At 49.3% G+C, this 72,089-nt stretch overlaps 1 protein-coding gene across 11 annotated transcripts; it reads left to right on the top strand.

The window, feature by feature from the left end:
• The first annotated feature begins 24,964 nt into the window (after positions 1-24,964).
• LOC125546750 (histone deacetylase HDT2) lies at positions 24,965-64,422 on the top strand. 11 transcript variants are annotated; one of them, XM_087546692.1, is made up of 14 exons: positions 26,917-27,015; positions 27,206-27,276; positions 27,364-27,578; positions 27,695-27,723; positions 27,803-27,873; positions 27,950-28,024; positions 28,101-28,175; positions 28,252-28,314; positions 28,390-28,489; positions 28,560-28,663; positions 28,812-28,893; positions 29,115-29,182; positions 29,269-29,327; positions 64,048-64,418. In XM_087546692.1, exons 3-14 carry the CDS (start codon positions 27,394-27,396, stop codon positions 64,139-64,141), a joined length of 1,005 nt encoding a protein of 334 aa, XP_087402818.1. In that variant the 5' UTR covers positions 26,917-27,015; positions 27,206-27,276; positions 27,364-27,393; the 3' UTR covers positions 64,142-64,418. The 11 variants fall into 11 exon arrangements, 10 of the variants coding, with proteins under 10 accessions (XP_087402818.1, XP_087402817.1, XP_087402825.1 ...); XM_087546691.1 differs by lacking the exon at positions 29,269-29,327 and having other exon boundaries at positions 64,048-64,417; XM_087546699.1 differs by lacking the exons at positions 29,269-29,327; positions 64,048-64,418 and adding an exon at positions 63,496-63,746.
• The last annotated feature ends 7,667 nt before the right edge of the window (positions 64,423-72,089 follow it).

Here is a 72,089-nt window from a genome sequence, read left to right as displayed (position 1 = left end):
AAGCTCTGGTGGTGACGCCATCTTGGGCTCCACAATGACCTCCGTCTTGCTGTCCTCCTGGTCTTGGTCTTGTTGCACCAATATAGCAACCTTTGCCTGATGCCTCGGTACTCTTTCGCCTGCGCTGGCCTCCTTAGCACCAAAGAGTAAATAGGGATGTGATGACCCACAAGTATAGGGGATCTATCGTAGTCCTTTCGATAAGTAAGAGTGTCAAACTCAACGAGGAGCAGAAGGAAATGATAAGCGGTTTTCAGCAAGGTATTCTCTGCAAGTACTGAAATAAGTGGTAACAAATAGTTTTGTGATAAGATAATTTGTAACGAGAAACAAGTAACAAAAGTAAATAAAGTCCAGCAAGGTGGCCCAATCCTTTTTGTAGCAAAGGAAAAGCCTAGACAAACTCTTATATAAGGAAAAGCGCTCCCGGGGACACATGGGAATATCGTGAAGCTAGTTTTCATCATGTTCATATGATTCGCGTTCGGTACTTTGATAATTTGATATGTGGGTGGACCAGTGCTTGGGTGCTGTTCTTACTTGAACAAGCATCCCACTTATGATTAACCTCTATTGCAAGCATCCGCAACTACAACAAAAGTATTAAGGTAAACCTAACCATAGCATGAAACATGTGGATCCAAATCAGCCCCTTACGAAGCAACGCATAAACTAGGATTTAAGCTTCTGTCACTCTGGCAACCCATCATCTACTTATTACTTCCCAATGCCTTCCTCTAGGCCCTAATAATGGTGAAGTGTTATGTAGTCGACGTTCACATAACACCACTAGAGGCTAGACAACATACATCTCATCAAAATATCGAACGAATACCAAATTCACATGACTACTAATAGCAAGACTTCTCCCGTGTCCTCAAGAACAAACGTAACTACTCACAAAGCATATTCATGTTCATAATCAAAGGGGTAATAATATGCATATAGGATCTGAACATATGATCTTCCACCAAATAAACCAACTAGCATCAACTACAAGGAGTAATCAACACTACTAGCAACCTACTAGCACCAATCCCGGACTTAGAGACAAGAATTGGATACAAGAGATGAACTAGGGTTTTGAGATAAGATGGTGCTGGTGAAGATGTTGATGGAGATTGCCCTCTCCCGATGAGAGGAGCGTTGGTGATGATGACGGCGGTGATTTCCCCCTCCCGGAGGGAAGTGTCCCTGGCAGAACAGCTCTGCCGGAGCCCTAGATTGGTTCCGCCAAGGTTCCGCCTCGTGGTGGCAGAGTCTTGTCCCGAAAGGTTACTTATTATTTTTTTCCTCATCGAAAGACCTCATATAGCAGAAGATGGGCATCAGAGAGCCACCAGGGGGCCCATGAGGTAGGGGGCGCGCCTTAGGGAGGGGGGTGCGGCCCCCACCCTTTTGGACAAGATGTGGACCCCTGGTCTTCATCTTTGGCAAGGATTTTTCTTTATTTTTAACTAGATGTTCAGTGGAGTTTCAGGACTTTTGGAGTTGTGCAGAATAGTCTCTAATATTTGCTCCTTTTCCAGCCCTGAATTCCAGCTGCCGGCATTCTCCCTCCTTATGTAAACCTTGTAAAATGAGAGAGAATGGCCATAAGTATCATGACATAATGCATAATAATTGCCCATAATGCAATAAATATCGATATAAAAGCATGATGCAAAATGGACGTATCAACTCCCCCAAGCTTAGACCTCGCTTGTCCTCAAGCGAAAGCCGATAACGATAAATATGTCCCCATGTTTAGAGGCAGAGGTGTCGATAAAAATAAAATACGGACATGAAGGCATCATGATTATTTTCATAACAGCAACATATATGAATATTGTCATATGATTTCTTATGCTCAAGTAATAATCCATTCACAATGCAGAGTATGAATCATAAACTTTATTGAGAACCAACAAACTATAATCTCAGTCATTGAAGCAATTGCAATTTATCATAATATCATAAAGAGTCTATGTCAAAGCTAAATAGCAAGTCCACATACTCAACTATCATCTAGTCCTTCATAATTGCTAACACTCACACAATACTTGTGGTTACGGAGTTTTAATCGGACACAGAGAAAGATAGGGGCTTATAGTTTCGCCCCACAATCTTTTACCTCAAGGGTAATGTCAACAATAATAACTCATGCTCCCCTACATCCAATTAGGTACATATATCAGAATCTTTCCAACATACTGTGCTAGCCAAAGGATAAAATGAAGAAGGAAAGGTGAGATAACCATGACTCTTGCATAAGGTAGAAGATAATAATAAAAGATAGGCCCTTCACAGAGGGAAGCAGAGGTTGCCATGCGCTTTTATGGTTGGATGCACAAAATCTCAATGCGAAAGAACATCACTTTATATTGCCCCTTGTGATATGAACCTTTATTATGCAGTCCATCGCTTTTATTACTTCCACATCACAAGATCATATAAAGCTTATTTCTCCCACACCAATCAATCATACATATTTAGAGCAATTTTTATTGCTTTGCACCGATGACAATTACTTGAAGGATCTTACTCAATCCATAGGTAGATATGGTGGACTCTCATGGCAAAACTGGTTTAAGGCTTTTGGAAGCACAAGTAGTATCTCTACTTGGTGCTGAGAATTTGGCTAGCATGAGGGAGAAAGGCAAGCTCAACATGTTGGAGGATCCATGACAACATACTTTATCTCAGACATAAGAAAACATAACTCATTACGTTGTCTTCCTTGTCCAACATCAACTCTTTAGCATGTCATATTTTAATGAGTGCTCCCAATCATAAAAGATGTCAATAATAGTATATTTATATGTGAACACCTCTTTCCTTATTACTTCCTATTAATTGCAATGATGACCAAAGCTATGTTTGCCAACTCCCAACAACTTTCAATCATCATACTCTTTCTATGTGAAGTCATCACTTTCAATAAGATCTGTTTCTTTTTATTCTTTTCTCTTTTCTTTTATTCACTCAAGATCATGGCAAAATAATCAAGCCCTTGACTCAACACTAATCTTTATTATATATAGCTCACGGACTCGATTACATAGAGAGATTAAAAAGCAAAACTCAAAACTAGATCATGCCATAAACTTTATTCTACTAGATCAAAATACTACTAATAGGATCAAACTAAGAAAACGGTAAAGATAGGAGTTGTGATGGTGATACGATACCGGGGCACCTCCCCCAAGCTTGGCAGTTGCCAAGGGGAGTGCCCATACCCATGTGATTATGTCTCCTTCTTTGGTGATGGTGTAATATTCTTGGCGATGATGCCCCTCAGGATACGATTCTCCTCCTCGAGCTTATTGACTTGATGCTTGAGGTCCATTATTTCCTTACGGAGCTTCCCTGTAACGGCTAAGGCTCCTTGCACCCAAGGGTGTTGCATATCTGCCGGAGAACAAGTGACACTCCTCTTCATATTTTCATAAGAAAGAAATCTAACATTGGAAGGGATAACCGAGTTTGGAATTGCTGAGCTCTGTAGTTCCCCCATCGTGAACCCAGCTCGGAAGCAAGAAGTGACTTCTTGATCCTCCATGGCATCTACCCTCATCAAATCAGCCTCCATCTCTTCCTCCGTTGCTGACCCAAAGTGGTCAGCATCGCTATTTGCCCTTGGTTCCGATGCCGGATGAGACACCCGGCTCTCCCCAACTGACTCTAAGACATCTTGCTCTAATCTGCAGCAGCAACAACTCGAAACAAAAACAGAGGATATTTGTGTGATACGGGAGTCAAAACCTTCGGGAGAATATATAATGTATTTTTACCAATCAAAATACATATCGTGCAAGAAAACAGAGTCCAGAAGGCACACGAGGTGCTCACGGGGTAGGGGGGCGCCCACAGGGGGGTAGGGCGCGCCCTCCACCCTCATGGGGCCCTCGTGTCCTTCCCGGACTGCCACTTATTTTTCTATTTTTCTAAATATTCCAAAACGGATAAATATTGCCTTAAAAACTGTTTTGGAGTCGGTTTACTTACCGTACCACATACCTATTCCTTTTCGGAGTCTGAAATGGTCTGTAAAGTGTCCCTTATGTATTCCTCCGGGGTTACGGTTTCAATAATATTGGTTTCAACATTTATGGGATTACCTGAGATATAATGTTTAATTCTTTGACCGTTTACCACCTTCGGATTTGTGCCTTTGAAGTTGTTGATTTTTATGGCACCGGAATGATAGACCTCCTCGATAACATAGGGGCCTTCCCATTTCAAGAGAAGTTTTCCTGCAAAAAATCTTAAACGAGAGTTGTATAGCAATACATAATCACCTACATTAAACTCACGCTATTGTATCCTTTTGTCATGCCATCTTTTAACTTTTTCTTTAAACAACTTGGCATTTTCATAAGCTTGGGTTCTCCATTCATCGAGTGAGCTAATATCAAATAACCTCTTTTCACCGGCAAGTTTGAAATCATAGTTGAGCTCTTTAATAGCCCAATATGCCTTATGTTCTAGTTTGAGAGGTAAATGACATGCTTTTCCATAAACCATTTTATACGGAGACATACCCATAGGATTTTTATATGCAGTTCTATAGGCCCATAATGCATCATCAAGTTTCTTGGACCAATTCTTTCTAGACCTATTGAAAGTTTTTTGCAAAATTAATTTGAGTTCTCTATTACTCAATTCTACTTGACCACTAGACTGCGGGTGATAAGGAGATGCAATTCTATGATTAACATCGTATTTAGCGAGCATTTTACAGAAAGCACCATGAATAAAATGTGAACCACCATCAGTCATTAAATATCTAGGGACTCCAAACCTCGGAAAAATAACTTCTTTAAGCATTTTAATAGAGGTGTTATGATCAGCACTACTAGTTGGCATAGCTTCTACCCACTTAGTAACGTAATCAACAGTAACTAAAATATGTGTGTATCCATTAGAGGCAGGAAAAGGTCCCATATAATCAAAGCCCCAAACATCAAATGGTTCAATAACAAGTGAATAATTCATAGGCATTTCTTGACGTCTACTAATATTACCAATTCTTTGACATTCATCACAAGACAAGACAAACTCACAGGCATCCTTAAAGAGAGTAGGCCAATAAAAACCGGATTGCAATACCTTATGTGCAGTTCTATCTCAAGCGTGGTGTCCTCCATAAGCTTCGGAGTGACACTTGCGTAGGATCTGTTCCTGTTCATGCTCAGGTACACACCGTCTAATTACACCATCTACTCCTTCTTTATAAAGATGTGGGTCATCCCAAAAGTAATGTCTCAAATCATAGAAGAACTTTTTCTTTTGTTGGTATGTGAAACTAGGTGGTATAAATTTAGCAACAATATAATTAGCTTAATCAGCATACCAAGGAGTACTACGAGAAGTTCTTACAACATTTAATTGTTCATCGGGAAAGCTATCATCAATAGGTAGTGGGTCATCAAGAACATTTTCTAACCTAGACAAGTTGTCTGCAATGGGGTTCTCAGCTCCCTTTCTATCAACAATATGTAAATCAAATTCTTGTAGCAAGAGAACCCATCTAATAAGTCTAGGTTTAGCATCTTTCTTTTCCATAAGATATTTAATAGCAGCATGATCCATGTGAATAGTTACTTTAGAATCAACAATATAAGGTCTGAACTTATCACAAGCAAATACAATTGCTAAGAATTATTTTTCAGTAGTAGCATAATTTCTTTGAGCATTGTTTAGAGTTTTACTAGCATAATGGATAATATTTAATTTCTTATCAACTCTTTGCCCTAGAACAGCACCTACAACATAATCACTAGCATCACACATAATTTCAAAGGGTAAATTCCAGTCAAGTGGCTGAACAATAGGTGCAGAGATCAATGCTTTCTTAAGTATTTCAAATGCTTCTACACAATCATCATCAACAAAGACAAATGGTATATCTTTTTGTAGTAAATTAGTCAGAGGCCGAGAAATTTTTGAGAAGTCCTTAATGAACCTCCTATAAAATCCGGCGTGATCGAGGAAACTTCTTATACCTTTGATGTCCTTGGGACATGGCATCTTTTCAATAGCATCCACCTTGGCTTTATCAACTTCAATACCTCTTTCAGAAACTTTATGCCCCAAGACAATACCTTCATTAACCATAAAGTGGCACTTTTCCCAATTCAAGACAAGATTAGTTTCTTCACATCTCTACAAAACTCGATCAAGATTGCTCAAGCAATCATCAAAAGAGGATCCATAGATGGAAAAATCGTCCATGAAAACCTCACAAATCTTTTCACAAAAGTCAGAGAATATAGCCATCATACATCTTTGAAAGGTAGTAGGTGCATTACATAAACCAAAAGGCATACGTCTATAAGCAAAAGTACCAAAAGGGTATGTAAAAGTAGTCTTTGATTGATCTTTAGCCGACACAGGTATTTGAGAGAAACCAGAATAACCATCTAGAAAGCAATAATGTGTATGTTTGCATAATCTTTCTAGCATTTGATCAATAAAAGGTAAGGGGTAATGATCTTTCTTAGTAGCCTTATTTAATTTGCGGAAATCAATTACTATCCTATAACCTGTAATAATTCTTTGTGGAATCAATTCATCTTTATCATTAGGAACAACAGTAATACCTCCTTTCTTAGGGAAACAATGGACAGGACTTACCCACTGACTATTAGCAACGGGATAAATTATACCTGCCTCCAGAAGCTTTAGTATATCTTTTCTTACCACTTCTTTCATTTTAGGATTCAGACATTGTTGAGGATCACAAACTGGTTTGGCATCTGCTTCCAAATTTATTTTATGTTGACATAGAGTGGGACTAATGCCCTTAAGATCATGAAGAGTATATCCAATAGCAGCACGGTGCTTCTTCAGAGTTTTCAATAATCTTTCTTCTTCATGCTCTGAAAGGTTAGTACTAATAATAACAGGATATATCTTCTTTTCATCAAGATAAGAATATTTAAGATTATCAGGCAACGGTTTAAGCTCAAACACGGGATCACCCTTGGGTGGAGGAGGATCCCCTAGGATTTCAACAGGCAAATTATGTTTCAGAATAGGTTCCTATTTAAAGAATATTTCATCTATTTCCCTTCTTTCATTCATAAAAATATCATTTTCATGGTCTAGCAAATAATGTTCTAAAGGATCACTAGGAGGTACGGCAATAGAAGCAAGACCAATAATTTCACCCTTACTAGGTAATTATTCTTCACGATGTTGTTTACTAAGTTTAGAGAAATTAAACTCATGAATCATATCATCCAAGCCAATAGTAACAACATTCTTTTCGCAGTCTATCTTAGCATTAACAGTATTCAAGAAGGGTCTACCAAATATAATGGGACAAAAGCTATCTTGTGGGGAACCAAGAACAAGGAAATCAGCAGGGTATTTAGTTTTCCCACACAAGACTTAAACATCTCTAACAATTCCCACTGGTGATATAGTATCTCTATTGGCAAGTTTAATTGTGACATCAATATCTTCTATCACAACAGGTGCAATTTCATGCTTAATTTCTTCATATAAGGTAATAGGTATAACACTAGCACTAGCACCCATATCACATAAGCCATGGTAACAATGATCTCCTATTTTAACAGAAATAACAGGCATGCCTACCACAGGTCTATGTTTATATTTAGCACAAGGTTTAGCAATTCTAGCAGTTTCACCACAGAACTGAATGACATGCCCATCAATATTATCAGACAAGAGATCTTTAACAATAGCAATATTAGGTTCTACTTTAACTTGCTCAGGAGGTGTATAAGTTCTCATATTGCTCTTACGAACAACAGTTGATGCTTTAGCATGATCCTTTATTCTAACAGGGAAAGGTGGTTTCTTAACATAAGAAGTAGGAACAATAGGATCATTATAAGTGACAATCTTTTCTTCAACTTTAATAGGTGCAGCTACTTTTACTTCTATGGGAGGATGATATTTAAACCACTTCTCCTTAGGGAGATCAACATAAGTAGCAAAAGATTCACCGAAAGAAGCTACTATCTCAGAGTCAAGTCCATATTTAGTGCTAAACTTATGGAAAATATCGGTATCCATAAAAGATTTAACACAATCAAAATTAGGTGTCATACCTGACTCCTTACCTTCATCGAGATCCCAATCTTCAGAATTGCGTTTAATTCTATCCAATAAATCCCATTTAAATTCAATAGTCTTCATCATAAAAGAGCCAGCACAAGAAGTATCGAGCATGGTGTGATTGTTTTCAAAAAGCTGAGCATAAAGATTTTGAATGATTGTTTCTCTTGGAATCTCATGATTGGGGCATGAATATAACATGATTTAAGCCTCCCCCAAGCTTGAGCAATGCTTTCTCCTTCGCAAGGCCAAAAATTATATATATAATTGCGATCATGATGAACAAGATGCATAGGATAATACTTTTGATGAAATTCCAATTTCAATCTTCGATAGTTCCATGATCTCGTATCATCACATAGCCTATACCATGTCAATGCATCTCCCTTCAAAGATAAAGGTAAGACCTTCTTCTTGACAACATCATCGGGTATACCTGCAAGCTTAAATAATCCACAAACCTCATCCACATATATTAAGTGCTCATCAGGATGCTTTGTTCCATCTCCTGCAAAAGGATTAGCTAGCAGTTTTTCTATCATACCCGAAGGAACTTCAAAGGGAACATTTTCATCTTCAATAGGTTTAGTAGGTTGAGGAGCAATTCTTTGCTCTACTGGTCGGGGTGAAGATACCCCAAACAAGCCCCTCCGAGGATTACTTTCCATAGTAACAAGTAACAGTAAATTTCAGCACACTATATAAAATTTTCCTTACCAAATTCCACCTACCAAAGGCGCTTCACTCCCCGGCAACGGCGCTAGAAAAGAGTCTTGATGACCAACTCATTATTAGGTGAGAGTGTCATGGGCGGCGAGCTTTACAGGCACTGGGCCTTCTTCGCAGGTACCGGCCTTGCTTCATATCGCCAGACGAGGGCACCGCCTTGCGCCACCCTTGACCTCCTTTGAGCCGACCGGTCACCGGGACGACACAAAGGAGGGAAAGAGGACGCCAGCGGTGCCCTCGGCGACCACATGTCCTCTGCCGGGGGAAGGGTTGTCGAGGCCTCCCCGACAGAGGGCCTACCTCCGGGTGTCGCCAGGCGTCGTGCACCGCGGGGAGGGGCCTTGCTCCTGGCTCCCTTCTGGCGGCCCCCAGCGTGTCCCCCTTGTTGGAACGGGTGCTGTCGTGCCAGGGTCGTCGATCGACGCTGCAACCTGATTCATCTGCAGCCCATGGTTAGCATAAGCTTGTTCCTAAGAGATTAGCGATACCCTGTAGTTGCCGTTGCCGGCGCGATCGTCGTGGTTCTCCATTGGTTCTTGGAAGGCTTCGGCTCCTAGCGCCCCCTCTCCCCAATCTTCTCCAATGAATGAGCCGAGGTCGTCCTCTGGTGCGTACTCTTGGTCCATCAGGCGGGGCACGTAGGCCTCCGAGGCCGTCACCCCAAACACCTCGCCGTGGTGCCCCACGCTCCATGTTGCTCGGCCTAGGGTGGTGTCCTAAGGATGGTAGCGTGGCATCCGGCTAGGACCATGGAGAGCGACGCTTGCGCTCGTGCTTGTCGCGGGCGGCATGGGGGCGGCGGAGCCCCCTACACCGCTGGCCGTGCTGATGTTGATGAAGCCCCCGGGCGTAGTTGATGGCGCGCGGCTGTGGTGAGGTTCACCGCGTGGCCCTATAGTGGCCTGAGGAGGAAGTCGATAGCAGAAGGGTGGTTCTCCCGACGCCGCTGCATCCAGCAGCTCGGCAACACGCTCCAGCAGTGTATCTCGACCGCTTTCCATCAGCCTGCATCGCAGCAGCTCCCTTGCCACGGTGAGCACTGCCCGTATGTTTGCTTGCTCCCGCCGTGAGTGCGGCGCCGTTGCTGCGGCATGGCTCGCTGCTCTTGCGGCGGCCCGTACTTGCCGCGGGGTGACGGTGGACGACGCCTGGCTGCGTTGCCCGCGCCCGGCGGAGTTTAGCGGCACTCGCGCCGCCTGGAGCGCGAGGTCGAGATCTTCATGGGCAGGCGGCGCCGCCCGGGCCGGCCAGGCTGCCCAGCGGTCAAAGCCGGCCCTTGAGTCGCCGGACATCATGGCTGTGGAGCGTCGGCGAGCTGGTTGGTGGAGAAGAAGCTCCGGAGCACCCCTACCTGGCGCGCCAGATGTCGGATGTGGGGTTCCAGCAAACCCTTAAGGTTCGAACACTGGGGTGCGCACGAAGTCTGTCCCCTCTACCGATCTACGCACTAGCTCGCTAAGATCTCGCGGACGAACCCGACGAACTCGCAACATAGAAAGACACGAGATTTATACTGGTTCGGGCCACCGTTGTGGTGTAATACCCTACTCCAGTGTGGTGGTGGTGGATTGCCTCTTGGGCTGATGAAGAACAGTACAAGGGAAGAATAGCCTCCTAAGGTTGAGGTGTTCTTGTGGCTAGGGTAGGCTCTCGATCGGGTTGGATCAAGCTAAGATCAGACGCCTCTACTATGGTGGCTAGCTCTACTTATATAGGCCCTGGTCCTCTTCCCAAATATCGAGCGGGAAGGGAGGCAACAACGACGGGAAAATTTGAAGGGGGACAGCTAGTACAAGCTATCCTGACAAAAGTGGTCTTCACCTGCGAAAAGCTCTGGTGGTGACGCCGTCTTGGGCTCCATGATGACCTCCATCTTGCCGTCCTCCTGGTCTTGGTCTCGTTGCACCAATATAGCAACCTTTGCTTGATGCCTCGATACTCTTTCGCCTGCGCTGGACTCCTTAGCACCAAAGAGGAAATAGGGACGCTACACACGCTGGCGCCCGCCTGGTGTCGTTCATCATGGCTCACGTCACGAGAGCCTCGTGAGGTTTGCCCCGCCTTGATATCTCCGCTCCTCGTGAGGCTGCCTGGCTAGGCCACTCCAGAGGAGGTCTTGCGCCGCCCGCCTTGTGAGGCTTGGACCCTCGCGGGGGTCTTGTATGCCTTGTTGATGAAGATGGGCCGTACGGCCTGCTGGCTTAGCCACGCTGTGGGACGCAGGCAGGAAAGTCTGGGGACCCCCGTTCCCAGAACGCCGACAATCATCACTTGATTCATCAGAAGATATATCACCAGCACAAGAAGCACTAGCCCCAGTAACATGTACTTTGTCAAATATGATGTGCAAATCTTCAAGGTGCTTTGGTCCCTGTTTTTTGAACTTCATATGATTGCATTTCTTTCCTGTACTCTCTTGGCATCTCTGAAATGGATTTTAATGTATAAGTGAGATACTGCAGTCATATAGAACAATGCCAAATGAAAAACAAAATGGCTAGTCCTACCTTGATATGTTCATCCCACCATTCTTTAGAGCAATCAACGATTCTCTTTGCATCATCCCATCCAAGCCCAGTTGCTTCATTTTTTCAACTCCATGAACCAAGTGTACTCATTTTTTATGGCATCCCACTTGTTCTTGAATTTATCCTTGGGATACTTCTTTCCCGTTCTTGCTTCCCATTTCTCCAAAACGTTTTCCCAACCCTTCTTGTTTAAATAACCTAATGGCGTATTCCCTTTTTCAACCTCTTCTCTCAATATTTCAATGAGTTTCTTCAGATGGGCATCATCCCACACCGCCTTCTCAGTCATACTTCAATAAAGCAATATGAGAAAAGCACGTATCAAGAACAATGCATTACATAATAGCAACAAGTACTCAAATAGTATGTACAAGTAGCAAACATAATATCTATATACAAGAAATTTTCGTGAATGTTGTTTGCTGTCTTTTTAGATGGCATGTAATACAAGCTTATACATCAAACAAAAAATTAGGTATATCATGTTCAGCTTCTGTACATACCATGTATACAAGCAATTAAACATTACATTAATAAAACTGTGCAAGAAATTCAAAGGAAACCTAAACAGGGGATGGGAACAGGGAGGGTGTGGAGGAAGGAGAGGGGGGAGGGGGGAGGGAGCAGTGAATTGGGGAGGGGGCTAGGAGGAATGAGGCCGGTGAGCTGGCGCGGCCGGCCGGACCTAGGCCGCCGAGAACAGGTGGGCCGGAAGGTGCAAGCAGGGAGGAGGATGGACGAAGGATGGATAAAGTGGGGAGGAGGGACATGGGGGTACTACGAGTGGCCGGTGCGCCGGCGAGGACGGCCGACCGGAGCTGGGCCGCTAGTAACAGCAAGGGAAGGGAGGAGCATGGAGGAGGGAGGAGGTTGGGGAAATTTTACCTTGGAACAGAGCGGGCGGTAGCGGAGGTTCGCTGGAGCAGGCGGCGGCGGAGGATGGCTGGAGCCGCCGGCGGCGGCCAACCCTAGCTCTTGCGGTCCCCTATTGCTTCGTTCCTGCCTCCTACGAAAGTTGAGAAGAAGAGATCGAACATGTATGACTTGGGAGTGGCATTGGTGGGTAAATACCATCAATTTTTATGGGGACAGCTGAAAGTGGTTGGTTTATAAGCTGTAAAAGTTGGGGGTACCCCGGCTGGGAAATTTGTACTACGTAAAACCTACAGATTACTAGAAACTGCTTCGGAAATTTACCCCTTTGGTTAGCTTTTAGCTTCTACAAAGCAGAAGTTGGGACAATCTGTCCAACCAAACACAACCTAAGACCTCATATCCATGCCGATTTTCGTATCTGTGTTTACAACCAAAAAGGATGTTAATGGTCTGGTTACAAAAGTGGAACTGAACTCAATTTACAATAACTTGTTTGACTCTTTGTCTTAACGTAGTGTCGGGTGGTAGGTGCGACATATGCCAATGGGTGGCTTATCATTGTGGGAGCCAGTAAGACGTCGCCGGTGCCTGGAAGCGGGATGAGGCGAAGACATGCACGCCGGCGAATCTTACCCAGCTTCGGGGCTCTCTGAGGAGATAACACCCCTACTGCTGCTCTGCGGGGTCTCCGCATGATCACTAGATGAACGAGTGGCTACAAGATGCTCCTTGAGCTGTTTGGCGAGAGGAAGAAGAAGGGCACGGCTTGCTCTCCTCTCCTCTCTATGTGGTGTCTAAAACTAGCTCTGATCAACCCTTTGCATGGGTGCCCCGGGGGGTTTATATAGGCCCACCCCCTGGGGGTACAATGGTAATCTGGCTGGGCGTGGGCCCTAGCCGTCGGTGTCTACGCTCGCCGGCTTCTGCGCCGGCTGCTGGGGCCCGCCGGCTGGTGGGTCCCGCCGGCTGCCGGCTCCTTGGTCGACAGGCAGGCCCCACTGTCCAGGGCCTTGTCGGTGGCTGGTTACTGTTGCCTCAACCTGGTGATGAGGGCTTCGCCGAGGTGGGCGTGGCTACAGTGCCACCGCCCGGCGGGCGATCGCTGTAGCCTCACCGCGTCTTGTCTCCTTAATGGGGCGTCTCCTTCGAGGGAGGAGGCAAGCCGGCTGTGGGGAGCCGACCCTGTCTTGAGCCGACTGGGGGAGGCCTGGCCGCCTTCAGGTGTCTCTCTACCTGAAGGGGCCCACCGCCCGTGGGCCGCGCTGACAGCCCATCGTGGGTGGCATCAAGGTCAACATGGCAACAGTGCCGTGCCGGACGGGTCATGGCCACCCCGTACGGCGCACTGTCCCAGGCGTGCTCCGAGATTCGAGGGTGGCAGGCTTTACTGTAGCCACGCCCCGCCACATCGCCGTTAGGTGGATGCGGACTTCGAGGGTACGATCTTGACCGCTTTGTGAGAGCCGGCCTCTTGGAGTCAGCCTTCTCGTGGCCGCTTCTTGGAGCCGGCCCTCCCGCGGCTTTCTTCATGAGGGCTAAAGCCGGGCTGCCTTCCGATAGTCGGCCTGGGAGACAGCCGGCAAGGGGAAGGCGGCCCCACGTCTTGGATTCTTGAGGGCCGGATCGGCTTGTAATTTTTTCAGACGGGCCAGGGGGAGCCGGCTAGGCTACCCATGGTCATTTACTCCGACAGTAGTCCCCGAAGCTAATCGAGCTTCAAGGCTGACAAAGGGACGAGAAGCTTGGTCAGCTTCCTATGCTGAGGAGCCGGCTTTGCTTATGCGCGCCGTCTTCGGAAAGCTCCATTTCTTGTAGGCGGGAACGTGGGTCGGCTTGCGAGCTGACCGCGCGTCATCCCGCGGGCCACGTGGCAAGGAAAACCTGCCAACGCACGCGCGCGATGGGACGCCGTCGCAGGCCCGGGCCCGCCACTCCTAGGCCTCAGCCCGAGCGCGGATCTTCTGCGTCCCACAACAGACCGCTCGCCTTCCCGCGGCGGTTTTATTACGCCATCAGGGCGCAATAATCGCGGGATGTGGGGGAGTGGGCGCAGTTGATCCCACGTTCCCCCACACCACGCCTCCTTGGCTCCACTGCGCGGGTCTATAAGTAGGGGGAGGAGGGGGAGCGGCAGAGGCTCGCACGCTCTCCCTCGTTCCAAGTCGGCTGCTGAGCAGGCGGCTTGGAACTTACTAGGTTCTGACAGCTATCTTATTCTTGCATCCTGTCTGATCTTCCAGGAATACCATAACCTCTGCGCTGCTGCCTTCAACTCCCAGGCTCAGGAGCTGGGTCGGAAAACTGAGGACCTGACCAACAGCCGGAGTGCGTGCTTTGTCTCGTTCATCTCCTGTGGGGGCGCGTCAGCGCACCCACTGGGTGTAGTCCCCGAGATTCGGGCCGACTGCTGAGCAGTCGGGTCGGATCTTCCTTGACGACTTCTTCCTTATTGATTTTTTCTTTGTCTTCATGCTTGGAGGAGCCAATGCCGACTTGAGGGGGCAGCTCAGCGGGGCCCAGGCCGCCCTTCGCGCCAAGGAAGCCGAGAACAACGCCTTGGTCCTGGAGCATGACCGCCTGGCCAAGAAGTTGGCTGACCAGGAGGAGAGCCACAAGGCGGCCCTAAAGAAGGCGCAGGACAGCAAGGACGCCCTCAAAGCTGAGTTCGAGACCGAAGCGGCGGGCTGTGCTGAGGCAAAACAAGCGCTGAGCGAGGGCTTTGGCCGGATCGAGGATCTGATCGATGGTAAGCCGCCTTCCTCACTCCTTGCTTGCCCCTTGCCCCTTGATTCGTGTTCTGACTTGTGCTGCTTTTTGTTCTTTGTGCAGACTACTTCCCCGGCTACTCCGTCTTCGCCACCCAGACCATCGAGGCCCACCGCGAGGCGCGCCGGCAGGCGGGGGCTGAAATCACGCCGGACGCGAGCCGGACGCTTGAGGAGCAACTCTTGGCGGTCCAAGCCCGGCTGCAGCCGGCTCACCGCATGCTCCGCCGCCTCCAGCGCACCGGGGCGCAGGTGTTGGCCGCCCTCTGGCCAGGCGAAACGATTCCCCGCACCCCGAGTCGGACTGCCGACTGGCTGGAGGTTGCGGTTGGCCGCTTCGAGGCCTGGAAGGCATCGGCGGCCCGGCTTGGAGCTGGGCGGGCGCTGGAGTTCGTCCGAGCCTGGTATCCCGGGCTGAACCTGGACCAGCTGCTCACCTGGCGGCTGGAGGCCGATGAGGAGATGGAGGAGGTGCGGCCGGCTATCGCTCAGCGTGCCTCGACGATCACCGAGTGCACTCACATCAGCGTCTTTGCTCCTGAAATAAATGACGACGGTGTTGCCCAGCCGGAGGAATGGTTTGGGCTGGACCCGGCAGCAGGTGAGGACTCGGCGGAGGAGATCGCTTCCAGCGATGAAGGTGAAGACGACGAAGGAGAGGAAGGCGAAGACGTCAAGCCGGCCGGTGAAGCGACCAGCCAGCCCCAGCCTGACCGTGCCTCCAGCAACGAGGCGCGTGCTAGCGCGCCCTCTGTGGGAGGTGGTGATCATGCCGAGGTTCGCCAGCCGGCCACTCCTCCAGCCAGCACTGCCGTCTCTACCGACCTGCCCGACTCGCCAGTCGCTCCCTTGGCTTAAACTGCCGTCCTTGCTTTTCCTGCTTGTTACTCTTTAAACAATTTTTGTTAAACTTGCGCAGTTCCACCCACTGGGGGTGTATTCAAACTATGTTGAATGCTGGCCTTTCGAAGGCCTTTTGTGTAAATATGATCGTGTGTGTGTTTGGCTTCCATTCGCGTATGCTTTTTATCTTTAGGCTGTTTCCTTTGCCGCCTTCCCCTAGCTGCTGCCTTCCCAACCGGCAGCTGCTCTGCAGCCTGCGGCTAAGGAAGAACTTGGCTATATTTTTTTATTTTTTTGGGGGGAAGGCAAGTACTCGAGCTTTCTTAGATTGAAGCGAGGTGAATGGAAGCCGGCCGGCCGGCTACTCTGGTAGTCGGTCGGTGGTGGGAGAAAAACCAGCTTTTGTTATATTAGTCCATTAGTCCCTAGCCATTTTTCGTGTGGGTGTCCTTTCCTGCCTTTAACTCTTGCCAGCCGAACAGCCGGTTCTTCGAACTGCGACTTTTGGCAAGAGAAGGCTTGGGTGCCGGCACACTACTTGTCTGACCGCGGGTAGGACTTCTAATATAACTCAAGGCGGCCAGTCCCCGGGCTGACTAGTCGAACCCGGCGCCGGACGAAAAAAGTGAATGTAATGGCATGATCATAAGCATGATACTCTTCTTTTATAGATAAAAGATGGCAGTCCCCGAGCTCTCCTCGGGGGGCCTATTGTCTCATACTTAGTACAAAAGTTAGCGTGATACATACTGCATTTCAACTGTAAAATCTTCGGAGGAGGTTGGCGTTCCATGGTCGTTCCGACTCCTTGCCGGAGTCGTCTCTCTTTCATACCTTCGGCTTCTGTGCGTCGATCAGGTAGTAGGAGTAATTTCCCAGCGCTCTGCTGATGACAAAGGGGCCTTCCCAAGGGGCCGAGAGCTTGTGCTGGCCGGCTATTCGCTGGATCAGCTGGAGCACGAGGTCGCCTTCTTAGAAAGATCTTGGTCTGACCTTCCGGCTGTGGTAGCGGCGCAAGCCCTGCTGGTAGATGGCGGACCGGCTGAGGGCTAACAGCCGGCCTTCTTCCAGCAGGTCGACGCCGTCTTCTCGTGCTTCCTTGGCCTCCGCCTCTGTGTACATGGTTACCTGAGGCGAGTCGAACTCGATGTCAGTTGGGATGACCGCCTCGGCACCATACACGAGGAAGAAAGGAGTGAAGCCAGTTGACTTGTTTGGGGTAGTGCGCAGACTCCAGAGGACGGCCGGCAGCTCATCGAGCCAACAGCCGGCCGAACGTTCCAGTGGTACGACCAGTCGGGGCTTGATGCCGGAAAGGATGAGGCCGTTGGCTCGCTCGACTTGGCCGTTTGACTGCGGGTGGGCAATGGACGCTAAGTCCAACCGGATGCCCTGCGTCGCGCAGAAACGTGCCAATGCTCCCTTGGCTAAATTCGTGCCGTTGTCGGTGATGATGTTGTGTGGCACACCGTAGCGAGTTGTTATATCTGCGATGAATGTCACGGCAGTCGGCCCATTCAGCTTCTTGATCGGCTTTGCCTCAATCCATTTGGTGAATTTGTCCACGGCGACAAGCAGATGTGTCATGCCGCCGCGCGCCGTCTTGAATGGGCCCACCATGTCCAGTCCCCAAACGGCGAAGGGCCAAGTGAGGGGAATGGTCTTGAGTGCCGATGCCGGCATGTGTTGCTTGGAGCTGAAGACTTGGCACCCTTTGCAATGTTTAACTAACTCCTTGGTGTCATCCAAAGCAGTTGGCCAAAAGAACCCATGGCGGAAAGCTTTGGTGATGAGTGATCTTGAGGCCGCATGGTGGCCGCATTCTCCTTGGTGGATGTCTCTGAGGATTGCAATGCCCTTCTCTTGCTCGACGCATCGCTGGAAGACTCCAGTGACACTGCGCCTGATGAGCTCTCTGTTGACGATTGTGTATGCTCCGGCTCGGCGTTGGACTTGTTTTGCCTCTGTTTCGTCAGCCGGCAGATCTTGGTTTATTAGGAAGTTGAGGATGGATTGAGCCCATGATGGAGCTGCGACTTCTTCTATTGCCAACACGGCTACTGCGACCAGGGCCGGCGGGCTGGGTGGTGAAATGCTGGAGTCGGCCACCGCCCGATGTGTTGGTGCAGTCCCCGAGCCGACTACCGCAGTCCCCGAGCCGGGCGTAACTACGGAAGTCCCCGAGCCGCCTACTGACGTCCCCAGGCCGACTATCGAAGTCCCCGGGTCACCTGCTTGGTTCTTCGAGCCGGAACCGGCCGCGTCGGGGTCAGGCGGCACGAAGATGGAATCGGACTCTGGAGACGGCTTGATAGACGGCTTGAGGAGGCGTTGCAGAGAGACACCGGTTGGTATTGCCTACCGAGTGGAGCCTATTCGAGCCAGGGTTTCAGCTGGCTCGCTGTCGGCTCGCGGTACGTGGAGGAACTCGCATCCTTCAAAGTACCCGCTGATTTGCTGAACGAGGAAGCGGTAGCTTGCCATATTTGCGTCCTTGGCGTCCCAGTCGCCGGATGATTGCTGGACTACCAAGTCCGAGTCGCTGTAACATAGGATCCGGCGTATGTCGAGCTCTTTGGCAAGTCGGAGCCCGTGTATGAGCGCCTCGTATTCGGCCACGTTGTTGGAGGCGGCAAATGAATTTGCAGCGTGTATCTGAGCTTGTCGCCTTTGGGAGAGGTGAGGATGACGCCGGCTCCCAGGCCGGTGCGCATCTTGGACCCATCGAAGTGCATGCGCCAATGAGTGGAGTCGGGAGCTGGCGGTAGGTACTGGGTCTCGGCCCAGTCGACGAGGAAGTCGACCAATGCTTGGGACTTGATGGCGGTGCGAGGCTGGTAGAAGATCGTGTAGGGGGCCAGCTCGATGGCCCATTTTGCCACCCGGCCGGATGTATCCCGGCTGCCTATGATCTCGGCAAGCGGGGCGGTGCATACGACCGTGATGGGGTGCTCTTGGAAGTACGGCTTCAGCTTATTGGCGGCGAAGTACACGCCATAGCACATCTTCTGGTAGTGCGGGTAGTTCTGCTTCGAGGTAGACAGCACCTCGCTCAAATAGTACACCGGCCTCTGGACCGGCTAGGCTCGGCCCTCTTCTGGGCGCTGGACTACGATGACGGTGCTGACCACCCGGCTGGTTGCGGCAATGTAGAGGAGCATGGGCTCTTTCTCAGTCGGCGCCGCCAGGACAGGCGGCGTGGCCAGCATCTTCTTCAGCTCGTGAAAAGCTTGGTCGGCTTGGTCGTTCCACTTGAAGTGAGTGGTCTTCTTCATGAGGCGGGAGAGGGGGAGAGCTTTCTCTCCGAGCCGGTTGATGAAGCGGTTCAGGGAGGCCAAGCACCCGGTGAACTTCTGGACGTCTCGAAGTTTGGTGGGAATCGCCATTCTCTCAATGGCCTTGATCTTTATTGGGTTGCATTCGATGCCGCGTTCGGAGACCAGGAAGCCTAGGAGCTGGCCGGCTGGCACTCCGAACACGCATTTCTCGGGGTTGAGCTTGATCTGGAACCGGCGCAGGTTCTCAAATGTTTCCTTGAGGTCCTCCAGCAAGGTGTCGCGCTTCTCCGTCTTCACCACAATGTCGTCTACATAGACGTGGGCATTTCTGCCGAGCTGCTTGAGGAGGCACTTCTGCATGCAACGCTGAAAAATGGCACCGGCATTTCTTAAGCCGAATGTCATAGTCAGGTAGCAGAAAGCTCCGAATGGCGTGATGAAGGCGGTCTTCAGGCGGTCAGCCGGATCTAGCTTTATCTGGTGGTACCCTGAGTAAGCATCCAAGAAACTCAACAGCTCGCATCCGGCCATGGAGTCTATCACTTGATCAATCCTTGGCAGGGCAAAGGGATCTTTGGGGCAGGCCTTGTTGAGGCTCATGTAGTCTATGCACATGCGTCACTTGTTGTTCTTCTTTAGCACGAGGACCGGGTTGGTGCCACTCTGAAAAGAAAACCTCCATAATGAAGCCGGCTGCTAGAAGCCGGGCTATCTCCTCTCCCACAATCCTTCTTTTCTCCTCCGACAGTCGGCGGAGGGGTTGTTTGACTAGTTTTGCGCCTTCTCGGACGTGTAGCTTGTGCTCGGCGAATTCCTTCGGAACACCCGGCATGTCCTTAGGGGACCATGCAAAGATGTCCCGATTCTCACGGAGGAAATCGGCGAGCTCGCCTTCCTATTTGCTGTTTAGGTTTGCCCCGATGACGGCAAACCTTTCTGGATGCTCGGGGTCAAGAGGTATCTTCTTCGTCTCCTTGGCCGGCTGGAAAGATCCTTGGGCATCACACTCCTTGGGATCGGGGGACAGGGCCGGCTGTTTGCCGGCCATGGCCACGACTCGGTCCAACATCTTCTTTTCTTCAGCAATCACAAGGGACTCGGCCAGCCAGCTGCTGGCTGCAGCGCACTCGGAAGATTTCTTGTAATCGCCGGCTACGGTGAGGATGCCCTTGGCGCTCGGCATCTTCATCTTGAGGTAAGCATAGTGGGGAACAGCCATGAACCTGGCCAAGGCGGGACGGCCAAGCAATGCATGGTAGGGGCTCTCTAGGTCCACCACTTCAAACCAGATCGCTTCTCGGCGGAAATGATCCTTGTCCCCAAAGAGAACATCAATCTTGATCTTGCCAATGGGGGCGCAGGACAGGCCAGGTACAATGCCATGGAACACAGTCCGAGTAGGCATGAGTTGCTTCGTCTTGACGTTCAGCTTCTCCAGGGTGTCACGGTACAGGATGTTGATGCTGCTCCCGCCGTCTATCAGCACGCGGGAGAAACGGGCGGCGCGTCTGTCCGTTGCAAAGGTGGCATCCAAAACCAACACATAAGAGCCGGGAGATGGCATCACCTCTGGGTGGTCGGCCCGCCTCCAGTTGATAGGCTTTTCTGACCAGTGCATGTGCTCGGCGGGGTTGGTAGCGACCACGTTGACTTCCTGGTGCTCTCGGCGTCTGCTACGCCGGCCTTCGGGCTGGCTTGTGAAGACGACATAGGTGGCATGCTCGTCGAGGAACTCATCGTGCACAGCTCCGACTGCTGGCCGGGCGGTCGGCAGCTGCGGAGCCGGAGGCGGCAGACTAGCAGGCGGAGGCGGCACGAGCCCTTCGCCTTTGGAGATTCGGGTGAGCCAGTGGCACTTCCGGGTTGTGTGGTTGGATGGCTTTGCGCCGCTGTGGAACTTGCATGGGGCATCGAGAGTTTGCTCGTAGGAGAAGGCCGGCTGCCAAGCCGGCCTGCCGCCCTTCTGCTTCTTAGGTGCGGGCCGCCCTTCGGGCTGCTTGTCCTCGACTGTGGCCACCTGCCGACTGGTGGAGAGCGGCACGGGGCCCTTGTGCTTGTGGTCGTTCTGGTACGAGCGTCGGCCGGAGTCCCCAGCCGGCGTCTTGGGCGCCGGGTTGATTACCTTCCCGGACGCGTCTACCCGGAGTTCAATCTTCATTGAGGAGTCGGCGGTGGCGTACTTGTCCGCTGTGACCAGAAGCTCGTCGAGGGTAGTCGGCTCGTCGCAGAGGAGCTTGTGCTTAAGGAGGGTGCCCTCTCGGCATCCGGCGGTGAAGTATTCTATGGCTTGCACCTCGTGCACCCCTTCACAAGAGTTGCGGAGCTCGGCCCAACGCGTGAGGTAGTCGCGAGTGGACTCGGCGGGGCCTTGTACGCACAAGGAGAGCTGTCTGGGCTTGGGGGCTCGCTTGTAGGTGCTGGTGAAGTTGCGGACGAAGGCTTCTGTGAAGTCTAGCCAGCTGTTGATGCTGTAGGGCCTGAGGCTATTAAGCCAGGTCCGCGCCGTGCCTTGCAGCATGAGGGGCACGTACTTCACGGCAACGCGCCTGTTGCTGTTCGCTATGCGGACCGCTGTGGAGTAGTCGATCAACCAATCTTCCGACTTCACGGAGCCGTTGTACTTGGGCGTGTCTCTTGGGAGCGAGAACCCTTTGGGGAAAGGCTCGTCGCGGATGCGGGGGCCGAAGCAAGGCGGGCCGACATCATCTTCTTCTTCTAGCGCCAGGGATCGCGCTAGGCGGTCGATCCGATGACGGGCTTCGTTCTCGCCGACTCCTTCACGGAGACCTAGTCGGCCGCTGAGAGTCGGATGCGTGACAGGCGGCGGGCTGGGATATCTCTCCCCACGAGGCGGAGGCGGAGGCGGGTTGCCCCGCCGCTCCACGGCCCGGGGACGGCCTTCTGCGTCTCACTCGATGGAGATCCGGGTTCGGCTTCGGCTGGCAGCCGGCTCTTTCTCGTGTCGCGCGCGGGTTTTACCCGTAGTCGGCGTTCGGCTCGTCGCGCCGTGCTCTCGGCGCGGGGAAGGGCTTTCCGCGCGGGCGTCATCTTCGTGACGTTGTGCGACTGCATCGATTAGTTGCTGGATGCGTCTGGTCATGTGGGGGAGTTCTTCGGCCCCCAGTCCGTCTAGCTCATCTACGGCCGCCTAGGCGGCGCGCAGGTACTCGAGCGGAGTGGCGTAGACTGGGCGGTCGACTCCTAGCGTGTCGGCGAGGGCAGCGCTGTGCTGTCTGACAACGCCGGCTCGGCTTGGCCGCCTGGGGGCGGCATGCCAAAGGCGGCGCGGTCGGCTTCGCGCTGGTGAGCCTCGGTGAGGCGTCTCATGGAAGCCAACTTCCGGCCCTCCGCGAGGAGGGCGAGGCGGCAAGCCTCCAGTGCTTCGGCGTCGGCATCGGCCGAGAGGGGGATGGACAAATCGTGGACCGCTGCATGCGGGGCGTCGAGGGCGTTCTCTCCAGAAGCGCCGCTGTGGCCGATGACCATCACCTCGGTGGTGGCGCCGTCGCAGCCATCGGCCCGGGGAAGAGGGTCGTTGTAGATCGCGACGTTGGTGGGGAAAGCGTCGAGCGAGGCCGTGTCGGAGTCGACAGGCATCGGATCGATGGAGCCAACAGACTCCAAGTCCACAGCAAGCTCGCCGGAGACGTGGAGCTGGCCGAGGAGGTTGACGAGGTGGTCGGTGCCCGCGTCAGAGGCGAGCTCGTCGGAGATGAGGGTCTCGTCCAGGAGATCGGCGAGGCCGCTCGCTGCGCAGACGTTGGCGACGCCTTGCAGCGCGTCGTGGCAAGCGACATCGGGCGTGCCGGACTGGCTACGCTCGCTGGGGAGGAAGAGGGTTCCCGTCCAGAACAGGTCTCCGGACGACGGTGCACCTGGCCCCACGGTGGGCGCCAAATGTTGGGTGGTAGGTGCGACATATGCCAACGGGTGGCTTATCATTGTGGGAGCCAGTAAGACGTCGCCGGTGCCTGGAAGCGGGATGAGGTGAAGACATGCACGCCGGCGAATCTTACCCAGCTTCGGGGCTCTCCGAGGAGATAACACCCCTACTGCTGCTCTGCGGGGTCTCCGCATGATCACTAGATGAACGAGTGGCTACAAGATGCTCCTTGAGCTGTTTGGCGAGAGGAAGAAGAAGGGAACGACTTGCTCTCCTCTCCTCTCTATGTGGTGTCTAAAACTAGCTCTGATCAACCCTTTGCATGGGTGCCCCGGGGGGTTTATATAGGCCCACCCCCTGGGGGTACAATGGTAATCCGGCTAGGCATGGGCCCCAGCCGTCGGTGTCTACGCTCGCCGGCTTCTGCGTCGGCTGCTGGGGCCCGCCGGCTGGTGGGTCCCGTCAGCTGCCGGCTCCTTGGTCGACAGGCAGGCCCCACTGTCCAGGGCCTTGTCGGTGGCTGGTTACTGTTGCCTCAACCTGGTGACGAGGGCTTCGCCGAGGTGGGTGTGACTACAGTGCCGCCGCCCGGCGGGCGATCGCTGTAGCCTCACCGCGTCTTGTCTCCTTAATGGGGCGTCTCCTTCGAGGGAGGAGGCAAGCCGGCTGCGGGGAGCCGGCCCTGTCTTGAGCCGACTGGGGGAGGCCTGGCCGCCTTCGGGTGTCTCTCTACCTGAAGGGGCCCACCGCCCATGGGCCGCGCTGACAGCCCATCGTGGATGGCATCAGGGTCAACATGGCAACAGTGCCGCGCCGGACGGGTCATGGCCACCCCGTACGGCGCACTGTGCCAGGCGTGCTCCGAGATTCGGGGGTGGCAGGCTTTACTGTAGCCACGCCCCGCCACATCGCCGTTAGGTGGATGCGGACTTCGAGGGTACGATCTTGACCGCTTTGTGAGAGCCGGCCTCTTGGAGTCGGCCTTCTCGTGGCCGGCTTCTTGGAGCCGGTCCTCCCGCGGCTTTCTTCATGAGGGCTAAAGCCGGGCTGCTTTCTGATAGTCCGTCTGGGAGACAGCCGGCAAGGGAAAGGTGGCCCCATGTCTTGGATTCTTGAGGGCCGGATCGGTTCATAATTTTTTCAGACGGGCCAGGGGGAGCCGGCTAGGCTACCCGTGTACTCCGACACGTAGCGCACATCTTCTCATGAATTCGATAATCCAGGGCTACTCCTTAAGGAAAAGGTACGGAAACCTTCTGATATTCAAACCGGATCTCAAAGGCATCTACCAACTTAAGGAAACAACCTACATAGGGACGAAAGGACGTCCGCCAAGACACCAGCTCCATACCAACAAGCCTTTGGGTAGGATAGATGGGCGAGGTAGATTAACGCTGAGTCTATTACAAATGCATGTTAATTAAGATGGGAATTGTGCAATGCTGGCCGGTGCACAAAACTAGAATTTTCCACGAAAGTGTTACTCTAGTCTTGAGCACAAATGCTGCCACATGAACAATAAATTACAAAAAAAAAGAAACTGATTTTTTGGGTTTTTCTAACATCTTGCAAAATTTTGCCCCAAAAAGACATGAGTAGAGGCGTGTGCAAAAAACAAAAATAAAAATAAGTGCTCCAAAACTGGTGTTTTTTGGGTCCCGATTTTTTTGTACAGGCCTCCACGGATGTATTTTCGGCGTGAAATTTTGCAGGATGTTAGAACTTTTGTTGAGGTTCATACACAAAAAATTCAGATTTTTTGGATTTTGTTCACTGTTTTTTTTTCGAAATTACTTTTTTTTGAAATTTACTGTATATTTTTAGGATCCTCGAAATTTACTGTTTATGTGGGTATTTTGTGCTCGGGATTAGATACCCCATGTCTTATTTTCGGGCTTTTCAGCCCAACACGAATTTATTTTAATGGGCCACAATCCTTGCCTTACCAAAAGGCCTTAGTGTTTTTACAGGAACCGATTAAATTTCATGGTTCATCTCGCCCGACGGTCCTGCTCCCTTCCCCTGGCCTGCACCTTCCTCTCAGCCGCCTCAGCCGCCTTACCCCATTCCAACCCTCCGCCCCGTGCGTTCTCGACGCCGCGGCTAGCACCGGACTTCTACTCATCACCCTCGCGCCGCTCAGCCGTGCCGTCGTCCGTTGGAGGCAAGGCGCCGCCGACTCGCCTCGGATCAACCACGACTTGCCCGTCCACGTCATCAACAGGACGTCCCCGGCACACCCCCGGACTTCGATTCTTGTTCACGAAGAGTTCGTCGTCGGTTGGAGGCAAGACACCGACGACTCGCCTCCGATCAACCACGACTTGCCCGTCCACGTCATCAACAGGACGTCCCCGCCGCACCCCTTGGACTTCTATTCTTCTTCATCAAGGAGATCGTCGGCAGAAGGTTGTCATCACCAACAGGTACGTTTTTCGTTGCATAAATTAGGAAGCAGAATCATAGCATTTATTTACTGAATTGTTCTTAGTAGGGAGGCAATTTGCTTGTGCTACTTAATACTCGACCTAGAGGAAGATGACTAAGAGATTCAGTCTGCTGCTGGACTACAGAGCAGCAAAATATTTTAGTTCTTATTAAAAGTTTCAGTTTGTGTTGTTTAAGTCTTTTCTGAAACTGTTCTTGTACTTTGCAACGATTGTTGTAGGTGTGGAGTGACAAATGGAAGGTGGGATGCATCTGTCACGTGCCAATGATGATTTGCAATCACGCTTCGCTTTTCTGCCGGATGAGCGCTGTAGAGTTATAAAGGGCCAGGACTACATCAGTGTTAAAGGAGGCTTCTTCCAGGAAGGCGATGGGTATAATATATTCGCGAGTTACAAAAAATGTGACCATGATTGTGCTGTAGCGGAACTTCCAGATCCCATGAGGGAGGAATCGTATAAGAGATATTTCATTGCTGAGGAGAAGATGCCAAGGGTAGTCACAGAGACGCTTAAAACTGTACTGGAGACAAACATTGGTACAATTGAACAGAGGAACGGTTATACCTTCAGATTTCCCAATTGTCACAAAGACAACATGGAGTATGATGAGAACTCGAAGGTATACTTGCTTCTGGCAGGACGCAATAAAAGGCGATCATTCCAGAATCGCGGTCAACTTAATGTTGCCACAAGGACAGCTTGGGCTATCCCGAAATTAAGGGAATCACTTCACTCTGGAAGAGAAATGTCACAGCGGACTTTACTCTATTTGAACAAACGTCTGTATCTAGACCAGGCAAAGTCTGATGGGATCATTAATGACCTCTGCTGCATGACAGGGTGCAGGCGGAAGTCCCTCAATGTGGTCCCCGCCGAACGAGGCGTGGTGATGGGAAATATTGTCTTAAGGATGAAGGGGGGCAACAATGTAAGTTGCTCACTTGGAACACCAATCCCAAGAAAACCTGAACTTATTCAAGATGTTGTAGTCCACGAAGATGCAGGTGACATCGAGTACATCCTTGTTGTTGAAAAGCATACCATGATGACATACTTGGAAGAGATGGATTACCATAACAAGCATCATTGCATTATATTGACTGGTTTGGGAATGCCTAGCATATCAACCAGGCAGTTCCTGAAATGGCTTAAAGACCACACTGGACTACCTGTATATGGATTGTGTGATCCTGACCCCGAGGGAATTGAAATAATATCTGTTTATGCCCGAGGTTCCGTAAATGCTGCGTTTGACAATTTCAACATTTCTGTACCTTCAATAAGGTGGATTGGACTCTCAACATTGGATCTAGACGATTATGGGTTGAAGTTACCAGACTTCTGTTTTGCCGATCTTACAGATCTTGATACAACAACACTGTCAAATATTTGCAGTGACACAATTTCAAATGAATGGCAACGTAGGATAAGGCACATGCAGCAGTTCAAAAAGAAATTCGCATTTGAGGAACTTTTTAGATTCGGTGCTTCCTTTTTGGCTGATGTTTTGCTTCCCAAAATGATTGAAAATTGTAGCCAAAACAGAATTATATCCAAAGAGCAAAGTATTTTCTTCAACCGAGCTCTGTGGTAATACACATATCTCACTCTCTGATTTCCCATCCACTCGCATGTTATCGCTCCAATAAGTTATTTGCTCTGTCGATGCACAGTTGTTCACTCTCATTGTTTCACATGAATACATCTATAGTCTGACCATGTTCCATTTCCAAAAAGCTGAAATTTCACTGTCATTGATCCTCTAATTTGGCATGTGTAGTCATTGACGTTAAGCCTGGGTGTAAAATCAGGTTTTCAATTGAGTATGGCTTCATTTGGCAACTCACTCAGGTTTGTTGTACGCCTATCCCTCCTTTCTTCCCGCGACTTTTATTTGGTAAATTGAGCCATTTTCATTTTGTTATTGCTGTTTGGTAGGCTGTTCTTGTAAAATCAAAGGAAGCAGACATGGCAACTATGTTTGTGAAAGTTGGTGACAAAAGGATATGCATCGGAACACTTTGCAGTGATAGATTCGCGCAAACTAACTTTGACCTGTTTTTCGAGAAAGATTTTGAACTATCACACACATCTTCATCAGCCACCGTCAGCTTCCGTGGCTACAATATTTTCCAGCCAGCTAAAGGCGATGAATATCCTAATAATGTGTGATTACAGTCCTTAAATACACGTCTATTATGCTATTTTATTGTTCAGCACAAGCAATTTTGTGCATGTTTTGTTTCCTTGACCTCCACCCTGGTTCCACGATCGCTTTTGATTATGACGGATCTGGAGGTACATTTCACAATACTTGGTGGTATTTCTGTGTTTATGCACCTGGAAAGGATTCTTAACCAGTCTGTTCCAATTTCAGATAAGAATGGTGACAATGATGCTGTTGATGATGATGGTGCGGATGATGACGATGACGATGACCAGTTTTCTGTGAGTTGTTGAGAATTTAATTTATAGTCTTGACTTTTAAAGATTGATGCTTGACTACTGTCATGGTCTGTTGTAGTGTCCGAGAGAGAACAATAGTGACAATGATGCTGTTGATGATTATGGTGCGGATGATGACGATGACCAGTTTTCTGTGAGTTGTTGAGAATTTAATTTATAGTCTTGACTTTTAAAGATTGATGCTTGACTACTGTCATGGTCTGTTGTAGTGTCCGAGAGAGAACAATAGTGACAATGATGCTGTTGATGATGATGGTGCGGATGATGACGATGACCAGTTTTCTGTGAGTTGTTGAGAATTTAATTTATAGTTTTGACTTTTAAAGATTGATGCTTGACTACTGTCATGGTCTGTTGTAGTGTCCGAGAGAGAACAATAGTGAAGGTCAGAGTGATGAAAACGAGGAAGAACAAAAACTTAAGGTTTTGTACTTGATGTGCTTTTCCATGTTACAAAATATACATGATAATACCTGACACCAGCACAATGCTATGCAGAAGTCGGAGCATGTTAATAAGAGAGCAGCTGGAAGTGCTTTCAAGGTGGCTACTTCCAATAAGAAGCCAAAGGTGGCAAAAATGTCTGACCCTAAGACAGGTATGAAATGCTAACTTTGTGGGATTTTCGTAATCCATGTGGCTTGGTGGATCATATCTATTTCTTGCAGGTGACAATGGGGCTCTCCATGTGGCGACTGTGCACCTGGCAAAGAAGGCAGGCCCTGCAACCAATGAAAAGCCCCCCAAGTTCAGCCTGCAAGTCTTGCAACATGTAAGTTTTCTCCGATGCTGGCATCTGGATGCAACTTCGAGTTTGCCTTTAGTGCTTGTTATTCTATTGATATCTTTGGTTTGAGTTCGGGCCAATGTAAATATCTGAATTGCAACATTTTAATGGATAATTACCTTTTTATGTGTAGGACAAGCAAGAGGTTATTATCGAGAAGATTGTCCGCAACAAGCGCAAATGTGTTACTGTGGTGAAAGGCCTGGAATTGTTCGGTAAGTGGTTTTGATAGGCCGTTGCATGAGTGGACTAACTGTTCGCAGCTAGTTAAGCAAAAAGAATGAACGTGAATATATTTTGAACTCTTTTGAAGAGGTAGTTCTATAGTTGCAGATCCAAGCTTGAGCAGAACCTGCCTCAAGCTCCATGATAGTATCTGCTGGCTATTAAGGTTGGCCATTGTTTAATAGATCATGTTTGTTTTCTGAACAATTAGGTGTAAATTTGAGTGATGCTTCAAAGAAGTTTGGAAAGAAGTTTGCTGCTGGAGCTTCAGTTGTCAAGGTAATTAGTTACCTATGAAACTATCAAGGCTTTTAATCTTTCATTTACGTCCTGTCTAATTGTCTTTTCTTGAGTGTGTTTCCCAGTGCCCAAACAAGATCTATCGTATGCTGTTGTGGAATTCATTAAAAATACATGGCCTGATGTAAATTATCCATCTCCGCATCTTATTTGGTTTACATGTTTTTTTATGTTTTCATGTTCAGTACCTTTCTAATCAATTTGATACTCCCTCCGGTCCATAATAAGTGTCGCAGCTTTGAAGTAAGGTTAGTTCAACCTTGGTTCAAAACTACTAAGAGCATGTGGAAGGTATCGCTAACTAGGTAAAATTAAGTATTTATTTTTGCATTAACGATTTAAGGAAATCAAGTCCAGAAATGTACTTGCAGACCAATAAAGTGGAATTATGCAAGTGTAGTGGTGATCTGGCATTTAGTGGAAACTTACATGGATAATAGATTGTAGATAATGGGGTTGGCTGAATGGTGTTCTTTAACATTGTAGAGTCCATCTCCTATGGTTTAACTTCTGCACTCCACACAAATGACCTCACTAATCCTTCATCAGTTGCTGATATAGGTTCCGTGTCCCGTAGAATACAAGGTATACACCATATATACGGAAAGCTATACAAAGTCTAACACCCTCCGTCAATCTCAACCGTGTCCCGTAGGTTGAGATTCTGCCGGCAAACCTCAAACAAAGGCAATGGCAACGGCTTTGTGAAGATGTCCGCAAGTTGATCTTTAGAGGAGATGAACTTGATTTGAAGTAGCTTCTATGCAACACGTTCTCTGACAAAATGATAATCAACTTAGATGTGCTTTGTTCGTGCATGAAATACCGGATTAAAGGAAAGGTATGTAGCACCAATATTGTCACACCAAAGAACAGGTGGCTGCCTCTGTGACATCCCCAACTCCTGAAGCAAGCATTGTACCCAAATGAGCTCGGCGGTTGCATTGGCTACAACTTTGTACTCAACCTCAATACTGCTGCAAGACACAGTGGCCTGCTTTCTCGCACTCCAGGCGATCAAGTTAGAACCAAAGAACACGGCATAACCCCCCGTGGATTGCCGATCATCCGAATTACCTGCCCAGCCAGCATCTGAGAAAGCAGACAAACTACCAGAGGGAGCAGGCCGAAGATGCAAACCATAGGAGACGGTGAGATGTACGTAGCAGAGAATGCGCTTAACTGCAGACCAATGCGAGTCATGAGGCGAGTGAAGGTACTAACAAACGTGATTAACCGCGAAGGAAATGTCTGGTGGTAATAGTCAGGTATTGTAGACCACCAACAATACTGCGATATGTGGTATCATCAACAGAGAGCTTATCAGTCACAGTCATGGGTGCGGATGCAGGTTTGCATTTGAGCATACCAGCACATCGTAGAAGGTCCATAAAGTACTTGAGTAAGAGAGAGACCAGGAGCATTATGTGTAACTTCCAAACCTAGAAAATAGTGAAGCTTGCCGAGATCTTTGATAGCAAAGTCAGAACTAAGAGCTGAGAGCACACGATCAGCAGCAGGCACTGAAGAGTTGATAAGGATGATGTCATCAACATAGACTAGAAGATACATGGTGACCTCGGGACGACGAAAAAGAAATAGTGATATGTCTGCCGTAGAGGGAACAAAACCGAGAGCATGCAGAGCAGATGCAAGACGAGCATGCCAGGCACGAGGCGCCTGTTTCAGGCCATATAGAGCTTTGTCCAAATGACATAAGTGATGAGGGTAATCGGGATCAACAAAACCCGGTGGCTGCCGCATATAAACTTCCTCCTCAAGCACACCATAAAGAAAGACATTCTGGACATCCAACTGACGGAGAGACCAGCCACGACTAACTTCCCAAGATAATAGCAGCCGTATGGTAGTAGGCTTGACGACCGGACTGAAGGTATCCTCGTAGTTAAGACCATGTCGTTGTTTAAATCCTTTAGCAACCAGACGTGCCTTGTACTGTTCAATAGATCCGTCAGGAAGTTTCTTCACTTTGAAAACCCATTTAGAATCAATGACATTAACACCTGCCGGAGGAGGAACCAAACACCATGTTTTATTGTGAAGAAGAGCATTATATTCCTGTTCCATCGCAGTTTGCCAGTGTGGAATGCTCATAGCAGCTTGAAAATGACGCGACTCGGAATTGGGATCTGATACGGCATGTGCCATACAGGTAGCAAGCCATGCAACTATTTCGTCAGTACGCTGCTTAAGCTGAAAAATACCGCTACCACTTCGAGTGTGTGGCCGATTGGGCACAGGAGCAGGAGCACGGAGCGATGCTGGTGGCACAGATGAGGGACCAGAACCGGGCCTCGCTGTCTCTGGTGACGGGAGCACGGGTGAGGCAGGCGGGGATGCAGGACACTCGATGGAGGACGAGACATGAGAGCATCCATAGTGTGCGATATTTCCGCCTCTAAGCCCGCCTCCAAGCGTGTAGCAGCTGCCTCTATACACTGTGTGTTGCTGCCTCTAAGCCAAAAACACTAGCATCGACGCTAGCGTAAGAGGCTGCCTCCAAGCTCAAAAGCAATGGTCCAGACCCACCGGTCAGCCATATGAATCTGACTCGTGCCTCCGCCGTCGCCATAGCTTTGAGCTTCTCTGACTCGTGCGGCGTCTGAAAGGATAGATTTACTTTTTATATTTATTATTAAATGAGGAGCGGGGCGTGGTGGATTGATTGTGTGATATATGTTTATCTGTTGTGCACATGCCGTTTATTAAACGGACCCCCGGTCGCAAATCATTATATAACGACGTATCGATACATGTACCAACAGAACATGTCTGAAATGTACCGTCATCATGTCGTCATGTTGGATGGAGTCGTCACCGTACAGTAGTGTCCAACCGGTTGTATCCTTCTCAGCCTATACAATCGTATTTAATTCTTCTAGCGACGCGTCGTTCAACCGTTGGTCTATGTACCAAGAGCAAGCAAGGTCGCCTGTTCTTTCGCCACTCTCGGAAAGACATCAGATACACAAATGAATTACAAAAACAGGGATTCTCAAGTTTATCCTTTATTTCCAATGTAGTTGAAAATAACGGTTTGAATTTAAACCAATGCGTTTACTAATCCACCCTTCAATATCTATGTGAACTACATAGGTTAAAAAGAACGATTTTTATATGATGAAGCTTGCTGAGAATGCAGCAGCCAATGTTCCTCTTTCCATAACGACAGCAGGCAACGGCCAATGTTCCTGAAACTAGCCGAGAGTAACTTCAAAAGTAATATACTACACATTTTTCTAGGCTATATTACTATCTTCATAGTGGGTATTGGGTAGTAGTATAAGTGTGGTGTCATGCAAATCTTCATTTATTAGGTTATAGATTCGTATTGTATTGGGATATGTGATGTTATGGTAACTAGTCTCTCTTCTCATTAACCCAATGCCATATAAACAATTTTACGGAGTTGGAGCTTATGTTACTCTTGAAGTTATTCCCACTATGCAGGCAGTCTTATGCCCATTGATTTATTCTCTCCTTTATCTCTTTCCTATGCTCGAGGGGCATGCAACAAGTAGGCACTTTTGTTAATCTCTTCCAATTGGGGTTGTTGATCCATTCATGCACGTGCTCGTAGACAATTACTTGGACGTGTCTAGGAAGCCGCCGGCTGCTCCTTAGCACTCGGAGTGGGAGACCAAAAAAGGAAATATTTGATCCTTATTTTATAAAAAGAAATAATTTATCTCTCTTAATCCATATAAGAAAAATTCTAATCTATATGATTTACATTAGCTAGCCGGACGTGCACGTGTAGCTTTTTTAAGCATCAAATAGCCAAACTTTTTTTGAGCATGTAGTTGTACGAGAATGTGGTAGCTTTCTTGTTTATATACTGTAAAAAAACAAAGAAAACAAGTTGTGGGAGCCATAAACAGGTGATGAAGTCAACTTAGATGTGACATAAATGTCATATCTAGATGAACCCTAAACAGACCAATAGTAACTAGAGATGACACTGACAAACTTGAAAGCATAGAAAGAAATTAGTGAAACTCAAAAGAATAAATCTAGGACATCTCTACCAAGTGTCTTAGTATGATCCAGAATGTCTGAAAACAAAAACAATATTGAAATGAAACTAACTCAAATCTAGTACATGTTGCTAACAACAAATTGCATGATTGATAAGCAACATCAATACTGCTAACTAAGAAAGGGAAGATTAAATTTGGGAGTACACAGACTGAATACTCAAGTGCCATGGTAGTCCAGTTAGATTCCAGTCCTAGTGCTCGGTTCATGTAATCAAAGATCACTAAAGAAAACGAGAAGGGCATTAATTGTCGGAAAAAAAAAACTCAAAACGACATGAACATAACGATAGCTCAAATCAGAATCCTTGGAGGGCTAGGGTTTCAAGCTCATCTTTAAGGCAAAAATAATGGGTAATTACATGAGTGGTGTCAGGTACATATGTTAATGTGATATTATCATGTGATTAGCCATTATTATCATGTGAGGAGGAGAGGGGGACGGACCTCCTGTGTCTAGGGCATCCACATGCAAACCAGGGCATCACAGGAGCTCCTATGATAGCAACTAAACATGAACAATAACCTACAAACCCTAGAATAGCATGGATCCATAACTATAGAGATCATGTAGGAACTGATGCATGAGTAGGGCACAGAGCATCAACCAGACGAGCACCACATCAGCATAGCCATGACCAGGGCCATCATAGGAGCTCCTATGATAGCATCTAAACATGAACAACAGCCCGTAAACCCTAGAACAACATGGATTAAGTAGGAATTGATGCATGAGTAGGGCACAATGCATCAACCAGATGAAGACCACATCAAGATAGCCATGACCATGTCCCAAACAATAGCTGAAGCAGAGGAGCAGGAGGAAGATGGAGCTCACCAAGGGAGGTTGTAGCTGAGGCAGCACTCAGTGGGTGACAGGGTTGCGCCTGAATGCCGTCCAACTGGCGAGGAACCGCGTCGGAGTTGCGCCTTGCACCGTCCTGCCTACGAGCACGAGCGCCACATCTTCCTCCTTGAGCCACACCATCAAAATCATGGCACCAATTACAAAGCATGAAGACTCAATTTGCATCATATAATCTGGGCATATTTCACTACCAGGTCCACATGATAAAAAGACCCAGGGGAAGAAATATGAGGAGCGAAACGGAATAAAACACTCATAATACATTTCAATGTAAACATAAAGAACATATGCAAGCTTTGTTCCTCTTGGGGTTCAAGTCAACCATATAACCAAGATATTACCCCTCATCTATGAAGAGGGGAAAAGCCAAGATGGTTGTTTCAAGTACTGATGGTCGAACACTATTCTTAAAAATGACTTCTCAGCAAAACCAAGCTACCATGAACCATTATTTAAGGGACTCAAAATCTTCTAAAGAGAAAATAATACTAATAATATGGAAGTACACCTATAATATCACTTAAGTAGACCCCTCACTTGCCGGTATGCTTGCGCAACATGAACCTGTTTACTCCATTTAAAAAGATAGTACAATCTCCTTGAGGATAGACTGTGGGCGTTTATTTTAAGTGTAATCGACATACTAAATGTCCTATCTAGGAGTAGGTTAATTCAGGTCGTTAGTAAGCAGTGCCAAGGACAATTTATTTTCGAAAGCATTAGGGCCATGTATATAAAGCAGAATCCATATCCATTGTTTGTTCAGAGATGCAAAAACTACTTGAAATATAATCTTGGCCAGAGAGGTTAACTGGGACTCAAGAGCAGTAGTATTATGTTGTTTAACAAAATTTGGTAGAGAGTTGTAATATTAATCTTAATCCAATTATATCCAATAAAGCTCTACCTTAATTATATCATTGTAAAAGACAATCTAATGTTTGTAACCAAGGACACAACTATAAGGTGACACATAGCAAAAAAAACTTGGGAGAAATGGGTCAGAAAGGTTGCCTTGATCCCCTACCAAGTTAGCCCACCAGCCATCGAGTAGCATCACAACATCCATTATTTGGGATCTTTCTTCATGGAACTTTAATATACAGCATACAGTTCACTCAGATGAACTGTTTGTGATTAGGCAACACAACAGAAATGTTCAGCCAGATCAAGGTGTGTGCGATATATGACATACAGTTCACTCAAATGAACTGTTTCTGATGAGCCAACACAAAAGAAATGGTTTGACTTAACAAGATGCGTGTGATACGCGACAAACAGGTCAGTAATCAGAGATGTGTGGGAAGACCAATAACAACACAGACGATTCCTGTTAAGAAGCCGTGTGTGTTGTTAGCAAATGATTGTTGGTGTGCAATTGTGAGAGATTGATGAAATCATCACCGATGGGTTCCATTGGTTAGTCCGTGTGTGATGTGATTTGCTCTGTCCGCACAACATCTACGCTCTGTCTACAGAACATCAACATATATACTTATAAGAACAACATTGCATAACCAAATTAAGCATACAATTATATAAGTGACTACACACATAACATTTCCACACACCAAAGTAAGTAATTACATGCATACTAAACTAGGAGAAACAAGCATCTAATCATCTACTTCTTGTTGTGACGACCCTTGCCATTGCTCTACTTCCGGCTGGATCCCTGGACATTTTTGGGAAGGAGGCACTTCCTCATGTCAATGATCTGCCTGTACATCCCATAGCTCGTGTACGCCTCCTTGGTCGCATACACGACGTGCGCTTTGTCGAGTTTCTCCATCCAGGCCGAGTGCCAGGCATGCTTGTCCTTGTTGTAGGAATCCTTCATGTATCTATAGTAGGGGTCGATGATGGCCTCGGCGAGGTGAATTAGTGAGTCCTTCTCATGCTTCTTACTTCCCTAGAACTTGTATTGGCCCTAGATGTCGACAAGATTCTAGCAGGCGATGCCCGAATTCTTGAGCACCTTTACATCATTGGTGATGTCCACCGTAGCGAACATGTAGTGGGCGATGTTGACAAACCTGGTGAAATGCTCGCAAGGCCTTGTGGCCAGGCACTAGTGGTTGACCAGGATGTGACTGCGCACGCACATCTGGACGACGACGACCTTGGGATGAGACCCGACACGAGCGTGGGTGTACTCGAGGTCGAACCTGACCACCTTGTACTTCTCCTCAGCAAGCAAAAACTCCATGATGTGGATGGAGTGCTCCACCCAGACCGGGTTGTTGGTGTACACCACCGAGAGCTCAATGAACCTTCTGTGGGTGTTCACCACGGCATGCATGGTGAACTGCTGCTCGTTGTTGGAAGCCGCTCGGCGCGCTATTGGAGCCGCGCAGGATACCCTCTAAGAATTTGTCACGGTGGGTGTGCTTCATGCAATACTGGGGCGCGATCGAAAGGTTGAAGAGACACAAGGGTTAAATGGCCACTGTAATAAATGGGGGCCGATCGGCCTGTAATCGTCACGTCTTGTCACCGCGTTCATAGCTGAGGATTCCAGTGCACACTTGAGCACCCCACACGCATTTCATTTGACCACGAGTGTGCTCGAAGAGGCGCCAAATGTATCGTTAGTGAGCCTGTTCTCGCGCAACCGCGCAATTTACCGTGTGCAACCGCGCAAGCTTCCCGCCCGGCTAGCTTGGCCATGCGTCGGCTAGAAGAGGGGCAAATCGTGGGCATTTATTGGCAAAAGGCTTTGCAAAAACGAAGTGTGTGGAATGACTTCGACCATAAGTTTACCCATTGGTGATGAGGTCAAAGTTACACATAAGGGTAATGATCGACACTCGATTGCGATAATTAATTCCACGCTCTACAGGGCACACGGTTGAAGAAACCAACGGTGTGCAATAATGTCGAAGATCGCAGTCGAGTAAGCTATATAGATCATTTGCGATGAGATCGACTGGGAAAACACATTCGAGAATGGTTAATAAAATCTAAGTCCAATGCATATTAAGGTCAAAATAGTACTACCAATATACGAGTCTCATACGATGCCATTTCAACAATTGTACCACAAAAGCCCCAAATATTACAAGGTTCAAGTTCTAGAGTTATATGGCTCAAATGTCGAAGATTACAAGGTTCAAACTGATATTAGAAATGAAATTCAGCTCATGCAGCTGCAAACGCCCGCGCTGATTAGCTAAACATGGATATAAGAGAGGTTCAAACTGATATTACCACTTGTAAGGCTTGTTTAGAAACCTCATCATTTCTGCAAAGGGATCAGCCACTGACAAGTCATGTATGAGCTTGACATAATGACTTCCGATTACTCTGTCATCTGAAGCTCCAAAATGAAATTCAGCTTCTTCGGAGCCTTTTCCATTCTGCCGCAGCCGTCGACGTTGATCAACAAACCATTCATTTTTGTGAAAGAAATGTAGGGCAAACCTCATTACCTTCGGCACCCTTACTCTGACAACAAAGAACCCGGCGAATATAATCTCCGGTAAGGTCCCTCGGTAGGAGTTCAAAGTAATTTCTGAGAGATGCAGATCTAGGCATTCCATGTGATTATTATATTTATCACATTATCCACCACTGGGCCTAATCTTATCTACAAAAGAAGAGAGCGTATTAGTGCGTAAATGCAGTTTTGAACACTACTATAGGCCTATTTGGTTTGCAAGATTTGTAAAATGCACTAACGTGCCATCTTCGATCCGACATGATTAACATGGGCATTTGATTACAATCTAGAAAAATGTAGCCTTCTTCACAAAAGGCTGGGGCGGATGAAAAATTCCCTAAGAAAACTAGTACAGATAAATCCAAAGGAGAAATGCTTATGGATTGTAACTATATGAATCAAGCAACCAATATGGGGGGAAACATGTATGTACTGAAATCCACCAAAAATTCTTCAGAAATCGTAGTACATTGTCATTGTAAACTTGGGAAAAGGTGGCAACAATTGAACTCCCTTATGGTTAACATTTAATAGGAAAGGAACATCACCTCGATACATAGCTTCTCTAGGCACGGAAAGCATCTCAGGAAACTGACAACTTGGTCCAGGTTGGGGCCTATAGATTCTAGTGCCAAGACCTTCACTGCGTAGATTCGGGGTCAAGCTTGCTGGAATCATTTTCTGGATGATGGACGGACATACATCTTCAAAATTATAAATAATGTTAATTTCCAGAAGGAGAGGTAGAAGGAGACCGTTGTACCTGAACGAGTGTGGATCTAATAACAAGTTTGGAGTATTTGACAGATGAGTGGCCCATCACTGTCAATTTCGGTATAGAAATGACAGCTATCTGAGAAAAGAGATATCTATGGTCCCAACTACGGCCGAACTCACGCTTTGAAGGCAAAAGCTGCTTCCTCATCTGAAGAAGAATCTGACTACAGTTCTGATGATCCTGAAGACATTGGAAAGGAACTTGCTATGCTTGTAAAGAAGTTCCAGAAGTTCACTAAGAAGGGCTTCTAAAAGTCTTCACGATCCAGCTCAAGAAATGATGAAGTTTCCACTCATGACTACAAGAAGAGAACATGTCACAAGTGCAAGAAACCTGGACACTACATCTCTGAGTGTCCACAGTGGGACAATGAGAACAACAACAAGAAGAAGAGCAAGGAATATGATTCTGATGACAAGAAGAAGAAGAAATCCTTAAAGTCTTCTTCCAAGTCCTCATCCAAGTCTTCATCTCATAAGAAGAGCTCATCTGGCAAGGCTCGTGCTTTTGTTGGCAAGGAGATGGATTCAGAGGAGGAGTCTGCTTCAAAGGAGGCGGAGGTGGAGTCTGAGGAGGAGTCCGACCCTGGTGTTGCAAGTCTGGCTCTAGCTACAACCTATGTTGCCAAGTCAATCTTCAACACTGAAGACAATGGCTCCGTCACCAGTGCTGAAGCTAATGACAAGGACGACTCTGCTCCCACCTACTGCTTCATGGCATGTGGTGCCAAGGTAAAATCATGCGATGCTTACTTTCAAACATCAAGTGAAGATGACTCTGATTGTGAATCCAAACCCAGCTACAAAACACTTGCTAAAATTGCAGCTGAACTACAGAAAGCTATGGAACATACTAAAAAACTTAGACAAAAGCGATGACATGTTGGATGCGGAAATGACCCGTTCTCAGTCCTTAGTTGAAGACATAAAAAATCTTCATGCTAAGTACCAGGAACTCGAAAGTCGTCATGAAACGCTCTCAACCACTCATGAAAAGCTCTCCTATGACTATCTTCAAGGGAAGCAAGAGCTTGAGAAATTGAGAGCGGCTCATGAAGATCTTTAAAGAGAATGAGTCACTTCGCGCTCAACAGATCAGTTCCGCTCAGGAAGGATTTGAACCACCATGTTTAAAATGTCTTGAGCGTGACAACGCTACCTCTGTTGCTGAATGTTCTACTGCTGCTACTGTTGCATTGTCTTCAACTGCTAATGTGGTAACTAACCCCTCTGCTAAGGATGCCACTACTATTGCTGATGAAAATGCTAGGTTGAAGACATTGCTTGAAACAGGGATGTAAAAAAGTCTGAAAGGGCATCAGACACTGTGCGATGTCCTCAAAAAGCATATTCTGAACCGAAACCCTAGGAAAGAGGGTGTTGGGTTCGAGAGGAAAATGAATGTTGATGGCTCCTACAGGAAGCCTGAGCAGTATCCCAAAACCACATGGGTTGCTGCAAAGGGACCTTCAGTGGATCCATTCACCTTATCTGGCTTTACCTGTGCTAACCCTATTATCATTGATGAATCCTTTGATGCAAACTATAAACTGTTTAAGAATCAGAATGGTGAAATGTTTGCCAAGTATATTGGTACTAATTGCAGGAATGGGCCACCTATGAAGAGGATCTGGGTTCCCAAAAGTTGTCTTAAGAATCTTCCTGTGAATGTCATCATGACACCACCTGGGAAGAAGACAAATCCCAGACCAAAGGCTTCATATGGCCCAAAGGCTTCATACAGACAGATGACTCACCTGAGTCACCCTAACGCCAATGTTTTGCAGGGAAACCATACTCAGACTTATGAATATGAGCGTGTTTCTTCAAACCGCTATGTTCATAAGACTAAGAACTTTTCTGCTTATTCATATGAGTATCATTCATCTCCTGCAAGGCTATTTGCTAGGGCTCCAAAGCCGAAGTTCTCAGATGCTGCACTTAGACTCATTGCTTCTAAGCCATCCCTGAAGATGTGGGTGGTTAAGAAAAATTAACTTTCTTTTGCAGAGTAAGGTCTCCAGCCGGAAATCAAAGGTGTCTGATGCTATTGCTGGGGACCTAAAACATCTTGTAGGGTGCAAGATCAAATGCCCAAATGGTCTTACTATGTATTTTGTTCCTGAATCATTTGCCAAACATCCTATCAGTCCTAATCTTGATCTGAGCTTTGATAATCCTCTTGCCCGTCAAATGTTTATGCTTCACAATACTCTTGGTGAAGCCTATCCCCCTAACTGTACTGTAGGGTATGACACCTCATGCTTCATAATGGATTATGGACAGCGGATGCACTAATCATATGACTGGTGATCGAAGTCTTCTCATGGACTCAACTTTATGTCCATCTGACAAAAGTCACATCACATTTGTCGACACTGGTAAAAGCAAGGTATTGGGTCTAGGTAGAGTTGCAATCTCAAAGGATCAACACATGGTTAAAGTGATGCTTGTTGAATCCCTTGGTTTCAACTTAATGTCTGTCTCAATGCTTTTGTGACTTGAACATGATTGTGATATTTGGAAAATATCGTTGTCTTGTACTCATGGAATCTGACAAGTCTCTAGTCTTTGAAGGGTACCGGAAAGATGATCTATACATGGTAGATTTTTCAGCAGGGCCACAGCTTGCCGTATGTCTTCTTGCAAAAGCTTCAGAGTGCTCGCTCTGGCATCGGAGGTTAGGGCATGCTGGCATGAGGAACTTACACACTCTCGCAAAGAAGAAGCATGTCATAGGCATTGAGGGCGTCAAGTTCAAGAAGGATCACTTGTGCGGTGCCTGCGAAGCTGGAAAGATGACTAGGGCCAAGCATCCCTCGAAGAGAATCATGACGACATCTCGACCCTTCGAGCTGCTACACATGGAATTATTTGGCCCTACTCACTACTCTACTCCCACTACAACTTCTTGTCTCTATGGCTTCGTCATTGTTGATGATTATTCAAAATTGTCGGCGTTCTGGAACGGGGGTCCCTAGACTTGCCTGCCTGCGGCCTGCAGCGTGGCTCAAGTGGGGGCCCAGCACGACCCATCTTCATCAGCTCAAGCTCAAGACCCTCGTGAGGGACCAAGCCTCGCGGGGCGGACGACAGGAAGCTTCCTCAGAGGCAGCCTCATCAGGCAGGCTCGCGAGGAGGCGGAGAGATCAAGGCAGGGGTACCTCGCGAGGAACCCGTGATGCAAGACATGACGATCGAGACCAGGCGGGCGCCAGGCAGGCGCCGGCCTGCGCAGTGTCCTTGTTTCCTCTTCGGCGCAAAGGGAGCAAGCACAGGCCAAGGCATCGGGCAAAGGTTACCATTCCGGTGCAACGAGACCAAGACTAGCAGAGCGGCAGGACGAAGGTCACCGTGGAGCCCAAGACGGCGTCATCACCAGTGCTTTTGGCAGCCGAAGACCATGTTTGGTCAGGATAACATGTACTAGATGTTCCCCTTTGAAATGGCCAATTGTTGGCGCCCTTCCTGCTCATTATTTGGGGAGAGGCCCAGGGCCTCTATAAATAGAACTAGCCACCACAGGGTAGAGGCATCTAGGCGGATAGAGGGAGAGACCCAGACCAAGTAGAACACTCCGCACCAGCTCAAGAACACCTCTCGCGAGGCTGTTCTTCCCCTGTACTATTCATCATCAGCCTCTGAGGCAATCCACCACACCACACACTGGAGTAGGGTATTACACCACAACGGTGGCCTGAACCAGTATAAATCTCGCGTCCTTTGTGTTGTTCGTCGTTTCTAGCTTAGATCACATGAGGAGATCGGACGTAGATCGATAGGGGAGAGATCTCCGCGCGCACCCCAGAGTTCGAACCTTAAGGGTCTGCCGGAACCCGAAATCTGACATTTGGCGCGCCAGGTAGGGGTGCGCCGGAATCTTTCCTCCGCTGTTCGCGTGTGATCTTCCGTCGTGTCCATGGCTGACGCTCGTCGGGCTCGCGCCGAGCGCCGGGCTGCTCACGCCACCCGCGTCGCCCAGACGGCGCCCATCGGCGGACGCCCTCGTCGTTCCCCGTCGACTGCCGCCAACGCCGCCACCGGCCCGGCGGGGAACGAGCAGCAGGCCTCGTCCCAGCATCCTTCGATGCGACGGGATGGCCGCACTGCCACCCCGTCGCTGACTCCAGCTGGTTCGTCGTCCCACGCCCGTCGCGCCCCCGTGGACGCGCACGCCGCGCTGCTCCTGGCAAGGGAGCTCCTGCACTACCGCCCCATCGACGAGGACTGGCTCGCCCGCATCACCGAGCTCGTCAGCGCCGCAGGGGGCTCCCCCTGCCGTCCCTCTCGCTGCCTCGCCCTCCATTCCGCGCAGGGGGCGAGGATCAGGAGGCGCCTCCACCACCTCCTCCCCAAGAAGGCGCCCTGGCTCCAAGGCGTGCAGCCCCAGGGCGAGACCCTCCATGTCCGGCGCCTATGCAGCAAGAAAGAAGCTGCCAAGAGATCCCTCGTCTCCAAGAAGGTGCTCGCGCGCTCCCAGCGCCGACGCGCCAAGATCGCGTCCCTGCGCCTCCACGACAAGACCCCGCGCTGCTCCAACGGCGGCGCATGGTGACCACCAAGAGCAGGCTCAGTGCCAGCAAAGGGCGTCGATGGCCACAGCAGGCTGCCTCGCCTTCACCCCCGAGCTACGCGGCGTCACATGGCCAGGCAAGTTCAAGCCTGACTTGCCCCCTTGCTACGATGGCACGGCAGACCCCGCGGAATTCCTACAGCTCTACGAGCTGGGCATTGAAGCCGCCAACGGAGACGAAAAGGTCATGGCGAACTGGTTTCCCATGGCGCTCAAGGACGGCGCCCGCACCTGGCTCCTGAACCTGACTCCTAGCACGATCTCCTCCTGGGGCGAGATGCGCACTCGCTTCATCGCCAACTTCCAGGGCACTCGCGACTGGCCCCCGGCTGTGAGCGACCTGCGCCGCATTAAGCAACAGACAGGGGAAACCCTGCAAAAATACATCCAACACTTCAACAACGCTCGCCTCAAGATCCCCAGGGTGACTGAAGAAGCCATCATCTCAGCTTTCTCCGATGGCGTGCGCGACATCAAGATGAAGGAGGAGTTGGCAATTCATGAAGACCCGTGCACATCCCTGGAGCTGTTCAACTTGGCGACCAAGTGCTCCAGGGCTGAGGAGGGGCACCTCTCTCTCCTCGAGGTCCCGACAGCCGACCCAGAAGAGAAAAAGCACAAGGCCGAGGACGTGAAGCGCAAGGGGGTTGCCGTGCTGGCAGCGGAACCAGACACCAAGCGAGGCAGGGATCAACCTGAGTCATCCAAGGGCAGTCGATACTGCGTGTACCACGACCTCCACACCCACAACACCAACGAATGTCAAGAGCTCAGAGCCATTCGAGACGGGCGAATCGGCCGACGCCCCGAGCGCAACGACAGGGGCTATGGCCGAGGAGGAGGAAGAGGTGGAGGACGATGGGAAGACCGTGGCCCACGCTAGGGATGGCGTGACCGCCCTCGCGAGGACCGCTGGTAGGACCAGCCTCGCGAGGGAGGCTGGAGGGACCATCCTCGCGAGGATCACCCGCGCGGCAACGCAGGCCTCCCTCCTTTGCCGCCACCGCCAAGGAAGAATGAATACCAACATCAAGACGATGGGGCTGGGGGCTTCCAGGAGCCGCGCGCAATTGCCTGCATCTCGGGTGGCACCCAAGCCCCAGCCTCACAGCGCATCTTCAAGCAGTTTGCTCGCGAGGTGAATGTAGTCCTTCCCAAGCTTGAGGCCAGGCGCCCTCTCAGATGGTCTACGTGCGCTATCACGTTCAGCTCAGCGGATCAGCTCAAGTGCGCGGCAATGGCCGGAGTCCTCCCTATGCTTTGCTCCCCAGTCATCAACAATGTGCAGGTCACCAGGACCATCATTGATGGCGGAGCAGGACTCAACGTCTTGTCCGTCGAGGCGTTCGACAATCTCAAAGTGCCATACGATCAGCTTCAGCCGACCAAGCCTTTCTTAGGAGTTACTGATGGTTCCACTGTCCCAATAGGGCAGGTTCGCCTCCTAGTCACCTTCGGGCAGCGCAACAACTACCGCACCGAGCTCATCAATTTCGACGTCGCCCACATTTGCCTACCGTACAACGCCATCCTCGGGTACCCAGCCCTAGCCAAGTTCATGGCAGTGACTCACCATGGTTACAATGTCCTCAAGATGCCGGAAAGCGGTGGAGTCATCATCGTACCCTGCGAAGAAAGGGACGCAGTGTGTTCACTTGAGCGTGCGTTCCAAGCCGCAGCAATCGAAGACCCAGATCACAGGAGCGGAAGACTTCCCGAGGCGACCCTTAAGAAGAAGAAGGCTTCGCCTGGCCCGAGCCAAAAGGAGGCAGACGCCTCCAGAGGTTTTGCGTCAGGATTTGCGCCCGATTAGGGAGCGCCACCCTCTCTCGCATAGGAAGGCGCGCCCGGTGCCCTCCTCAGGCAGGGCTCGGGGGCTCTTTCTTGGAGAGCCACCGACTTTGCCAAGGTCGCGAGGGAGGCGCTCGGGCACCACTTGGAGGGGTGCTTCCAGGCACGTTTCCCTCAGGAAGGTACAAGGCAAGGAAGACCAAACCCTCAGGAGTTCATCGCAAGAAACACCCAGGAGCTACAGGAGTCGAGAGTCATGCGCGGCAGCCGCCGCTTACCCGCCGTAGCCCCACATCCAGGCAAGGATGGTGGGCTGCGCGTCTTCATCGACGTGCCAGGGCTCAACCGAGCCGCGTCTCAGGAGCGCCTTTGGCCTTCGCGCGTGGGGCGTTGCGAGGGTCCACCTCACAGCTACGTTCGCATGCCTTTTGGCCTGCCGAACGTGGTCGCCGCTCATCAGCGCCTGCCGAGGAGCGCTCTGGAGGCTCAGGAGGTCAGGCATCGCGCGGTCCTGGCGGAGGTGGAGATGGCCCCCGAAGACCTACCCGTGCCCCCAGAGCCTCCCGAGGCTCCAAGGCCTGGGGGCTCGTGAGGGTCGACGTCTTCACCGCGCATCGCCCACTTCTTCAGCATCGCTTCGTCTTCAACAGCATCAGGTGACATCTTTCCGAGTTCCATTTTTAGCTGGGAGCGCCCACAGGGCCGCATCATTCCCAGGCCGCGTGGGTCCGTCCCTGCGGCATGTATCCGTTTTGCTTATGCTCTCTACCTACCTTGTTGGGGGCGCCCCTCGGGCTGCATCATCCCCAAGCTGCTCGGGCCTGGCCCAGCGGCATTAGCTTTTCCCGCATCTGCCTAAAATGAATTTCCTCCTGCGTGCTTAACATACCCGACCTAATCGCCTGCTCGATTGACGCCTACCTGCGGAGCTGCTCTCTCTGGCACGACATTTGCGTACGGGTCCGTCCCTGCAACGCTGACAAATCTGAGTGGTCGAGCTCTGGCCGCGGCAGCCCCGCAAGGCGCCACCTCACCAGGCCCTCAGTGCCCCCAATCACTTCCTCGGAGCGACCAATGGTTGGCTGGCAGCCATAGTGACAGGTCTTGTCTTTCTTTATGATTGGTATACAGGACCCACTCCGGGAGCAACGTTGGGGACGTCGCGGGCTATCTCTCCCTCTCTCCAGCACGGACCGCTTGCACGTTAAAAGGGGGGCGCCTGAGCATCGCGACTCATGGGCTCCTACTGGCTCTCCAGCCCTCACCCCTGGCCTTGACCCACGGCATCGCGACCTGTCATACCAGCGGCGGCTGAGCTCGCTTGAGGGCCGGGACCTAAGGACATAGAGCATTAAGGAAAGCACGGGAGAGTGGGAAGAAGCTCGCGAGGACCCAACCCAGCAGCACCTCAGCTACCACCACTCGGGCTGGGCGCCTCGTCGAAGAGCCACTCCAAACTCAAAAGATAAGTCACGCCTTTACATGAGTTGGACCAATGCAGCACCAAACCCTCGCCTAGTGCGGCTCTGTCACGGCGACGCTGCCTTCCTTCCTCGCCCAGCGAGGGCTGCTTGAGCGCTAAAGGGGACCTCCCGAGCATCGCGACTCAGGGGCTCTTACCGGACCTCGGGCCGCTCATCTCCTGGCCTTGACCACAACATCGCGACCTGGCATACCAGCGACGGCTGAAGCCTGCCTGGGGACTGGGACCTGTCAGCGCAGAGCGCCAAGTCCTCGTGAGGATAGAAAGGGGGAGCCGAGCCGCGACAGAACAAGCACCTCGCATCGATTCATATTAAGGATATAATATTCAGAAAAGACATGGCAGGCGCCTTACATACCCCCACGGGGTGTTGCTTCGATTCCTCGCAGGGAACAAAGGTGTAGGATCTTGAGAAGAGGTGTCTAGAGGGGGGGTGATTAGACACTAAGTGCCAAAAGTTGCAGTTTTTAAACTTTTTCGGTTTAAGTGGAGTTTAGGTACAAGTTTAATGATCATAATACATATCAAGCAAGCATGCAAAGAGTATATGAGCAGCGGAAAGTAAAGCATGCAACTTGCAAGAATGTAAAGGGAAGGGTTTGGAGAATTCAAACGCAATTGGAGACACGGATGTTTTTGGCGTGGTTCGGATAGGTGGTGCTATCCTACGTTGATGGAGACTTCAACCCACGAAGGGTAACGGTTACGCGAGTCCACGGAGGGCTCCACCCACGAAGGGTCCACGAAGAAGCAACCTTGTCTATCCCACCATGGCCGTCGCCCACGAAGGACTTGCCTCACTAGCGGTAGATCTTCATGAAGTAGGCGATCTCCTTGCCCTTACAAACTCCTTGGTTCAACTCCACAATCTTGTCGGAGGCTCCCAAGTGACACCTAGCCAATCTAGGAGACACCACTCTCCAAGAAGTAACAAATGGTGTGTTGATGATGAACTCCTTGCTCTTGTGCTTCAAATGATAGTCTCCCCAACACTCAACTCTCTCTCATAGGATTTGGATCTGGTGGAAAGAGGATTTGAGTGGAAAGCAACTTGGGGAAGGCTAGAGATCAAGATTCATATGGTAGGAATGGAATATCTTGAGCTCAACACAAGTGCAGGTGGTTCTCTCTCAGAAAATGTGTATTGGAAGTGAAGATCTGTTCTGATAGCTTTCTCCACGAATGAAGAGTGGGTGGAGGGGTATATATAGCCTCCACACAAAATCTAACCATTACACACAATCTTCCAAACTCGGTGGGACCGAATTGTTAAACTCGGTCGGACCGATTCAACAAACCTAGTGACCGTTAGGATTTTCGGTGGGACTGAGATGCAACTCGGTAGGACCGATATGGTTAGGGTTTGAGCATAACGTAATCTCGGTGTGACCGATTACACAAACTCGGTGGGACCGATTTTGGTAATAAGCTAACCAGAGGGTTGGTCAGGCAAACTCGGTGGGACCGATTACTAAACTCGGTTGGACCGATTTTGGTAATAAGTTAACCAGAGAGTTTGCATTGTAATCTCGGTAGTACCGATTGCCTAAACTCGGTGAGACCGATTTTGGTAATGGACATACACAGAGAGATTACAATCCCATCTCGGTGAGACCGAGATCCCTATCGGTAGAACCGATTTGCTTAGGGTTTGGCAGTGGCTATGACATGTGAAACTCGGTGGCGCCGGATAGAAAGAATCGGTAGATCCGAGTTTGGCTTTGGGTTTAGGTCAAGTGTGGATATGGGAAAGTAGCTGAGGGTTTTGGAGCATATCACTAAGCACATGAAGCAAGAGGCTCATTAAGCAACACCTCATCCCTCCTTAATAGTATTGGCTTTTCCTATGGACTCAATGTGATCTTGGATCACTAAAATAGAAAATGAAGAGTCTTGAGCTTGAAGCTTTAGCCAATCATTTGTCCTTAGCATCTTGAAGGAGTTCCCACATCCTTTAGTCCATGCCACTCCATTGTTGAACTTATCTGAAACATACTAGATAAAAGTGTTAGTCCAACAAGAGATATGTTGACATTAATTACCAAAACCACCTGGGAGCACTTGTGCTTTCAAAAGGTACTAATCCTAAGGAACGCTAGATGCCCGCACCTCCGCAAGGGACGCCATCATCAACAGTGGGCTGCCCCGGCGCCGGCGCCAACCCCATCCAGATCAGTGGCGTCGGCGGCTTGATGCAGCTTCCCTACTCCGAGCCCGGCGCAAGCTCGAAGGCTCGTAGCTGTCGTCGCTCGTTTCCGGAGTCGCGAGAAGCTCGGGGGAGCCGCTGGATTCCCCAGCTCCCCCGCTGCTGCCTGAGGAGCTGCTGGAGGGCCGATGTGCAGGCCAGGTCCTCGCCAGTTCGTTGCCCCTGCCGCTTTCCTTGGGGCAGCACTCCAGCCGGTGTCCTTCAACATCGAATACCTTGAAGAACATCAGGGAGGCGCCGTCGTATTCGAGGTGAATTACGGGGGCACCCTCCGTCCGGCAGACCCGGGCGATCTCACCCCAGCCCTGGGTCATGAAGACCTTGCCCGGAGCAACGATCGTGACCTCCGCTCCGGTTGCAAGGATGCTGCAGTCGGCGTGCTGCAGCCAGAGCTCCAGAGACCCGCTCGGCGGAATCTCAAAGGTGAAGGAGGGAGGAAGGCAGACCCAAGAGCTTGGAGGCATGGCGGCGTGAAGCACGAGCTCGCGAGAGGAGCCCTTAGCGTGGACTCTAGGAGGAACGACGCGCACCACCGTGACTCGCCGGCATCGGCGGCGGCACCGTCGGTGTCGCTCGACGCCTTCTCCACCAGGACCCACGACGCGGGCGTACAAGGGCAGCGGAAACCCAGGCGGCGGTCGGTCGTACCAAGGCCTCGACGCCTCATGCCAAGCACCCTCGTCTCGGCGGCTGAGGACCAGCCATTTCTTTGGCGGGAGAGGATCAGGGCCCTCTTGGGGGGCCTTTCCCTTCTCTTCTGCAGAAAACCGGCGGATTGGTGCCATTGGCGTAAGGAGAAGAAAGGACGAGGAAGAAGAAGGAAGGGAGTAATAGGAAGGGATAGACTGAAGGAGCTCGCACAGTCCCGTACTTATAGCCGGAGAAGGCCAACCGTCAAGCACCACGATCGCAGGTAATCATGACCCATTTCTCTGCATGCAGGGACTTGTCAAGTTGTGCGGTTGCCAAGGCGTCGTGGGAAGCGCAGACGCCCACGTCCAATCAAACGCCACGCGGCGCCCAAGGCCGCAGGCTATTGGGGCCCGCGGCGCTTCGCGCTTGCCCCTTCGCTTCCCTGCCAGGCCAAGCCCGGGCGCGCCTTAGGGCCGGGGGCTACTGTCGGCGTTCTGGGAACGGGGGTCCCCATACTTGCCTGCCTGCGGGCTGCGGCGTGGCTCAAGTGGGGGCCCAGCACGGCCCATCTTCATCAGCTCAAGCTCAAGACCCTCGCGAGGGACCAAGCCTCGCGGGGCGGACGACAGGAAGCTTCCTCAAAGGCAGCCTCATCAGGCAGGCTCGCGAGGAGGCGGAGAGATCAAGGCAGGGGTACCTCGCGAGGAACCCGTGACGCAAGCCATGACGATCGAGACCAGGCGGGCGCTAGGCGGGCGCCGTCCCGCGCAGTGTCCTTGTTTCCTCTTCGGTGCAAAGAGAGCAAGCACAGGCCAAGGCATCGGGCAAAGGTTACCATCTCGGTGCAACGAGACCAAGACCAGCAGAGCGGCAGGACGGAGGTCACCGTGGAGCCCAAGATGGCGTCATCACCAGTGCTTTTGGCAGCCGAAGACCACCTTTGGTCAGGATAACTTGTACTAGATGTTCCCCTTCAAAATGGCCAATTGTTGGCGCCCTTCCCGCTCATTATTTGGGGAGAGGCCCAGGGCCTCTATAAATAGAGCTAGCCACCACAGAGTAGAGGCATCTAGGCCGATGGAGGGAGAGACCCAGACCAAGTAGAACACTCCACACCAGCTCAAGAACACCTCTTGCGAGGCTGTTCTTCCCCTGTACTGTTCATCATCAGCCCCTGAGGCAATCCACCACACCACACACTGGAGTAGGGTATTACACCACAACGGTGGCCCGAACCAGTATAAATCTCGCATCCTTTGTGTTGTTCATCGTTTCTAGCTTAGATCACATGAGGAGATCGAACGTAGATTGATAGGGGAGAGATCTCCGCGCGCACCCCAGAGTTCGAACCTTAAGGGTCTGCCGGAACCCGAAATCCGACAAAGATATACATGGGTTCACATAATTCTCTACAAGACTGAAGTGCAGGATGTCTTCAGACGCTTCGCCAACCGTGCCATGAACAACTATGGCGTCAAGATCAAGCATATCAGGAGTGACAACGGCACTGAGTTCAAGAACACCGGCCTCGATCTTTACTTGGATACATTGGGAATCACTCATGAGTTCTTAGCTCCGTACACACCTCAGCAGAATGGCATCGTGGAGCGCAAGAACAGAACCCTCATTGAGATGGCTCGAACGATGCTCGATAAATACAAGACACCAAGAAAGTTCTGGTCTGAAGCTATTAATACTGCATGCCATGTCATCAACCGTGTTTATCTTCACAAGCTTCTGAAGAAAACATCCTATGAACTCCTCACTGGTAAGAAGCCAAATGTCAGCTACTTCAGAGTATTTGGTGCTAGGTGCTGGATCAAGGATCCACATCACACTTCAAAATTTGCACCGAAAGCACATGAAGGTTTTATGCTCGGTTACGGAAAGAACTCGCACTCCTACAGAGTCTTCAACCTCTTTCTCTATAAAGTGGTTGAAACTGTGGATGTGCGGTTCGATGAGACTGACGGCTCGCAAAGAGAGCACCTGCCAAATGTGCTAGATGAAGTTCCACCCAGTGAATCCATCAAGCTAATGGGAACTGGTGAAATCATGCCGTCTGAAGCACAGCCTGAAGAGGAACTTATCATTTCTGCACCTAATCAACCTGAAGACAATGCTCAGCCTAAAGACAATCCTCCCAACGATGACAATGATCAACAAGAGTAAAATCTTCGTCCAGTCCATCCTCGTGTTGCAAATGAAGTACAGATTGAGAAGATAATTGATAGTATAAATGCGCCTGGTCCACTCACTCGTTCAAGAGCAACACAACTAGCAAATTTCTGTGGGCACTTTGCTTTTGTCTCAATATCTGAACCCAAGAAAGTTGCTGAAGCCTTTATGGAACCTGAATGGATTCAAGATATGCAAGAAGAGCTTCAACAGTTCAAGTTGAACAATGTCTGGGAACTTGTCAAGCGTCCTGACCCTCTCAAGCACAACATAATAGGCACAAAATGGATGTATCGCAACAAACAAGATGAGCATGGTCAAGTTGTCAGAAATAAGGCTCATCTCGTTGCTCAAGGATATACTCAAGTTCAAGGGATTGACTTCGATGAAACATTTGCTCCTGTGGCTAGGCTTGAAGCTATTCGCATACTGCTAGCCTATGCTAACCGTCACAACATCTTGCTATATCAAATGGATGTGAAGAGTGCATTTCTTAACGGCAAGATTGAAGAAGAAGTGTATGTTGCACAACCTCCTGGCTTTGAAGATCCAAAACATCCTGATATGGTGTACAAGCTAAACAAAGCACTGTATGGCCTCAAACAAGCCCCTCGTGCTTGGTATGACACGCTCAAAGACTTCCTGAAGAGCAAAGGCTTCAAACCTGGTTCCCTGGATCCCACATCTTCACGAAGACATATGATGGTGAACTATTTGTGTGCCAAATATATGTGGATTACATTATCTTCGGCTGCACCAACCAGAAATACAGTGATGAATTTGGACACATGATGCAAGAGCAATATCAGATGTCCATGATGGGTGAGCTGAAGTTCTTCCTTGGTCTTCAAATACATCAGCAAAGAAATGGCATCTTCATATCTCAAGAGAAATACCTCAAAGATTTCCTGAAGAAGTTTGGAATGCAAGACTGCAAAGGTTACACGGCGCCAATGCCAACAAAGAGTCATCTGAGTCCTGATGCCAATGGTAAAGAATTTGATCAAAAGGTATACCGCTCCATGATTGGTTCTTTACTTTATTTATGTGCATCTAGGCCAGATATTATGCTTAGTGTTTGCATGTGTGCTCGATTCCAAGCGGCACCAAAGGAATCGCACCACTTAGCTATGAAGCGAATTCTTCAATATTTGGCTTACACCCCAACATTAGGATTATGGTATCCAAAGGGCTCAGAGTTTGATCTAGTTGGATTCTCGGATGCTGATTATGCTGGTGACAAGGTGGATCGCAAGTCTACATCAGGCGCATGTCATTTTCTGGGACGATCACTTGTCTATTGGTCTTCAAAGAAGCAGAAGTGTGTATCACTCTCCACTACTGAATCTGAATACATTGCTGCTAGATCTTGCTGCGCTCAGCTTCTATGGATGAAGCAAACTCTCAAGGACTATGGCATCCATCTGAAACAAGTACCACTCTATTGCGACAACGAAAGCGCCATCAAGATTGCCAACAACCCAGTTCAGCACTCAAAGACAAAGCATATTGAAATTCGTCATCACTTTCTCAAAGATCATGTCATGAAGGAAGATATTGATATCATACATGGCAACAGTGAAGAGCAACTGACAGATATCTTCACAAAGCCCTTGGATGAGAAAAGGTTTTGCAAGTTACGGTGTGAGCTAAATATCTTGGAATCCTCAAATGTCCTGTGATCAGGCACACATCCTAACACTTATGCATGTTGATGACTTAGATGTGCAACACACAAGGTAGAGTATATCTTCAATCAATGAAGACGTACGTTCTGAGTGTGAATACATTAACGCGGAATTTGACTTCGGAGCGCCACGATAATTGTGCGCCGTGTCTGGGTCTAATACTTCATATACGGTGGGTAACGCCACCACCAAATTCTTCTGTTTGAAGTGTTTTTCTCATGGCGTTACATTTGCTATGTCTTCACATTTGGTTTGTCTTCAATATCATCGTGTCTTCTTGATTATCTTCACTATGTTGACTTGGTTGCATTATTATATATATAAGTATTCTGTCCTCTACAACATTCACTTGTAGCTAAGTCTTCTCATTTGAATCTTTTGACCTAAGTGAATGTGATTGGACCCTAGTCTCTCTATGCTTTCTACCTCAAACTCTATTTATCCAAATCATATGCATTCTGTTGAAACTGTCGAATGTCTTCTCTGCGTCCTTGTCAGCAGAAGATACAGAGACAAACATTAAATCTGTTTTAAATGCTCAATTCTGATTGCCTGAAATCCGGAGAAGCCGGAACGACCATCCGACAGTCCAGGCGGGCGTGGGAACGTGGGACAACTCCAAGTATGTTGCATGTTCGCCACGTGTCCCTCAGATGTGAACCGCCAGGGGCACCTGCGTAATTACGCTGTGCCGTCCCTTTCCCTATAAATGCAAGTCCAATCACTGTCAAAATCCTTCTTCCACCTCTCCACCTTGACAAACCCTAGCGCCACCACTAGCTCTCGACGACGCCGGCGACGAAGCGCTTAGCTGCCGCGACCTCTCCGACGCCGTCTTCACGCCGGCTGCGAACATCGTTTTCTCCGCCGCCGCCGTAGGTGTCTTCCGTTGCCAAGTTAGGGCACGGAAGATCAAACTGATCGGTGTCCTCTTCTACTCCGTCTAGCAGTTCATCGTGTGGTAAATAAAACCCTCTTTTTACCGTCTTTTTGATCCTATAGATTCATCCTTTTTACCGAAAGTGGTTTCTGCCTCCACAAAGTTGGATCTATCCTGTCTGCATCTCATACAATGCCTAGTATATTCACTTATGCTTCACATATAGTTAGATTCCTCACTTGTACTTTTCTTGGATTTGTACAAATCTGGAACCAACTCTCAACATATAAGTGAATGTCTTCATGTTATGAGGTCAATGTCTTCTAAACTGATTTATCTTCAAAATCTTCTGAGAATGCATATGACCTCTTCCCCTTCCCTCGCATCTCTAATGTTGTCACAGGTACATGTCCGTGGGAGAATCCCTTGGTTCTCATAGTCTGCATTCATTTGCAGAATTCTTACAGCATCACATCAACTCTCCCGAAGCCAGTTCCTGTCTGACCAGCAGACGGAAGCCTTTGACAGTGTTGAAGCCTTTCAGTCTAAACTTCATGGCAACAGAGAAATTAGCAAGGAAGGGTGGCAGACAGTGCCGTGGGGGTACATCAATGGATCTGCCCGAAGATCTCTATGTACTATACAAAACTGACCCCGAAGAAAGCTATGGTCAGCGCAAGACACGAATCCAATGGATTCGAAGATATTGGGCAGAGCAATGGTTCAAGTACAGATTCGTCACCAAGGAGTATGCTGAGAAGGATGCTATCAAGCGTCCTTGGGGAGATATTCTCTATAAAAATCTTCAACCCAAGAACAGAGCTGAAGCCATTGCTAAGGGATTCTATCGTTGCATGGTCCGAGGGCCACAACCTGCTGATGCCGACCCATCGTCATTGTTATGGTGTCAAGATGACAATCTGTTCAAGCGCAACTTTCAGTTTGCCAAGAACTCGGCCAAGGAAAACAAGAAGTCTTGGGGATTAGACTTCAACCTAGGCCCCTCTGCGCCACGTGCTGATGGCACACGCGAAGCTGAACCAAATCTTGTTGGGCCCTTCTACAACTTAGAAGGTCTCATCACTCATATAAAGGTTCAAGGGGTAGACTTGGATCAACCCGCAGACGACGCTGACTTTGACGAAGCACCTGCACCACCGAAGCCGAAGAAGCAGAAGAAACCCAAGGCTTCGAAGCCTTCCACTCCACCAAAAGCTTCGCGAGTGAAGCCCTTGGCCATTGCTCCTCCTGCACCAAGTGTGCAGTCTGAAGATCTCTCTCGCATCTCCAAGACCGAGAAGAAAAAGAAGAAGCCCATGCACTCCTCTAGTCCTGCTCTGACCCCTGCTGCTGTTTTGAGGAACGAGAATGACGCCATTGATCTGTCGAGTGACGACGATCTTGCTGATGACGCTCTTGAGCAATTGATAAAGAGCAAGCAAGAGGCAGAAATCTTCAACGACTTGCCTCTCTTTGATGTGGCAGTATTAAACAACTTCATTGATGAGTGGTCTGACACCCCAAATCTCAGCTTTGATGATCTGAAACTTCCAATTGGCCTAAGCGTTTCCTTCCACGGCGCCACTGCTCCTGAGCTAGCTCTTGCTCAGAAAATTGTTGAGCTGAAGCACAAGATCGATTTTGAAAAGGCTCAGTTCAAGAAGCTTATGGCCAAGCTTAGCGTGGCAGATGTCCAGAACTTCAAGGTCATGCTGCATGAGCTTAAGGAAGCGTTTGACAAGAAACGTGATGAAGCCAAAGGTTCTCGTGAGCGCATGAAGACTCTTGCTGCCACGTGCGTTCAAGCTTACAATGAAGCTGCGAAGCGCAAGGCTCTTGGGCGTCCTGGCATTGACCCCAGAATGGCTGCCAAGAAGAAGAAGCCATCTGTGGACCAAACTGAACCATCAAGGCGGGAAGAGCCTCGCATTGTCTTCCCAGCCAGCATGACTGGCGTGAAGCCTAAGGTCCCCACAGTGGCTTCAGAACTTCAGAAGACCAGGGCAGCTGAAGCCAAGGCCAGAAAGCGCGAAACCAAGAACACCACTGATGAAGCTCCACCCACCAAGACACGCAAGACCAAGAAAAGCAATCGGGCTGCTCCCACAGAGCCCCTTGTAGTCGAGCCGATTTCTGTTGCTCGTCCTGAATCTGCACACCAAGAACGACGTATGATAGTTCATGAGCCTGCTTCCACAGAGGCTCCTGAAGCTGAAGACATTCCAGCTGTTGACCCCACCGCAGCTGAAGACAGTCATCAAGACAATGTTGAAGATGATGAAGTCCTTCCTCAGATCGAGCACAATGTGGTATCATCGCCTGTTCTCACAAACAGCGAACTCATCAGCATTGGTCGTCCATTGACGCCAATTACTCAGGATGACTCATGGGCTGATCACCCTCAAGAATCCCCACGTGATGAAGAAACACCAGTTACTCCCCCAACACAGGTCACCACTACGGTGATTGACGATGAAAACTTTGAGGCCCAACCAACTCCATCTCCACAAGCGTCGCCAGCGCTTCGCAGGCTTCGCAAAGGACCAAGGCCACAAGTCAATCTGTCAAGTGTTCCAGAAGGAGATGAGCGCCAATCTGTTTCACGCCAAGTGTTTCCTGAAGCCTCTCCAACTATGAACAACCCTGAGTCTGAAGCCAAAGCGGCTGAAGATATTCCGGCTGCATCAGCCGATGACCAAGAAGAATAAACAAGAGAAGAAGAAGCACGTGTTGCCACACCCCCTACCAACCAAGTTGTTCTCGAGGAGAACGTGTTTGACCCTCCATCTCCTGAAGTGGAGGTTACCAATACTGAGGCGGCCACCAACATCAGCACTGAAGCCAATGACGTTGTCATGGCTGAAGCTAATGTGGCGCCTGAAATCAATGTGGTGCCTGAAGTAATAGCACCTGTCGGCATTCTGGGAACGGGGGTCCCCAGACTTGCCTGCCTGCGGCCTGCGGCGTGGCTCAAGTGGGGGCCCAGCGCGGCCCATCTTCATCAGCTCAAGCCCAAGACCCTCGCGAGGGGCCAAGCCTCGCGGGGCGGACGACAGGAAGCTTCCTCAAGAGCGGCCTCCTCAGGTAGGCTCGCGAGGAGGCGGAGAGATCAATGCAAGGGTACCTCGCGAGGATCCCGTGACGCAAGCCATGACGATCAAGGCCAGGCGGGCGCCAGGCGGGCGCCGGCCTGCACAGAGTCCTTGTTTCCCCTTTGGTGCAAAGGGGGCAAGCACAGGCCAAGGCATCAGGCAAAAGGTTACCATTCCGGTGCAACGAGACCAAGACCAGCCGGACGGCTGGACGGAGGTCACCGTGGAGCCCAAGACGGCGTCATCACCAGTGATTTTGACAGCCGAAGACCACCTTTGGACATGATAACTTGTACTAGATGTTCCCCTTCAAAATGGCCAATTGTTGGCGCCCTTCCCGCTCAATTATTCGGGGAGAGGCCCAGGGCCTCTATAAATAGAGCTAGCCACCACGAGAGGAAGAGAGGGTGAGAAATCTGGTAGAGCCCAAGTAGAGGGACTAAGTAGAACACATAGCCCTAGTTCAAGAACACCCCTCGCGAGGCTGTTCTTTCTCTGTACTGTTCATCATCAGCCCCAGAGGCAATCCACCACACCACACACTGGAGTAGGGTATTACACCACAACGGTGGCCCGAACCAGTATAAACCCCGTGTCCCCTGTGTTGTTCATCGTTTTCATCTTAGTTTGCACGAGAAGATCGGACGTAGATCGGTAGGGGGGAGATCTCTGTGCGCATCCCAGTGTTCGAACCTCAAGGGTCTGCCGGAACCCGAAATCCGATAGCACCTGAAACCAATGCTGCACCTGATGCCAATCAGCAGCCTGAAGTCACTGCTACTGCTCCTGTACCGCCTCCAAGGCCACTTACCATTGAGCAAGCATATAACTATGGTCAGCTGGTCACTGTCAGATGGCCCATTCTGGTTCCTCCTCCTGTTGCTGGTCCCCAATTTGATTACCATGTTGAGCACAGGCCTCAGGTCCAGAAGCCGAAGCCAAGACTGCCCAGGTTTCCATGTACTGCCACTTCACCAGGGTCCTTCAATGCTAATGGCTTCAAAGCGCACTACACCTTCTTTGATAGCGCCAAGAACCCCTACTCAAGGGCAAGGATCTCCTCTGATCGGTTCTGGAGCTATCAGCAGCGCATCTATTATTCATGTGTCCTTTATGATCAAGGACGCATCTTCCCTCATATGCGTCTTGACTGTGAAGCCATTGCTGGATTGCCTTGCCTTGAAGAAGCCCTTGACTGCTTCCGTGATGCGGGTTTGCTCAACTTTGTGACTGACAAGGAGCATTGGAATGAAGAACTTCTGCTTCAATTTTATGCTACCCTCCACATTCGCGGATACAACAGGGACCCGAAGACTTGGGTCCTTGAGTGGATGACTGGCAATGTCCATCATGAAGCCAAAGCCTTTGACATCATTGAGCTTACCGGCCTGCCCACTCCAGGAGAATTATATGAGCCTGGTTATCAGCTTCACCGCAATGCATTGGAGAGTATCTTCCATAAGACAGAGCCCAACATGAGCCAAATGTTGAGCATGATGAAGCCTCTGCCACATGATGCTGAATACCCAAAGGAATTCTTTGTCGACGACCTAGAGTATCTGCCCCGCACCATTTATCACATCATCAGGCAAACTGTATGGCCTGTCAAAGGACATTCATCAGCTGCAAAACTTGAAGGAGCAATGAAGACTTTGGTCTTTTATATCTTCAACGGCATCAGCTTCAATGCTCAAGACTTCTTTATCAGACAGTTGGTTGCATCCGGCTTTGATCTTTTTGGCCTGAAGTTCTATGCTCCATGGGTTATGCACCTCATCAAGCTACACTGAGCTGTCAACTATCAGCCCTCTGCTCGACACCATCTGATCTTTCTGCCAGAGGTTGATATGTCAGTTGAAGCGATATACCTAGAGCCTGCCAAGGAGCCTGTCTGTCTTCACAATGTTGATCACCAAAGCTTCTCGCAACCCATTGAAGGAGTCCAAGCAGTCACTCGTGGCTATCCATTGGCTGGAAATACATGCCTTCCTCACCGAGCTCGGACTGAAGCCACTGAGAGTATGATCGCTCAAAGGCCTCGGAAGCACTCTCGTGTTCTAAATGACTGAGAACTTCTTGTGGCTCTGCATCAGAAACAAGATAAACATCACTTCTTGCTGAAGTGGTAGATGCAAAGCCTCTTGGTGGACGTCAATCGTATTGGCAATCTTGCCACCAAGAATGCTTTTGTTACACATGAAACCTGTCAGAGGTCATGGAAGAGTTTAACATTGCTCAGTGCTGAAGCAGATCTTCAAGATGATGGCTTCACTGAAAGATTCATGTTTGACACCACTCCCCCAAGGAATGCTGTCCTATGTCGAACTCCATCTCTTGAAGACTCTGACTATTCCTCCTCCGCTGCAACGGTGAATGCCAGAGTGATCGATGATCAAGATGATGCTACTTCAACACCTACGACTTCAGCGCGTATCGACACAACACCACGATCGACTGCACCGCCAAACCCCGACGCCGACCCTGCATCTTCTCCTACTCCTTCTGGGAACGAGTAGAGGCTCTATGTCTTCAAACCTTTTTGGTCCTTACTGACAAAAGGGGGAGAAGCATATGAGTTGATAGTCTTTAAGCGGGTCCATATGGGCGGGTGCTTTATATTTTGCCTAGTGTTTACAACTCTCGCTTTTGATACATTTGGTTCTTTGAGTTGTAACACTTAAACTTGATGGTCGTCTGCTACGCTTTCTGCTATTCTGTGATGCGATGATAAATTCCGCATGTGCGATGATAACTTTCGCACTTAGTCATTTTGCAGATGTCCATTTTTCATTATGCATGTCCTTATCTTCATTATATCAAATCATGCATGATGAATTGTCTTCATAAGTTGAAGAGGATCTCCACAAGTACAACCTGCCATGTGCATTTGCATTCCAAAAGCAAATTACTTATATGCACATCTTCAAGGGGAGCCTTTTGCTACTTATGAAGACAATATCTTTATCACTACAATTTCACATACTTTATCCCTGTTGAAAATTTCAACCAGTTTGTCATCAATCAACAAAAAGGGGGAGATTGTAAGTGCATCTAGTGCCACCCATAGTTGGTTTTGGAGTATTGACGACAAACCTGGTTGAGGGACTAATGTGTTTGTGAGAATTGCAGGATAACACAGGTAGTAGTCCCTCATTGATTCGGTTTACCTACCGGAGATGACCCCTAAAAATGTATGAAGACATTGACGACAATGGTGGTATATGAAGATATTCACATTGAAGACTATGACATGAGAAGACATTGCATGAAGACTATGGAGCGCGAAGACTTAGTTGTTTCGTTGTTTCCTTTTCTTCTTTGTTGAGTCATAGGAACCACCGTACTATTAATTGGGGTCCCAGTGAACAAAGTCAGAGTGACTAAAGTGATGCTCAACCAAAATCCTATGTCTTCGAGCGAAGACAATGAGAGCAAATCTTATCCAGAGCTGGATGAGTCAGCTTTACTTGCAGCCCAAGTAAAGTTGTCTTGTGTGTTTGAAATCTTATCGTTGGAACACGTGTCAGTTCCTTAGTGACCCAGGGTCATTTCGGACAAATTAGGTCGGGTTGCCTAGTGGCTATAAATAGCCCACCCCAACACCATAAATTGGTTGGCTGCTCAGAGTTGTACACGGCTTTTGTCGTTTGAGAGCAACCCACCTCTGAAGCCTTTGAGAGAGAGAGAAATCCTTGCGAGGACAAAGCCCAAACACCCAGAGCCAAAGAGTGTTAGGCGTCACTGAAGTCTTTCTGTCCGCGTGACTTGAAGACTTTTTACACTTGAGGACTGTGAATCCTCCAGCCGGTTAGGCATCGCATTTTGAGCATCCAAGAGTCATTGTGGATCGCCGGTGAACGAAGTCTGTGAAGGTTTGGAAGTCTACCTTGAAGACTTGCCAGAGTAATTGGGCGAGGACTGGGTGTCCTTAGCTCAAGGGGAATAAGGTGAAGACGCGGTCTTCTGAGTTGAATCTCAGCCTCCCTAACCAGACGTACAATTGTCACAGCAACTGGAACTGGTCCAACAAATCCTTTGTCCTCACCAAGTGACTGGTTCTATCCTCTCCCTCTCTTTACTTAAAGTTTGTCTTCATGAAGTCATTGCCTGTTTGCTTTACCTATTTGTCTTCACTATTTGACTACTATCGTTGTTTGGCTTCATACCATCTTCCATCCTGATCCTTACTACCTAGCTGCTATTAGTCTTCGTGCTTTCACTTCATTGCATACTTGACTATGGCTTGCTTAGTGTGGTTTATCTTCCGCTGCATATCAATAGGATCATTTCTATTGTTTGTCTTTGAAACTTCCAAGTTTTGAAGACTTACATAAAAATCGCCTATTCACCCCCCTCTAGTCGATAACTAGCACTTTCACTAATCGCAAACAGTTCATCCATGTGAAATGTATGCCATCAATCACAAACACTTTGATCTGGCTGGCCCATTTCTGTTCTGTTGCCTAATCGCAAACAGTTAATCCTTCTGAAGCGTATGCCCTCAATCACACACACCTTGATCTGGCTGACCGTTTCTTTTGTGTTGCCTAATCACAAACAATTCATCCGAGTGAACCGTATGCTCTATATCGCACATGCCTTCACCAGGCTGTCCATTTATTTTGTTCCGCCTCATCGCAAACAGTTCATTGGACTGAACCATATGCCCTGGATCGCACACACAACTAAAATCTGAACCGTGTTTGGTGGCTCCGCCATCGCAAAGTTTTGCACCTTTTTGACGGTTCTTTTACACCACCATTTGCGATTATTGCATCGCACACAGTTTCGTCGAAGGGTCTTTGATCGTAGTGTCGCGTTATCAGCATCCTGCAGTAGTGTGGGTTGGCATAGATCGAAATTAGGATTTGTCACTCCGAGTATCGAAGAGGTATCTTTGGGCCCTCTCGGTAATGCATATCATAATAAGCCTTGCAAGCAATGTGACTAATGAGTTAGCTGCAAGATGATGCATTACAGAACGAGTAAAGAGACTTGCTGGTAACGAGATTGAACTAGGTATAAAGATACCCACGATCGAATCTCGGCAAAGTAACATACCGATGACAAAGGGAATAACGTATGTTGTCATTACGGTACGACTGATAAAGATCTTCGTAGAATATGTGGGAATCAATATGAGCATCTAGGTTCCGCTGTTGGTTATTGACCGGAGAGGTGTGTTGGTCATGTCTACATAGTTCTCGAACCCGTAGGGTCCGCACGCTTAACGTTCGATGACGATTTTGTATAATATGAGTTATGTGATTTGGTGACCGAATGTTGTTCGGCATCCCGGATGAGATCACGTGCATGATGAGGAGTCTCGAAATGGCTGAGAGGTAAAGATTCATATATAGGACGATAGTATTCGGACATCGAAAGTGTTCCGGGGGTACCGGGTACGTATCGGGTCACCGGAAGGGGTTCCGGGAACCCCCCGGCAAAGATATGGGCCTTATTGGGCCAAGGGCGGGACAGACCAGCCCCTAATGGGCCGGCCTAAGTGGAGAAAGGAAAAGGGGAGGAGGAGGAAAGGAAATAGAGGGAATTGGATCCTCCCTTCCTTTCCCCCTCTCCTTTCTTTCCTTCCCCCACTCCGGAGATAAGGAAAGGGGGAGGCCGAATTAGAGGAGGCCCCCAAGTAGGACTCCTCCTACTTGGGGTGCCCCAAGGCTACTCCCCTCCCTCTCCCACCTATATATATACATGGGGAGGGGCGCCTAGAACACACAACAAACATTGTTAGCCGTGTGCGGTGCCCCCCTCCACAGTTTACGCCTCCGGCCATATTCACGTAGTGCTTAGGTGAAGCCCTACGTGGATCACTTCACCATCACCATCGCCACACTGTCGTGCTGACATAACTCTCCCTCGACACTTTGCTAGATCAAGAGTTCGAGGGACATCATCGAGCTGAACGTGTGCAGAACTCAGAGGTGTCGTACGTTCGGTGCTTGATCGGCCGGAACAAGAAGAAGTTCGACTACATCAACCACGTTGTCAAACGCTTCCGCTTTCGGTCTATGAGGGTGCGTGGACACACTCTCCCCTCTCATTGCTATGCATCTCTTAGATAGATCTTGCGTGATCGTAGGAATTTTTTGAAATTGCATTCTACGTTCCCCAACAGTGGGCCCCCCGTGACTCCCCTGACCTAATTCTTTCGCCTATATATTCACATATATTCCCAAATGACTAGAAGCATCCATGAAAACACTTTTACGCCGCCACAACCTTTTACGGTGTAATACTTTTTTACGGTGTGTTTGTCGAGATCCAATGAATTGTGGATTTATGATCAGCTTATCTATGCATATTATTTGAATATTCAGTGAATTCTTATATGCATGATTTGATATGTTTGTAATTCTCTTCGAATTATCGGTTTGGTTTGGCCAACTAGATTGGTTTTTTTGCAATGGGAGAAATGCTTAGCTTTGGGTTCAATCTTGCGGTGTCCTTTCCCAGTGACAGTAGGGGTAGAAGGCACGTATTGTATTGTTGCCATCGAGGATAAAAAGATGGTTTTTCATCATATTGCTTGAGTTAATTCCTCTACACCATGTCATCTTACTTAATGTGTTACTCTATTCTTCATGAACTTAATTCTCTATATGCAGGCAGGAGTCGGTCGATGTGTGGAGTAATAGTAGTAGATGCAGAATCGTTTCGGTCTACTTGACACGGACGTGATGCCTATATTTCATAATCATTGCCTTAGATATCGTCATAACTTTGTGCTTTTCTATCAATTGCTCGACAGTAATTTGTTCACCCACCGTATTATTTGCTATCTTGAGAGAAGCCTCTAGTGAAACATATGGCCCCCGGGTCTATTTTCCATCATATAAGTTTCCGATCTTCTATTTTCCATCATATTAGTTTCCGATCTACTATTTTGCAATCTTTTACTTTCCGATCTATAAATAAAAAAATACCAAAAATATTTACTTTACCGTTTGGTTAGTTTCATTGATCTCTATCAGATCTCACTTTTGCAAGTAACCGTGACGGGATTGACAACCCCTTTATCGCGTTGGGTGCAAGTTGTTTGATTGTTTGTGTAGGTATTAGGTGATTTGTGCATTGTCTCCTACTGGATTGATACCTTGGTTCTCAAACTAAGGGAAATACTTATCTCTACTTTGTTGCATCGCCCTTTCCTCTTCAAGGGAAAAACCGACGCAAGCTCAAGAAGTAGCACCCGTCTACTCGGACGAAGTCTATGCCACCACTACCCGGGCGATCATCTACTCAGTTGTATGACTCACTCGGATATGCAAAGACCAACAGTCAGCAAGGCACTTGAAGCATCATCTTCACAGTGGAGGTTTTGTAGTGGGCTGAAATAATGGCCATGATGTCCCACTTTGTAACATAAGAGGTGATGGGGTGGCGCACTCTATATAAGCCACCCCACCACATAGCTCAGGGCTCTCGCTCTCATTCTTCCATCTCTCCCTCAAACTCTCACACATTGTAATCTCCTAATTCATACTTAGATAAGAGAAAGCCTCTCCGGAGCACGAGACGTAGGGATGTTATCACCACCTCGAGAGGCCCAAACTCGTTAAAAAACACCGTGTCACTTGTTTGCATCTCGATAGATCATGATCCTTTACCCTACCCCTTTCTACTCTCAGAATCGTTCACATAACATCCGGGCTAGCCCATTCCCATCCTGAGTGGCACACCATCTCCATTCCCACCATTTCTCTACCAAAACCCTCCCGCCCTCCCGCCATGGCCGATGCGCCTAACCCCGCCGCCCCTTCGCTGCCCCATCCCCGCCGTAGCCGCCCACACCATGGCCCCGAAGAAGCTCACCAACGAGGAGAGTGCGCCCCAGAGGACGAAGCGAGCTGGCTAGTGGAGAGGGGAAGGGAAAAATAAGATGTCGTAGCCTCTCAGGTGCAGGCCACTGTTGCTAACACGAGGCCATCGCTGCTAAGGTCGCGCAAACTGCCCTCCTTCTGCTAGGGTTCCACGACCCAGCCAGTCTTGTCACTTCAAAAGAGGTGGGGCTTCGTCCAATTGGAGTGCAACAAAATTTGTGGCTCCCATGAGAATGTCGTCGGTCGGCCCATGAGTGGCATTGGCGAGACATGGTATACACACCACTGCAGGATGCTGCTACCGCGACACTACGATCGGAGACCCTTTGACGAAACTATGTGCGATGCATTAATCACAAATGGTGATGTAAAAATCCGTCAAAAAAGATGCAAAACGTTTGCAATGGCCGAGGCATCAAACACGGTTCAGATTTTAGTTGCATGTGCGATGCAGGGCATACAGTTGATCCATACGAACTGTTTGCGATGAGACAGAACAACAGAAATGGGCAGCCATATCAAGGTGTGTGCGATATACGGCATACAGTTCGGTCGGATTAATTGTTTGCTATTAGGGAATGCAACAGAAACGGTTAGCCAGATCAAGGTTTGTGTGATATACGACATACGGTTCAATCGGACGAACTGTTTTCGATTAGGGAGAAGAACAGAAATGATTCAACTTAACAAGATGTGTGTGATATGCGGCATACAGTTCACGTAGATGAACTATTTGTGATGAGCCAAAAGAACACAAACGATTCGTGTAAACAACATGTGTGTGATATGCGGCAAACAACCCACTGGATGAACTGTTTGCGATGAGAAATTATAACACAGACGGTTACTACAGTTAATTCAGACACGATGGTGATATCTTAACCGTGTCTGGTAGTGGGCAGACACGTAGATGTACATCTGAGAACGCGGGCTCACATACGCCATCCGGGGACCGTTTCGGGTTTTGATGCATGGCCTATGGTTGATCCAAAAGAACTGTTTGCGACGAGCCATCAATAAATTTTGACCTTGTTTCCTGTCACATTGCAGATTACAATGCAATAAGTAATTGCACATCTGTTCACACCGATCAAGTCAATATGTGTTCACACCTAGCACCGGGCTATATAAACTACCCACTAGAAAATTACTTCACAGTTCCTCTCCTCACCGCCCACAAAACTGGTCTTTCCTGTCAAGTCGTTCCGCCTTGACTGGTAGGAGGAGTTTCGGGTGGACATATAACCATGGAGCAAAGACCAAGACCGCGGAAGCACTAGAGAGGTCCCTCCTCTATGTGGCAGCCGCAGCAGAGATGTCCCGACGCGCCGCGGAGCCTGTCGGTGTCAAACCCAGCGGATCTCGGGTAGGGGGTCCCGAACTATGCGTCTAAGTTTGATGGTAACAGGAGACAGGGGACACGATGTTTACCCAGGTTCGGGCCCTCTCTATGGAGGTAATACCCTACTTCCTGCTTGATTGATCTTGATGAATATGAGTATTACAAGAGTAGATATACCACGAGATCTTAATGGCTAAAACCCTAGAAGTCTAGCCTGTATGATTATGATTGCCACTATGGACTAAGCCCTCCGGTTTATATAGACACCGAAGGGGACTAGGGTTGTATAAAGTCGGTTACAGAGAAAGGAATCTTCATATCAGGGCGCCAAGCTTGCCTTCCACGCCAAGGAGAGTCCCATTCGGACACGGGAGAGAGTCTTCAGTTTCATATCTTCACAGCCCATCAGTCCGGCCCATGTACCATAGCACGGATGCCCGAGGACCCCTTAATCCAGGACTCCCTCAGTAGCCCCCGAACCAAGCTTCAATGACGAAGTGTCCAGCGCGCAAATTGTCTTCGGCATTGCAAGGCGGGTTCCTTCTCCAAATACTCCAACATAGTCTTCAGACACAACGAACATGTCCGGCTCTGCAAAACAAAAACCACACACCATCGCAGAGAGTATAATATTTCACGATTCCAATCCGCTGACAACTTTTTTGTAACGTGATATCACGTTATCACCTGGTCATTATTTTGAACCGTTTTTCGGCGTGCCGCTTCGAGATGCAGTCTCACTGGCACGTCTTGTCAAAGCAGAGATCGTGTCCCCTTATTGCGGGATTCTCATCAATACGGGCGTGGGTAATCCAACCGTGCCGTCTGCACAGCCCTTGGGAACAGGCGAGTTTTAAGGCGAGTGGGGAGGCGCTTGATATTCACTGCCTTTATAAGGAGACAAGGATTCCCTTCTTTCACCCATGCCTTCTCTCTCTACCCTCCCATTCTCGAGCTCTAGCGCCCAAGTCCTCATCTTCTCCGCCTCAAGGAAGCACTCGACCATGTCCGGATCTGGAGCGCAAGGCAAGTGGATGGCCTCCTCCGTCAAGGAGAAGGACATCACCAAGCTTCGGGAGGCCGGGTACCTGGCAAAAGAAATCGCCCACCGGCTTCTGGCCAAGGGGCAGATCGTCCCCACCCTGAAGCCCAATGAGAGGGTGGTGTTCATCCCCCACTTCGTCCGCGGGTTAGGGTTTCCTTTCCACCCTTTCGTTCGCGGACTCATGTTCTATTACGGTCTAGATTTCCATGATCTAGCCCCAAACTCTTTCCTCAACATCTCGGCATTTATTGTCGTGTGCGAGGCGTTCCTCTACATTCCTCCTCACTTCGGACTGTGGCTTAAGATCTTCAACATGAAGCCGAAGGTGGTGGATGGTCAACACGCAGAGTGTGGAGGTGCCATGCTGAGCAAGATGCCCAATGTCACATGGCCCAAAGGTACCTTTGTGGAGACCGTCAAAGAGTGGCAGAAACTGTGGTTCTATATCACAGAGCCCCGCGACGCCACCTGGGCCATGGCTCCCAAAATCAAATCCGGAGCCCCAATGCGGCTGGCCTCCTGGCTAGAGAAGGGCCTGAATTGGACTTCGTCGGACGAGCTGACAGCGCTGCAAACGCGCATCCAGAGCATGGTGAACAAAAACATCAAGCTCGTCAATGTGATCCAGGTGATGCTGGTTCGCCGGATCCTTCCATGCCAGAGCCGGACTTGCCATTTATGGAAGTTCAATCCGGCCGAACACTAGACCATGCAACAGTTCTTTGGAACTACGCATGAATATCTGGAAGGTGCTCTTCAAGGGCAATGAGATGCCGCCGGAGACGACCGAGGACCGCGGGCAAGCCCTGACCCATCCTGCCAGTGTGGTAAGTCTTTCACGTTTCAAGGTGTATCCTTTACTTGCTTGTTCAGGGAAGATACCCAACCTTACCATTTATTTTTTCAGGGCTGGACAAAGAAGGTGGAGCGGATTAAGTGTTTGGCTCTGCTGCCAGAGGAACCGGCCATCCCGCTTCTGACGAAGATGCTGGTTCCGGCACCCTACCAGGCACCGGAGAAGAAGGCCAAGGGGGCCAGAAGTGGCCCCCGCCGTAAGGGCGTGATGTCCAAAGACGAGACTCACTTCTCCGCCACCGAGGACGACGATGAGGAGGAAGAAGAAAGAAACTCTCCCCCTGAGGAGGGGAGGAAGAAGAGGGTGGCCTCCGTAGATCTGGAGGCAGAGGCGTCCAAGAGGGGGAAGGGTTCCCTTGCGGATAACTCCGCATGGGACATTGACAGCAGCCCAGAGCCGCGCCCCCGAGACAAGCCCCTCGCCGAATCGTGAGTACTAAAAAACCTGAATGTGTCCATATATCCGGCCTCCCTACTTCATAGTCTTAACATGTTGAATTATGCAATTGCAGTCTGGCTCGGTCCAACCTCGAGCGATCCGCATCCTCGGGGAATTCGCTAGACTCAAGGGCGATGGACAGTGGGTCCCATTCGGAGGCTTCCTCTCCCAAGGCCATGGATGACACTGAGGTGTTGTCCTGAAGGATCCCAGGCCAGGGAGAGACTCAGGAGGCCGCAAGGGCGGCACCGGAGGGTAAAACCTCGGCTGTCGGACACATGGGGGAGCAAATCCCCATGGAGACTGGCGATGGGGGCCATATTCAGTTCGGCCCCTAGCCGAATACGGTCCCGGAGGCCTATATGGCTCCGGAATCCGGCATGCAGCCTCCTTCGAAAGAAGGAGGTGTGCCTATTCCGCCGATGACCTCTGTCCAACCAAAGGCACTGGATAATCTGCTGGAATCGCTACGAGGCGCTTCGGTTGTGGAGGAACATTGTATCCTTATGGGTATAGTGGTTGAGAGGGTTCAGTCCTTAAGAGCGGACTGACCGAAGCCTGCACCAGCCTGCTGACAGGCTTTGAGGTAAGTAACACAAAAAAGAAAGCCACAGTATAGACACTAGCCCCTGAGACACTGTCCGGTGTTCAAAAATAAAAGTCGGACAGAGGATCAAGTAATATTCGCAGGAAACTAACTAAATATGTCTTATGTGAATAAGCAGGCGTCGTTGCTGGCCGCAACCTCTCATACCGCTGAGGTCTCCGAACTAAGGCAGAGTCTGGAGCGGGCCGAGGAAGAGCTAGGCCGTGTAACAAAGCAGCTGGAGGACAAGCAAGGTATGTGATGACCTTGTGTATATCGGGAAAGGATGAATGATGTGTATTAACCATAGTGCCATGATATTTGTAGGAGCGGCGACTGAGGTCGAGGCCCTTAAAAAGGCGCTGGCCGAGGCCGAGGAGAAAGCTGCCAAGGAACAAGCCACCCGCAAAAAGCACGAGGCTAGGCTCGATGAGGTCCAGCAAGAGCTTCAGGATGCCGTGAAGAAATGCGAGTCCTTGGAGCGCGATGTTTCGACTCGAGAGACCGAACTCGCCAAGGCTCGCCAGAACGCACAAGAGGCCCGGGTTGAAGCCCAGGGCGCCCTCCAGGAAATCCAGGAGGCCAAGAAAATCACGGCGGGTAAGGCTTTTAGTATGCAAAGCAAGTATGTGAAGAAGAGGTATCTCTTACTAACCCGGATTTGGAGTTCTCCAGGGGCGTTTGCGGATCTGCCGCACAACGTTTCTGACGCTGCGGAATTCTTCCAAGCCGAAGAGGGGAGCTCAATGGAGAAGCTGTTCTGGTCGCAATACCTTGCGCCAAAACATCTGGTGCCCTTTAGCGATTAGCTAAAACAGCTGGTCAAACTGCATAGGGTGGCCGAACTGGCCATGAAGGATTTAATAATCCGGTTGTGGCCTGCCGAAGCTATACCTAGCAGCTACTTTGGGCTTGTGAGGCGGCTGGTCAGTGCCTTCCCCCGGCTTGACGCCATCAAGCGGTCGGTCTGTATCGAAGGTGCACGGATGGCCTTCGCCCGTGTCAAGGTGTAGTGGGCGAAGATGAATGTCATCAAGCTCGTGACCGAGGGACCGCCCGAGGGCAAGGACCACCGCACGCCCGAGCGGTATTTTGAAGATGTCCTGGATGGGTCTCGTATTGTGGCGACGCAATGTGCAAAGGACATTATCTTTGAATGAATACATTCATGTTGTCTTTGCCTTGTATGATGAAACAAAGTCGTTATGTAATATAATGCTTGTTAAAAAATTTACCTCCTGTGCGGCCATTTTTATGAAATCTGAGAGTTGGCCAGCCATCGGCTTCCGCCCCCACGTAGGTAGTACGGGGGTGTTCGGGATGGAATCTAAACACTCTTGATCCAATTGTTTGGTCCTTAAAGGAGGTGTTTAGCGCAACGAACCAGGCAATCGGACTACGTGGCTTTAGCACCCTCACTTAGCCACAGGAGTTTGACAATAAAAATTTAGGCGCAGCTTGTAGTATTCGAACTGGGGTGATGTAATCACCTGATCGGGTAAGAACCGATCCATCGCATAATGCGGAAAAAATCGCTAAAGATTTGAGACCTCCGAAGAGGTGACCGGCTCACGCCGCATCATGACAGTCAGTTTTCGGTTTTCTCTACTAATGTGCTCATCCGAAAAAACCAGGACACAATCGCAGTAGTTCGCCCTTTACTACCCTAGCCAATATAGCGGAATGTAAGGTAGTAAGCACAGGATCCAGGCAACCCAACTATTGACCAAAGACATGATTCGGAGCCAATGCATATAGTGCTAAATTCGGGGTGCCGAACTATACTATAAAAAGTGTTCAAACTTTGTTGCCGTATTGTGGGGCGCAATGAAGCCCCTGGCAGATTTAAGCGTACCAAAGTGTACGGGTGCTATTTGACAAGATTATTAAAAGAAAGAAGAAGTGGTAGTAAGCTAGTGCCCCAGAAGTTGGGCCGCAAACTGTTTCCATTATAGTTTGATTAATACGTCAAAGTGTATTTGTACAAGTAGTGCAATAACCAACATGCTATTTAATATGCCACAACCAAGGGAGAGCTGCATGTGGGTCCTGAAAACAGGTAGAGTGGTTGTTAAAGAGACCACCTAGAAATTCCCCTATATGTCCGTGCTTCTTGCCGTCTTGGTGTATTTATCCTTCGAAAGGACCGATGATCAGGCCATTAGGGAAGACCTGTGGAAAAGAAACCTGAAAAGGAGAAAAAAGAAAAAGTGAAAGTATGTGTGCCCAGGGGTGGTCGAGCCGTATGATGGATCACAAGCTAGTTATGCCTCCGTCTATGCCCATGGTATTTTGAGTACGTAGTTATGTACACGCGGTACGAATGCCGCCGCTGGTTCGGGACTGGGACGGAGGCCGAATTGCTAGTCGAGCTCTTGACGAGCTAGGCTGTCTTGCTGCAGAGTAGTCCGGACTCGTTTGACAGTGTCCAGGAGCTCGGCCGCCGAATTAAGGTTCTGCTTGAGAAGGCTGCTCTATACTTCTGCTGCTAAAGCAGCGGTGTGCTCCTCGGTACGGAGGAAGCGTTCCGTGTTTCCATGACTGTCATGACGCCGCGTGATCCGGGCATTTTGAGCTTGAGATACACATAGTGTGGCGCTGCGTTGAATCGAGCAAATGTGGTTTCGTCCAAGTAGTGCGTGATAGCCACTGCGAAAGGGGACTATATCGAAGATCAACTCTTCGCTTCGGAAGTTATCCGGGGATCCGAAGACAACCTCTAGTGTGATTGAGCCCGTACAGCGGGCCTCTACACCTGGTATGACTCCTTTAAAGGTAGTCTTTTGTGGCATGATCCTTGAGGGATTAATGCCCATTTTGCGCATTGTATCCTGATAGAGCAGGTTCAAACTGCTGCCACCATCCATGAGGACTCACGTGAGATGGAATCCATCAATGATTGGGTCGAGGACCAGTGCGGCTGAACCGCCATGACGGATACTGGTCGGATGGTCCCTACAATCGAAAGTGATCAGGCATGACGACCATGGGTTAAATTTTGGGGCGACTGGCTCTATCGCATAGACGTCCCTAAGCGTGCGCTTGCGCTCCCTTTTGGGGATGTGGGTAGCATATATCATGTTCACCGTTTTGACCTGAGGGGGAAACTTCT

Source organism: Triticum urartu, chromosome 3A (assembly GCF_056163025.1).
Source record: "Triticum urartu cultivar PI428250 chromosome 3A, HENAU_Tu73, whole genome shotgun sequence".
NCBI classification, from domain to species: Eukaryota; Viridiplantae; Streptophyta; class Magnoliopsida; order Poales; family Poaceae; genus Triticum; species Triticum urartu.
The sequence above is the reverse complement of the archived record's forward strand: the minus strand, read 5'-3'. Positions and strand labels throughout refer to the sequence as shown.

Coding starts and splice junctions, on each gene's coding strand:
- LOC125546750 (XM_087546691.1), top strand. CDS start 27,394: ATGGCAACTATGTTTGTGAAAGTTGGTGACAAAAGGATATGCATCGGA. Junction 28,025..28,100: donor ATGACGATGACCAGTTTTCT/GTGAGTTGTTGA, acceptor GGTCTGTTGTAG/TGTCCGAGAGAGAACAATAG. Junction 29,183..64,047: donor CTGGAGCTTCAGTTGTCAAG/GTAATTAGTTAC, acceptor TTCCTCTTCAAG/GGAAAAACCGACGCAAGCTC.